The sequence below is a fragment of the Panulirus ornatus genome, chromosome 29 (genome assembly GCF_036320965.1).
Source record: "Panulirus ornatus isolate Po-2019 chromosome 29, ASM3632096v1, whole genome shotgun sequence".
Classification (NCBI taxonomy): domain Eukaryota; kingdom Metazoa; phylum Arthropoda; class Malacostraca; order Decapoda; family Palinuridae; genus Panulirus; species Panulirus ornatus.
In genome coordinates this window covers 11,336,360-11,397,307 of record NC_092252.1, presented here as the reverse complement: position 1 = coordinate 11,397,307, position 60,948 = coordinate 11,336,360, and the positions used below count along the sequence as shown (strand labels likewise).

The 60,948-nt window shown below is 46.3% G+C and overlaps 4 protein-coding genes and 1 pseudogene across 4 annotated transcripts; all 5 read right to left on the bottom strand.

Moving 5' to 3' along the window:
• Window positions 1-3,574: 3,574 nt before the first annotated feature.
• Window positions 3,575-4,725, bottom strand: LOC139758094 (cuticle protein 18.6-like; annotated as a pseudogene).
• Window positions 4,726-8,489: 3,764 nt separating this feature from the next.
• Window positions 8,490-10,346, bottom strand: LOC139757942 (cuticle protein 18.6-like). Its single transcript, XM_071678880.1, has 4 exons — window positions 10,271-10,346; window positions 9,524-9,601; window positions 9,202-9,339; window positions 8,490-8,709 (listed from the first exon to the last, which is right to left on the bottom strand). The coding sequence occupies exons 1-4, from the start codon at window positions 10,277-10,279 to the stop codon at window positions 8,563-8,565; spliced, it is 372 nt and encodes a 123-aa protein (XP_071534981.1). The 5' UTR covers window positions 10,280-10,346; the 3' UTR covers window positions 8,490-8,562.
• Window positions 10,347-13,473: 3,127 nt separating this feature from the next.
• Window positions 13,474-15,241, bottom strand: LOC139757941 (cuticle protein 18.6-like). Its single transcript, XM_071678879.1, has 4 exons — window positions 15,148-15,241; window positions 14,269-14,349; window positions 13,828-13,965; window positions 13,474-13,685 (listed from the first exon to the last, which is right to left on the bottom strand). Exons 1-4 carry the CDS (start codon window positions 15,154-15,156, stop codon window positions 13,539-13,541), a joined length of 375 nt encoding a protein of 124 aa, XP_071534980.1. The 5' UTR covers window positions 15,157-15,241; the 3' UTR covers window positions 13,474-13,538.
• Window positions 15,242-18,563: 3,322 nt separating this feature from the next.
• LOC139757940 (cuticle protein 8-like) lies at window positions 18,564-19,639 on the bottom strand. Its single transcript, XM_071678878.1, has 4 exons — window positions 19,531-19,639; window positions 19,235-19,324; window positions 18,977-19,114; window positions 18,564-18,840 (listed from the first exon to the last, which is right to left on the bottom strand). Exons 1-4 carry the CDS (start codon window positions 19,603-19,605, stop codon window positions 18,694-18,696), a joined length of 450 nt encoding a protein of 149 aa, XP_071534979.1. The 5' UTR covers window positions 19,606-19,639; the 3' UTR covers window positions 18,564-18,693.
• A 12,084-nt stretch (window positions 19,640-31,723) lies between these two features.
• LOC139758091 (cuticle protein-like) lies at window positions 31,724-36,151 on the bottom strand. Its single transcript, XM_071679178.1, has 4 exons — window positions 36,085-36,151; window positions 35,346-35,426; window positions 34,545-34,682; window positions 31,724-33,414 (listed from the first exon to the last, which is right to left on the bottom strand). Exons 1-4 carry the CDS (start codon window positions 36,091-36,093, stop codon window positions 33,274-33,276), a joined length of 369 nt encoding a protein of 122 aa, XP_071535279.1. The 5' UTR covers window positions 36,094-36,151; the 3' UTR covers window positions 31,724-33,273.
• Between the last annotated feature and the right edge of the window lie 24,797 nt (window positions 36,152-60,948).

The window sequence follows — 60,948 nt, the reverse complement described above, 5'->3', positions numbered from 1 at the left end:
TGACGTGGGGCTGGAGGGTGGGCTGGCCCTGACGTGGGGCTGGAGGGTGGGCTGGCCCTGACGCAAGGCTGGAGGGTGGGCTGGCCCTGACGCAAGGCTGGAGGGTGAGCTGGCCCTCACGCAAGGCTGGAGGGTGGGCTGGCCCTGACGCAAGGCTGGAGGGTGGGCTAGCCCTGACGCAGGGCTGGAGGGTGGGCTGGCTGTAAGGGCTAGGAGGCAGGAGCCACACCCACCACCTGCTGGGCTGGTAAGGACGGAGAAAGGGACTTTATAAATACCTTAGTGGTGGTGTGTGTGTGTGTGTGTGTGGTGGGGGGGGGGGGGGGGGTGGACTTTGTTGTGAGTTTGTGGTCCAGTTCCTAATTTTAGAAGAGTCAACAACGGATAATATGAGTTAAAATGTGTCCCGGTAGCATATCAACAGAAAGAATCTCAGAGATTAGACGTAATAGTCTCTGAAAATACCTTAGTCTTCGTATAATTTTCTGGCTTAAAAGTTGACTCGCTCTTAGGATGATTATATATATATATATATATATATATATATATATATATATATATATATATATATATATATATATATATATATATTAGTTTGACATGATGAATGTTGGTAATGTACGTAGTTATAGGAAAATGGCCCATGTGTTGCCAGCCAGTTCCTGAGGAATTTAAAGTCAGTGACTTGATGAAGTCAGTCAGGTGACCTGAGGGGAAATAGGGTGTCCTGGGAGGGGAGTTGTCAGTGGAACATGGCAGGGACGACCCTTCCACCACCACCCAACCGGACAGCAGTGGCTGGTGCAGTGTGTGAGGAGCCGCTAGGTGGGATGCTATATCGTCGTGGTGTTTGGTGATCCTTTTGAGGATGAGGGAGAGTAGGGTATATATATATATATATATATATATATATATATATATATATATATATATATATATATATATATATGTATATATATTATATTATATTATATTGCTCCATATACCTTTCAACTTGAATCATTCTTAAATGTACACAGTTTTTCGCTTTGTTTTTCTATAAACAGCGTGTATTTACTTCTATGTGTAACGCATAGAAGCAATATTTGTGTGCAAACATCCATTTTGGCTCTGTAAAGTGCTTTGAAAACAGACTAGGAATTATTAACATTACATGCGACCCTGTATGACGGCAGACGAATCTCTGAGCGATCCAGCGACTCTCGAGTTAATTTGTGAGATGCTCTGCCTGCTCCCGCCCCGAAACTGTATGAGTGTGGAAGGGCGGCAAACCCCTAAAAGAAAAGAGTCTCTCTCTCTCTCTCTCTCTCTCTCTCTCTCTCTCTCTCTCTCTCTCTCTCTCTCTCTCTCTCTCTCTCTCTCTCTCTCTCTCTCTCTTCTCTCTCTCTCTCATTGATTCGATTCTGGTGTATGTTCATATCTAGAACTAACAGTGTTCCTAACTGTTGGTGATGGAGCAGATAACCAACATTGTTCCTAACTGTGTTGGTGATGGAGCACATCCGTCCTCCTGTAGGAGAGGTTCTCATTTTGTTTGTGCTTTCACCTTCCTTATTTGTGGTACATTTTATTTTTCCTTCTCCAGTCGTAGAACAGATTTTGTTCTTTATATATTTTGTAGTTGCTCTGCATCAGCCAGCCGTGTTATTTTCAAGCTGGAGTGTCATTCACCAGTGATTTTCTTTCGCGTGTCATTCGCCAGTGATTTTCTATCGCACTTCCTCATACTCCCGAGCTGTTCAGCGGGTAATGTTGGCAGTGAGTTGACCGAAGCGACTGTATCATCGTTCCTGCTGATGGAGGCCCCGCGTCTGTGTGATCCTCGTCGTCATGGAAGATTTACAGGCTGGAATGTATCGTCTCGGGTGGACAATACACGTATCTGCTCGGATAATGGTGCTTGAATCATGACTATATTTTGACGAGAGATTTACGTCGATATTCGTAGTTTAGTGATGAGATTCAAAGCTGAGTGACATTTTTTTTTTTTTTTTGTATGCGGAGAGAGATGGTATGCAGGTTCAGTCTCGGCTTGAAGTTTGTGTTAGAAGCACATCCGGGTGTTGAATTCTTTTGTGGCATTTGTGGGTACTTTCAGAATGCTCTCACGTGGCCAGACTTAGGTCGCTCGCCTGGACCAAAACGTCAATGCTGAAAACGAAGGGAAAAACACTTAAGCTCGGCAAATCTTTGCTTAGGTGAAGATGTTGTTGACTTGTATACTGTGCGCAGTGTTTACTGAGAGCTGGGTGGGTGGGTGAGGGAGAGGTTTCTCTGGACGGGAATGGTACGCCCGTATGTCTTGAGGAGGTGGAGCCGCATTCGAGAACGGACCATCCACACAACAGCATACTCGCTCTTACCATACTTTGCGGCAACGTTTCCCTTGTAGAGATGTTACATCAGCCATTTCAAATTCGGGGCTGTGTATTGCAATTGCTGTTTTAAGATATTTCCAAACGCTTCGAACATTTTATGCTGTCCTGTATATATGTAACTACTATTGGTCGACGTTTGTACGTGGTTACGGAGTAGTAGTAGTAGTAGTAGGGAACGATGCGTCGAGTGCACCGTCAGTAGACGTGGCTGTTACCGTGTGAGACTCCACATAGTCGTCATGATTGGATACCAAGACAGGTGTATCCTCACCCGAAACTCTGCTTCTGGTGTAGCCGGGCGCACTATGGCAACTTGGAGGCCACAGAAGACATTTCGTTTGAGGTTTCTACGTATATCTGATACATTGTGTCGTATTGTTTGTACCTACATTAGTGAAATATCTACCCAATCACGAATCGCATCCCATCTTCTCATGTGGCTTAAGATAGTATACGTGTATGATCAGCAGACTCTGCTTCTTATAAGATCACTGAATTTGACGCCAGTGGTCATCTTTGCTGTTTGAATTCGTTTGTATGTCAGGATAAGTCGTCCGTGTGTGCATCTTCGTAGAACAATATTCAAATAATTCTACTAGTTTTCCTTCGTGTTTTCTGCTCTGTATGGTTAGAAAGGCGGAAGGGACTGCTTGTCGTACGACGGGTTGATCGTCAGTCGTAGGAGATGGGTGTCGTGCGACGGGTTGATCATCATTCGTCTGGGACGGAGGGGACGCGCGTGTCGTGCGACAGTTCGACCATCGAGTCGTCCATCGCGAGCCGTGGCTGGGGGCCTGAAGTCGTCGTGGCGGGCAGCTGGGTACAGTGCCTCGTCGGGTTGACGTTGTGTGTGTGTGTGTGTTTGTCGACCTGCATCTCGCTCTTGCCTTTCCCCGAGCCCCGGCCATAACGGTCATCTCGGTCAGCGGCTGCGGGAAGCTTTTGGTGCGGCAGGTGGCGTGCTCCGTCGTGACTGGCAGCAGCAAGACTTCTCTATTTTCCTCTACTGAATTGGAACCAAGTGCCAGCTGTTGTCTGGGCTGACTCAGCGTTATGTGCGATGTTTGTTTGTGTGTGTGTGTGTGTGTGTGTGTGGAAGCATTATAAACTCGTCGATACTTTTTACGTACGTCCTTTACAGAGGGGGATTAAAATATGACATGGTTCTGTACTCAACAGGGGGGAAAAAAAGAGAATTTTTATAGTTACATAAAAGAAAGATATTTGGTTAGCAGTTTTTTTTAATAGTTTTATACACATATCACTGACTAGGATAGAAGATATCAAGCTGTTGGTCCGGGTGGTGGGTTATTGGTAAGATGGCTGGGGGTTGTATGATGGTTGGTACTTGGGCTTGAAGGTGACTGGCTGGACCGTACTCGTGGGGGTACTGGGCCTCGCCCTTGTAGCTCACCTGAGCCTGGAACCCGTTGTAGTGGTCGGCCACGTAGTTCACCTGAGGACGGAGGGAGACAGAAATCGTTAAGATGGCCGTAACTGTACTGTTGTATCGAGTTTGTGTCATGATGGATCTCACAGTTGCCATCCGCTTCGGATTCCCCGTAATTGAACGTCTTCACCCGTTGGGCACATTTAACTCAGTGGTACCAGACTGGCGCTCATTTCCTTTTTTGAGGGACGCGCTGTTACAGGAATGATGAACTTACTGTTTGGATGCGTCCGTCGGGCAGGACGACGTTGTAGGAGCCCTTGACGGTGTTGCCGTCGGAGTCCTCGTTCTGGCCGAAGTCGGTGCCGGCGTAGTCGTCCTTGACGCCGTAGGCGAAGTTGTAGGGCATAGGCTCCTGGGGGGGGGGTGACGTGAACCACTACCATGAACTGAGAATTCTAGTTTTAGTTATCGCAGAGAATTGGCCAAGTGAATTGTCATTTGTAGAGTCATCGTTTTTTGCAGGAAAATACAGCGAGTTACACTTACTGGCTTGTAGGTGGGCTGGCTGTAGGGGTCGGATGGGAGGGCCAGAGCCATGCCAAGCACTAGCATCAGTGTCGCCACCTGCTGAGGGGAACGGGTAAGGAGGAGGCTTAACGCTCGGGGCAATAACATCTGATCCCTGGGCGTGACTATGTGGCTATTCTACAGTAAAATGTGAGAGATTTTTACATATATGTCAATGATGCTTGATGGATATTTTTAGATCTCCATCACGGAAATGTCAATGGGCAATAACCCGGTCTTGGGCCGGTCATTCCTTGTTAGAGTAGAACACTGAGGTGCCCTGCAGTGTTATACTACACGTGAAGAATCACAGATACCTTGAACATGATGAGGTGTGTGAGGGATGCGTTGGCAGAGAGCGATGGAGCTGCGAGTGTTGGCCAGACGTCCCCAACTGCACCTTTATATACCGAAGCTGCTGTGAGCGATGCTCCTCCCTCAACACTTCTCTCTCCCCCTTCATGCTCTCTGGTGAAGAGGGTCGGTAAGGGGGAAGGGGTAGGTGGGAGGGGGGGTGGGCGTTAAAAGTAAATTACCTCTGTGTGAATCCTTTCGATTTCAAGTATTGTACATGATAAAGTTTCACTCTCTCAAGCTTTCTAATGATAAAAGTTTCCCATTTGGTAGTTTGTTTATGTATCCGTGTCTGTGCAGTCAATAATGATAAATGATCATTCGTAATAGTAATAATTTGAGAAGATTATGATAGCGGTAAGATGATTAAGATGATGATGATGGCAGTAGCAAGATTAACTTTTTATTGAATTAACTGCAGATAATGGCAGTAAAATTACAGGGAAGAACAGTAACACTGTGTAGGTTTGGCCACCGAGAGTGGTGTGTTAAACAGGCAGGTGTTACACATATGTAGGGGGTGAAGGTTAACAATGTCTCCTTATTATTGATAATGATGGTGTTGATGGCAGTGGTTGGAATGGTGTTGTTCTCGTAACGAGGTGTGTCTGATGCAGTTATGGTGTCAAGCTGCAACTCGGGTACAAGGGATGATAAGTGGCAAAGAGGTGACGGTGGCGTGGATAGTGTGGTAGCTACTTCCCGTGCTGAGTTCCTCGTAGTCGCACCAGATTATGTTCAGGGTCCCTGACACCACACGCGTTGGGTATGATGTTGGAACCAGAAGCAAGGGCTGAGGCTGTGTGGCTCGTGATTTACTTCGTGTGGTCATCGACTCGAACTGAGGCTCCAGGACTAAGGATTGTGACAAAATTTTTGTGTGATGAGATTCTAAGATTTAACAACGGTTTATGTCTGATGAAGGATCCAAGTCCCTGTGAAGAAAATAAGAATCTTGTCTCTGTATTCAGGACCATGTGACAAAATGTACAACACCCTGACATGATTCAGACTCCGTGAATCAGTCCCGGACCACTTGACAGTTCGGTACCGTTTGATAAGAACTCACGATCAGGATCTTTTAAAAGGGATTCAAGACCATATGACAAGGATTTAGGACCTAATGAGAAGGATTTGAAATTCGGTTACAAGGATCTAGAACCCTTGAAGGAGGATATTAGACGCTGTTATAAGGATTGAGACTCGCGTAACAAGGAGAGACAATCTAGGGACAAATGAATCAGATTCCTATGGAAGGGATTCGAAACCTGGAGTGGAGAGTTGGAACCCGACTGACAGTTTTGCGTGTTATTGTCTTGGCTCGCAAGAGAGGATTTGAGAGCGGAGGAGACTACCTCCTGGGACGGTTCAAAACGATGTCAAAAAGGGTATCGCATTAAGACCTACAATTTAACTGCCTGGGCACTGAGGTATGACCCTTAAAAGCTCAACGGTATAACCTTTCGGTCTGTTACCTTGACTTCTCGCCTTGCTCTTCATGGGACAGGTTAGAGGATACCATCATACACCCAGGGTTGCACCGTCGTGTTCCAGGATCGTACCACTTTGCTGAGACATGGTTCCTTCATGCTCGCGGATCGTACCGTCGTGTTCAAGGATCTTTCCGTCGTGTTCAAGGATCTTTCCGTCGTGTTCAGGGATCGTACTGTCGTGCTCAAGGATCGTACCGTCGTGTTCAAGGATCGTACCGTCGTGCTCAAGGATCTTTCCGTCGTGTTCAAGGATCGTACCGTCGTGTTCAAGGATCGTACCGTCATGTTCAAGGATCTTTCCGTCGTGTTCAAGGATCGTACCGTCGTGTTCAAGGATCTTTCCGTCGTGTTCAGGGATCGTACCGTCGTGCTCAAGGATCGTACCGTCATGTTCAAGGATCATTCCGTCGTGTTCAAGGATCGTACCGTTGTGCTCAAGGATCGTACCGTGGATTGTACCGTCGTGCACAAGGGCTTAACATCAGATCATGGTGGCAATCGCCCCGGGCATTGTCATTCATGAACCGGAGCTCAGCACTGAAGAGAGGAACTCACATAGCTGGACGGCCAGGGTTAAAGACGCCACGGCCCAGGACTTAGGGCTTGAGAGTAACATTCTAATAACTTGGTTCCATTGATCATGAATAACAGCGGAGGAGAATGTAAATAATACATGACGCACGTAAGGAGTGTATCCAGTGTCTCTGCTTGAAAAGCAGAATGTGTTTGTTAAGTGGAAATACTTTGAAAGTGTATTGGATTTCCCTGGCTATTGTTTCCAAGCTATGATTAGGACCTGCCCGCTTAATGTATATACATAAAGGAGTATCCTGTATTTGCTAGAAACATTGGGGCTAATCATTGGTCCGCTTGTTTAATTTTTCAATTCGGTTTAATTATGTAATAAAATAAAGTGCCCCAGCATTCCACCGAATAGAAAAAACATTAGCACCGCCGATTTGGCTTTGATTATATTGATGCCGGGTTTAGGTAATGAACACTTTACTCAGTTATGCCCCGCGGTTATGGCTGGAGAACGTATCAGGTCAAGAGAAAAATGAATCAGAGATCCAGATAGATGGAGGAGTGAAATGCCCATTTTAAAAGTAACAGAGACGAAATTATGGTAAGGGATGCTGTTTGTCGTAGGAGATGGGTCCTGTTCAGAGTTTAGATTTATATATTTTCTTTCCTCCATCGATTCTTGGTGTTCCCTTGTTCACACGAATTGGTTTTTGATGGCTGTCGACCGGTGGTTACCTCAGAAAGCTTGGACAATGAATACAGTCAATCCTGTACATCCTTGCGTAGAAAGTATGATCGGTCAAACACCGACTGTGACCTTTTATTTACTTTTTCTTCATCTTATCTCTGCGTATGTATACCCTTTTCTAATAAGGCTCGACTTAGAAGTAAGTGTAAGGTAATTTTGTATAGCCATGGTAACCGCACCTCTTCCTTAACAGGTCAATGTGGTTTACGGATTTTCATCTGAAATTTTGTGTACCATGTTTTAGTTGTAATGATAAATAGGCGTAGAAATGGTTGCTGTCGTTAACGCTTGACCAATATGCTGTTACTTGCGAGGCATCAGAAGGACCTCCTGTGTTGAAGTGTGTGGCTGTATCAGCCTAGGGTGCCCTCCCAGACCAGACACCAAGACAGTATACAACCGATGGTGTGCCGCACCTCCACGTGTACAATGCAGTTATTTTACGATCTGAAGTGTGGCGAGAGGTGGCGCCATCCCTGAGTTGTGTTGTCCCAAGAAGAAATGATATTTTTGCACCGTTTTCTTTTCGTCTGCGTTCGTGTCTGTTGTTACAACCTCTCTCACACCAGCTGGATGTTGTAACCCGTCCAGGATCAAGGATGAGGACTCCTGAAGTGCATCCCACGAGCATAAAGTTCAGATTCCATTTATTTTACGTCACTGGACGTGTATCGGCCATCCCCAGCCAGAGTGACCCGTGACTGCATCCATGATTCAGGCCGTGTGTACAGGTGATGGCCTCGCGGTATGGCTTTGTTACGCCCGCCAGCGGCGCGCTTTGCTTCTGTTTTCGCCACAGAGGTTGCCCTCCCACCTGGCGGAGGCCTGGCGAATCACAAAACATCAACAATCATGTCTACTTTTACTTCAAGAGTTTTTCTCCGTTGTATGTTGGTTCCCCGGTGGTGAACATTGGGAACGATGACTTGTGATTAAGTTGCAAACCTTGCGTGAAAATAACGAAGAGGTAACTCATCCGTAAGACGTGTAGAGTAAAAATGGAATCATTCGGAAAATCAAAAGAAGACGAATTCATCTCGTTTTTGTTTATTTTTTTTTCATAGTAAGCATGACTAGGACAGACGACGCGAGACTTGTGGTGGGTTATTGGTAAGATGGCTGGGGGTTGTATGAAGGTTGGTACTTGGGCTTGAAGGTGATGGCTGGACCGTACTCGTGGGGGTACTGGGCCTCGCCCTTGTAGCTCACTTGAGCCTGGAACCCGTTGTAGTGGTCGGCCACGTAGTTCACCTGGAAAAAATGTAAATTGTAAAATTAAGACTTAGGAGGGAGAATGTATATATATATATTTTTTTTTTGGTAATCAGCTATCAGCTCCATCATTTAAGGAAACCAAAATATATGATTCATTGTAAATAGGTTTTAGGATTTAGATAACTTTGTCCTGCCAAAAAGCGCTGTAAAATACATTTGGTTTTACAGCTGTAAAAACCGAAAATCGAATCGACAGTCAGCACCCTAACACTACCTTCGACCTGTCAGAGGCCAGAGGCGTCGAGGGTGTAGTAACGATGCGTCTGTCGAGCTTGGAGTGAAGAGATGAATTGAATTTAGGTTTGTTGGGAACACAGTGAAGATGTGTTCGGTGGTGTCTCCTGCCGCACTGAACATGATGGTATGGGATATTGAGGAGGAAGTCATACTGCATGCGCTTGCAAATGTTGAAGTCTCTGCTACTAATGGGATTTGTTTGATCAAGAAATTTCCAGGTATATTGCTTACTGTTTGGATGCGTCCGTCGGGCAGGACGACGTTGTAGGAGCCCTTGACGGTGTTGCCGTCGGAGTCCTCGTTCTGGCCGAAGTCGGTGCCGGCGTAGTCGTCCTTGACGCCGTAGGCGAAGTTGTAAGGCATAGGCTCCTGGAAATGTCATAGGTCATTAAGATATTTTACAAGGCTTAGAAGTGGCGTGCAGGCAGGTGATCAGAGTAAACCCTTATCTTGAACTTTCTCTGTGTACATGTTTGCGTAGGGCATTGTACGTAGGGCATTGTACGTGTGTACATGTTTCCGTAGGGCATTGTACGTAGGGCATTGTACGTACGGCCTTGTAGGTGGGCTGGCTGTAGGGGTCCGATGGGATGGCCAGAGTCACGCCCAGCACTAGCATCAGAGTCGCCACCTGGTGGAAGAAAGATATTTAAAAAAGAATTTTAATTGTTCATGCTTAGCCAATCATTTCTGGCCCAAAGTAGGTATATATATATATATATATATATATATATATATATATATATATATATATATATATATATATATGTATATATATATGTATGATAGTGTGTTCGCTATACTAGGAGAAAAATCCATTCCTGGCTTCTTCACCTACTCCCTTCTTTTGGAAAGTATTGCAGGAGGGGAGGATTTCCAGCCAGCAGCTCTCACCTGTAGTCGCCTTCTGCGACAAGCTGGAAATTCATGGACGGTATTTTTTTTTTTTTTTCTTGTCACAGGCAACTATATACCTTAGTCATGTCCATCTGATAGATATTTACACCAGCCTAAGCCAGGTGTCCATTCGTCGACCATCCCCGAAGGTAGGTTGGCTGCGGACTGACTACCGTGCCCAGGATTGGATATATATATATATATATATATATATATATATATATATATATATATATATATATATATATATATATATGGAGCACGAGCACATCACTAGGAATTTTCAGCATCATCTCTCACCAACGTGCTTCCAAATTCTTTCACTGCGTTTGGCAAGAGTATATTGCAACCAAAACGTAGTACGTGTCTGTAACGCAGATAGACCTCCAGATGTAAGGTATACCTTGAACATGATGAGGTGTGTGAGGGATGCGTTGGCAGAGAGCGATGGAGCTGCGAGTGTTGGCCAGACGTCCCCAACTGCACCTTTATATACCGAAGCTGCTGTGAGCGATGCTCCTCCCTCAGCACTTCTCTCTTCCCCTTCATGCTCTCTGGTGAAGAGGGTCGGTGAATGGGGAGGGGGTAGGGGCGTCGTTGTTAAAAGTAAATTACATCTCTGTAAATCCTTTCGATTTCAGTGATAAGATACTGTGGTTTCTGTTAATGTTTTTTTTTTGTGTGATTGAAGGTTGTGTATGTGCGTGTGTGTGTGTGTGTGTGTGTGTGTGTGTGTGTGTGTGTGTGTGTGTGCATGAGTTGCTATTACTTGTTTTACGTGCACGATTGAGATCTTGTTTTACTTTACGAAGATTATAGGTTCGTATCCATACATAGTTTAGACTTCAGGATTCAGAACGAAGCTCCGCTGGGCAAAGACACTGAACCCACTAGTGTCCCAGACCCGTCAGTAGATGTAGATGATATTGCTCAGAACTCAGGTATTGTGACGCAGTCGTGCCGTCTCATGAAAGCTGTGTATCGTGGGCGCGCAGGAACCCATAACTCAAAACACAGAACCGAGTTCCTGTGGCTGAAGATACATTATACTCCGGGTTCCGAACCTGGTTCACCAGATTGCCAACCCCCCGCCGTCCAAATTTTAAGAACGTACGATCCTTTATGTACGAGGAGGATATTTTACCTCCTGTGTTAACTGTGATTGGAGGCTTAGGCTATAAGATTATCGAACGGGCACCATGTCATGGAAATTCTTAAGGTATAGGATCCCCTAACCTTGAGGCGGAGTCTTGAAATAAGGGAAAAATATGAAGTTTCTTGAAATTCGTGACACCGCCGAGGATTTAAGACTCTTGGCGTTCAGACCGGGCGAATGATTTAGGATTTGACGCGTGAAGATCCCATGGTAAGGGTTCAGAGCGCTGTGATCTTTGAGATTCAGTAGTATGCAAGTGCTCCATTTCTTGTTACTACGGTCACGGAGCCTATGACGGCGAAATACCAAGTCGTGGCAGAGATTGAGGACTCCTGTGACAAGATTAAAGATCCCAGGCACGTTTCAGTACCACAACGCAGAGTCGGGTCCATGTGATAAGGTATCTGGAGCCAGTATTAAAGGATTCGGGATCTTGTGAAGTGGGTTCAGGATCTTGATCAATCCGGTCCTCTGATATGGCTTCAGATCCAAGTGACAAATTTAAAGACCCGATTGAAGACCCTTTGGTTGAAGATTCATCATGGCTCTGATAGGTTCAAGGACTAAGTGATTATGATCCGGTGTTCTTTGATAAAGTCTGAGGACTCTGTAAAGGGATTAGGACCTTGTGATAAGCTATTCAGGACGTGACAAGGGTGTGGGATCCCTCTTGCATTTTTCAGGACCATTTGTGGCTCTTTTAAAGTTGTCTCGGAATTTAGACCTAGATTTCATGACTGGCTCTAGGACGCGAATTTTGAATTATGACTTCGAATAATACGTGAGTTTGCACATGCATGCATACACAAACCTTGATGATAGAACAGTATGATATACTTTCGCCGGTGATGTCAGCCAGTTAGCTACATTGTCTTTCATTACATAACCTAGTTTGGTACGAGTTATTTCAGCGTTGATACGAAATTTGAAATATGTTAGTCTTGTGTATATCTAGGGTCGAGGTCGCCTTATTGCGACAACGCATACCCCCGCTGTCTGGAATTGCGACAAAGATCACGTCCTTCTATATATTTGATGTTGCGATGGATACCAAAATGGAAAGGGGTGAGTAAGGAAACATGTGAAGTGTTTGTCTTGTGTCGTGTAAATGCAAGAAGCAGACGAGTAAAAGACGGGACCCAACCCGTAACTCCCCGGTTATAAGGTAAAGGACATTTAGGAACTAGAAATTAGATGAAGTTTGATAATGTTTAATCCGTTTTTGGTTCGCCTGTACGAAGTATAGGACCAAGTTTTTTTTACCCTCCTTCACATCGTCGTCGTCCATGACCGCGTCCAGACCTTGGTCAAGTTGGGTTGTATGTTCCGAGTTCGTGTGAGTCTGCCAGGGGTATGACGTAAGGTCATGTGCTGAGCCGCATTCCACCAAAAGTACGTCGCCCTGACCTGCACTTCACGCCCCAGTGGCCGACTTCGTAATCGGTGATGAACTGGCGTTTACCTGTCACTCGGATGCCTCCCATCAGCGAGGATAAGACGCTGGATATCACTGCAGTGACACTGCAGGACGGGTTCAGGTTGAGACGCTGTCTCTCTACTCGTCTTGGTGTAAACTTTTGTGTTGATGAGAGGACGTCGGATGTCGACCTTTCCTCACCCAGTGCATTGACAAAGTTGAGAGGGAGTGGCTGCACGTTTTCCACGTGCATGACACGACGCCTTGGGTCGTGATATTCTGATTCTGAGTGTCGCATGCGAAGCTAGAGAGGTCGAGTGTTCGTCATTTGAGGACGTTCCGTCAGAGACGACCAGCTACACGATTGGGAAACACACGTGCATGTGTGACGGTCAGTAACGCTGACCGTGTGTGTGTGTGTGTGTGTGTGTGTGTGTGCCACATACCATTCGAGAGAAAAGTCTACGATCACTGTTGTTAACACTGGCCTCAGAGTGGGCTTATGGATGGGCCTGTTGCCTGTGAGACGATTGTAAGACCCGTTGGCTTTGAGGTAAAGAGGTCAAGATCAAAGTCCTGTACCCAGTTTATACAACTTGGGTCCCACGTGTGCTACCTTGACACTGCTTGGAAGGCACACGATGCTGTTGTGTCAGGCTCTCACTCCTGGGGGAGACGAGAGCGGGTTGCTCCTACCAGTACCTCAAATGTAATGTGAGCAAAAAAGCATGTGATCAATTATGGAGACGTCAGCAGGTTCATCACCACTGGGTTTTGTTTCAGATTTTCAACACGCTTACAAGTGGATTGTTTACCTTGCGGATTAGAAGCGGGAAAAGATTGCCAATGATTTTGTTTCCTCTGGATTCCTGCTTCGTTTAATCGTATTTCGAATCGATTCGTTGAATAATGAGTCTAGGAAAGAGGATATGATCTTGTACCAGTGAATAATGAGTCTGGGAAAGAGGATATGATCTTGTACCACTTAATACTATTGGAGGCGAGGCAGTGAAAATGATAAGTCCAGTTAATGTTACGTATTTTATACAGTATCACAGGCTGGAGCAGGAGACATCAGGGGCGAGGGTGCAGTGGCCTCTATTGGTATGCTGGCTGAGGGTCGTATGATGACTGGTACTTGGGTCTGAAGGTGACGGGAGGGCCGTACTGGTGGGGGTACCGGGCCTCGCCCTTGTAGTTCACCTGAGCCTGGAACCCGTTGTAGTGGTCGGCCACATAATTCACCTTAAGGGGGATAGAAAATGTCATTATCATCGTCAGGTCAAATTTTGAATATGGATTGAGTGATTTGAGGAGTTAACTGTCTTTCTGCTATTCGCTGTGGAGGAACCGTATGTATGGCATACCTCTGTAGTTGATTACTCACTGTTTGGATGCGTCCGTCGGGCAGGACGACGTTGTAGGAGCCCTTGACAGCGCTGCCGTCGGAGTCCTCGTTGTGGCCGAAGTCGGTGCCGGCGTAGTCGTCCTTGATGCCGTAGGCGAAGTTGTAGGGCATAGGCTCCTGGGGATGTCAAGAGTCGAGTTAGGACTGTGGAGTGATTTGGAGGTTGGTTCTGTGTTCCAGTGTGTGTGTGTGTGTGTGTGTGTGTGTGTGTGTGTGTGTGTGTGTGTGTGTGTGTTTACGTACATCAAGCTGGAGACACCATGATTTGCATATCAAACTGGAGACTCGCCATGCCTTGCGTACATTAAGCCGGAGACTCACCATGCCTTGCGTACATTAAGCCGGAGACTCGCCATGCTTTTGCGTAAATTAAGCTGTAGACTCACCGTGCTTTGTGTACATTAAGCCCTGGAGACTCACCGACTTGTAGAATGTCTGGGCGTAGGGATCCGAAGGGAAGGCCAGAGTCACGCCCACGACCACCGTCATGCCGACCAACACCTGTTGCCGGGGAGAGCGGGTGGACATGGTATACTGGTAACGCCCACTGTAATGGACTCTCACTATAACTGTATCATGGTGGACTCTCACTATAACTATATCATGATGGACTCTCACTATAACTGTATCATGATGGACTCTCACTATAACTGTATCATGATGGACTCTCACTATAACTGTATCATGGTGGACTCTCACTATAACTGTATTATGGTGGACTCTCACTATAACTGTATCATGGTGGACTCTCACTATAACTGTATCATGATGGACTCTCACTATAATTGTATCATGATGGACTCTCACTATAACTGTATCATAGTGGACTCTCACTATAACTGTATCATGATGGACTCTCACTATAACTGTATCATGGTGGACTCTCACTATAACTGTATTATGGTGGACTCTCACTATAACTGTATCATGGTGGACTCTCACTATAACTGTATTATGGTGGACTCTCACTATAACTATATCATGGTGGACTCTCACTATAACTGTATTATGGTGGACTCTCACTATAACTGTATTATGGTGGACTCTCACTGTAACTGTATTATGGTGGACTCTCACTATAACTATATCGTGGTGGACTCTCACTATAACTGTATCATGGTGTACTCTCACTATAACTGTATCTTGGTCTATGCTGACACAAATACATACCACCACTGTGTTCATGAAAGAATAAATCCCATCACTATATAAATCTCATTCAGATAACCCCTTTTCTTTTCAGGGTTTATATCATTTTCCAAGAAAAACGATGTATATTGTTTCCCTCCCCTTCGTTACCGTGAACATCTTGAGCAGGTAGCGGTGGTTGCAGGCAGTGTGTGCGTATGGCAGACCGAGGAGTGTGGATGCCCGTGCTGCTGCGGAGCCAGGCTTTATATACTGAAACTCGTGATTGCTTCTCTCTCTCTCTGTGTCGGGCATTTAAGGGAGGAGGGAGTGAGAGGCCTGGCAGATCTTGCCAATCAGTCATATTAAAAGTAATTGAGCAGTGTGTGTGTGTGTGTGGGGGGGGTGAGATTGACTCTCTAATGGTTGTGGTTATCGTTTATACCTCCAGATAAAGCACACACACACACACACACACACACACACACACACCTCAGCTTGCCTCCATCACTGGAGATTGATTGAGTCTTTGCATTCCTCACAAGCTTTCCTGGAATCATTTCATGCGTGATCACCACCATGAGTCATAATGTGCAGAGTACTTCGCTCTGAATGATTATAGTTGAGCCACGTCTAGCTTGTGTGACTACTATACATGTTTTGTCTCGTAGTTTGCTACAGGTGTCCAAAATTGTGAAGGACTCTGGTGATCTAGACTGTAGCAGGTATTTAGGGCTAGTGTTAGTGTGATTCCGTATTTTGTAAATGAGTACAAACTCGTGGACGCACATTTAAAACTTCGAGCGAGGTAAAGAAATTTTTCCCTAGACCGTATCATTGACACATGGAATGTTTGAGTAATGAGGCTAAGTTGAAGGTAACACCATAGAATTGCTCCTGACATTATTTGCCCCCTCCTTACTTACAATTCATCAGCCTTGCCCTTTTTGCTCCTGCCACACTGAACTAGACGTTTCCAATACCTTCCACAATCGCAGAGAGCCTCGGAAGGCCAGGTGGTGTGGTGTGGTGTGTTGTCGCTTTTTGCACTTTGTTTTTTTTTCACTTTACAATCGTTGTTTTGGTACGACACTGGATGCAAAAGGTTTTATGATTTTTTTCAAGAAGAAAGTTAATCGTATTTATGGGCGAGTCGATACCTAGTTAAAAACTCATCAGACCTTGATATAAATTGGCGTTTTTTTGTCATTGAAAACGTTTTTAGTTTCCACAATCGCACTGTTGTGTCCAGGTGTATCCTCATGTATTTATGTGGCAGTGGTTATAGCAACCACAAATGTTAATCACCGCCTTGTGGGTTGAAGGAAAATAAACGGGCGTCCTGGACTCGATCGAGTATCGTGTAATTTGGGGACATAGAGCCTGGTATGACCTCACGAGCGAGGCCCTGGACTTGATAAGAACGGAATTAATGCCTCGAACGACGTGCCGAGGTTTCATGAGATATATGCCCAAGTTTTAAGAGATTTGACCAAGTTTCATGAGATATATGCCCAAGTTTCAAGAGATGTGCCCAAGTTTCAAGAGATGTGCCCAAGTTTCAAGAGATGTGACCAAGTTTTAAGAGATGTGACCAAGTTTCAAGAGATGTCACCAACTTTCAAGAGATGTCACCAAGACTCAAAAGATGCGATCAAGTTTCAAGAGATTGGAACAGGATTCAAGAGGTGTGACCAAGTCTCAAGAGATGTGCCCAAGATACAAGAGATGTCACCAAGTTTCAAGAGATGTCACCAAGTTTCAAGAGATGTGCCTAAGTTTCAAGAGATGTGACCAAGTTTCAAGAGATGTGACCAAGTTTCAAGAGATGTGACCAGGTTTCAAGAGATTGGAACAAGATTCAAGAGGAGTGACCAAGTTTCAAGAGATGTGCCCAAGATTCAAGAGGTGTGACCAAGTCTCAAGAGTTGTGCCCAAGATTCAAGAGGTGTGACCAAGTCTCCTCAAGAGATGTAGCAGCCAAGTCTTAATAGATATGGCTCAGGCCCCCAAGAAGCAGACCCAAACCGTAGTAGGATTTGATGATGCTCAGGAATAAGACGATCCAAGATTCAGTATTGAGGGCGTGGGACGTAGGGTTCAGCACTATACGCTAAAACAACATGGAATCCCGGATCCTGGAATTTTTCGTTGTCGGTTGGGAATCGGGGAGCGGGCTCGATTCTATAGCCGAGACTTCAGGGTTCGGGGAATTGGATTCCACAGTGCTTCAGTTAATGGAATATAGAGTGTTTGGTGGCGTAGGAAACCATTATTGCCAAACAGTTTAAAGACCTTTGTATATATATATATTCTCATAGATATAGGTAGCGATGATTGAGTAGCCACTCTGTCTATTCGTAAAGTTTCTTCTTGGCCCAAGTTATTTCTGTAATATAATTCTGTTTGTTGTGCTTTACCAAGATGCCTCAAGCATTTTTGTTGTTGGTGTTGTTGTTATTACGGGACAGCTAAGGTTTTACGTTCATTATATTCCCACTACAAAGCAGGCAGGTGTGGATACTGTGTCTTTGGCCCTGTAACGGTGGAGAGATGACAATCGCATTGTTCATATATATATACACGTGTACGACGACACCATTATTATTATTAATAGTAATGGTAATGATAGACTTGTACTTTTATTATTGGTATTTTTACTGTTTATCTCATTATTATTGTTATTATTGTTATTATTATTATTATTATTATTATTGTTATTATTATTTTATGTTTATTGATTTTTGTTTTGATTGCTGCTTTAAGAAATTTCGATAAGACGGCAAAGTATTGTACTGTCAACCGCGTAACTCTGGCCACAGGGACGAGGTTTCCACGTTCCCCCTATTTGCAAGCTAATGCACAGTTGTCTTTTAAGCATTCAAAGGAAGGCGCCAGTCTCGGTTCTCGCACCTGAAGGGAAGGTTTTAGAACTTCTAATTCGTCTTCATTTCCAACTTGGGAGAATCTGATCTGGGTTAACGTGCGGGCGACTCGAGGCCCCTCTGTCTCACCTGTTTTAACCCGGCAGTAGACTCTGCCAGCTTTTGGTTTACGCCGGGAGTCACCTTCGTCGAGATTGTTACCCGTGGAGCACAAACCTCGTCGAAGGACTTCTCTCCAAAGGAGTCCATCCTTTCCCTACAACTGACTGTAGTGCAGCAGCCATGAGGCTACAGGTGCCCCTGGAAAGTGTGTCCTGAGGTTATATGATAATAATAGTATTAATAATTATAAGAAAAATGATGATAATAATACTGATATTAATAATTACAATTATGATAATAATGATAACTAATAATAATGATAATAAGAATAATGGAAGGTATTTCTTGTCAAGACTTTCAAAATCCAGTTTCTAAACGTCTTTTTCACATAAAAGTTAATTGGTTTGTTGCTTTTCTCTGACTTGTTTTGAGGTTTGATTACTTTTCCAAACTGTCCTTCAGAATTCCGTCATTTCAAGAAGTTCTTCCTGTCGTGTTTCATATCGGATTAGTTCACCACATTTTGATCAGAGCTTATGAATGGTGGTGTATAGCAGTGGTAGTTCCTAATATACATACATGGATAATTAAAGTCATCAGACAGCTTTCTGTGGATTTCTTGTGGAAAATATACAACAATTATAGGTTGATCACAGCATCTCTTTTAATTGCATAAACTGAAACACTTGACTAGGACAGAAGACACTAAGTATTTGTTCCGGGTTTGTGATTATTGGTAAGATGGCTGGGGGTTGTATGATGGTTGGTACTGGGGCTTGAAGGTGACGGGTGGACCGTACTCGTGGGGGTACTGGGCCTCGCCCTTGTAGCTCACTTCAGCCTGGAACCCGTTGTAGTGGTCGGCCACGTAGTTCACCTGGGAAGGGAGGGAGAGATCGGTAAGATTGTGGTATTTTTATCGCATCGAAATTGTTATGAAGTGTTTTAGTTATTCACTGCTTTGATTTGTTCCTTCGTGGGATCATCCGCTGTTACAGGAATGGTGAACTTACAGTTTGGATGCGTCCGTCGGGCAGAACGACGTTGTAGGAGCCCTTGACGGTGTTGCCGTCGGAGTCCTCGTTCTGGCCGAAGTCGGTGCCGGCGTAGTCGTCCTTGACGCCGTAGGCGAAGTTGTAAGGCTTGGGTTCCTGGCATTGACATGGTTTATTACAATTAACGAATCACCGAAGCTAAATGTGTGTATACAGAATGTGGGTAATTAACTTTTACCATGAGTGTGGGGGGGGGGGGGGTAGCGTTTGACTAACCTCCTTGTAAACGGGTTGGTGCACAGGTGGGGCGCCGTAGGGGTCTGATGGGAGAGCCATGGCCACGCCCAGCACCATCAGCGCAGTCACCTGCGGAGAGAAACGTCCGTTATGATTCCTGGAGATTCTCCTGGAAGGTTACGTGCCATTTCCCCGTAGCTTTCCAGAGGTTTCATTATATACGATATCACCTACAGCTTCGACTTTTTAAAACTATCTATATTTTCTTCTACTGTTTCTTCCCGTCACAACAGTCGACACAGTTGACATTACGAGCACACGAAGGTGTTGGTTACCCTAAAGAGCATGTTGGACGGTGGTGGGAGGGGTGTTGCTCGTGGTGTGGGATCGAAGCTGCAAGTGTTGCCCATCTCTGCCCAGCACTTCCCTTATATACCGAAACCAGCGTGAGGTGGCGCTTCTCCCTCAAGGGCTCGTCCATCTCAATTTGACCCTACGTCATCCTCTGAGGGTGAAGGGGAGACGGGTAGCTATAGGGCGTTGTTGCATCGTGGTGGTGGTGGTAGTGAAGGAGGGAGGGGGAGGAGAACGTTTTACCTCGGTTGAGGACTGTTGGGCTGATGTGCGGCGGTTGGCTGCCCACACCGGCACCTGGACAAACACCCACCCACACTGTAGCCAAGGTCAGAGGTGTTACTGATGATACTTTTCGTCCCTACTTTACATACTTACAAGTGGTTGTAGTGTCTAAAGAAAGTATCTTCAGGGACGATGTTGCTGACGGTATTGTACGAGAGAGTAAAAACCCGGGTCACTATCATATTGATGGGTTCCGGCGTAGATTTATTATTTTCTAAAGTCATACTGTACTGCAGTATGCCAGATTGTATAAGTTTTCAGAGTGGTATAATTGCAAGACGTGACAAGAGTGATATAATTGCTCGGCGGGTCTGATGCATACGTCCGAGTTGAAGAAATTCTGTAATGAATTTTAGCAGTGTAGCGAGTCATGATGATCTTGTTGGGCGATGTGGAGTGGACATACATCATGTTGGGCGAGCAGCGTCCCTCCTCCGCTGGGCTGCCTTTCACACAGCATCTGACATGCTCCATAGAGTTTGTGTGTGTATGAGGAGGGGGAGAAAACAGCTGAGGCCCGTACCTCGTGGCTCACTACCATGCCGTCACGTAGTATTGTTCCCTCTGATGTGTTCTGCATCTCTGCTTCTTCGTTATACCACCCCGTTGTGCTGCTGTTACTAGCCACCGCGACTGGAAATTGGTTTTGGTGTATGTTTGTGTGTGTGTGTTCCCTCTCCTGCTTTCGCCATCCCATCTGTATCCTGTATATATTGTCTCCCCCTCGTATTCGACCTCCTATTCAAGATTTTTTTCTTTGTGTGTGTGTGTGTGTTTATGTATATTACTCTGGCTATATCTTCCTTGTTCTCCTTTGCTGAAGGCTGTGTTTTCGGAGACGTATGCTCTGCCTAGCTCTGCAGCTATCTCACTGTCTTGCATTACTGTGGTTAATTTGATTTCAGGCAGCTTATTTCTCATGGCTGAAATTGTGTTGCTACGCTTCGTTCCTCGAGGTTCCGCTGCTGCATCCCCCCACGTGTTGGGAACACATTGCATAGTTTTAGATCTGGCGTTTTGTTGGCCTTTCTCTGGCTTGAAATACGAGCTCTTTAGTGGTTCAGATGATGCAGGTGGAGTGGTGCTCTGAAATTAAGGTGTCCGTCGTGCCTCCTACACATGTTGTCTTTCCCTGCGGATTTTATGCGCTAATCCAGTGTGTATGGGTCTGGTTAAGTGGTTGTAGCGGGCTGGGGAGTCTGGCAAGAGCGGAGAAAGAACCCAAATGCTTAAGAGGAGCGCCAGGTGTTGGAGAGGTGCTTGGCTGGCTCGGGAAATGAGGGTTTGCGGGGAGGCGTTTACCACTACCTGGATATTAATGGTGATGACAATACCTTGGTAATGACGGGAGTGGAGGGGGCTATTCCCACGATGACGAGCCTAGTGGTGGGTGACGTGTGTGGGTGATGGTAAGGGACTCGCCACGATGAAGGGAAAATCATTTAACACGTTCGTATTTGTTGTCGCTTTCGTTCCCACCTCCGTGTGTGTGCCTATCAGACCCAAGTTACTGTGGCCGTGGTTGTGAGTGTGGTCGTTGTGATTGCTCTTGTGTGGGATGAGAATGGTACGAGAGACTGGTCGTTGGTGAGTGTGTGCGTGTGTACGCAGGTCAAAAATAGCAACAACATCTGTTTCTGCTTCCAGTACGCGAGGCGTCCCTTGCCTTAAGGGGAGTGTAGATACGTAAAAAAAAAAAAACGTCCCGCCTGCTTGATGTTCCCTCACGTCGATTACTGTAATTCAGATTGGTCATGGTTTTCTCTTGTCATTTAAATCGTATGATTATTGAGATTAACAATTCTCGCTCACACTCAACACCAGCGGTACTGCTCCTGCTCCATCCATTAATACACAAAGAGATTACATAAAAAAGATTCAAAACCAAAGTTCACGTAATTTGGAATAAGCTTAGCTTATTTTCGGGAGAGATGTTTAGTTTAATTATTGAGGCTTTGTTTACCTACAGTGAAGTGATAAGAACTGCTGGTGTAGAAAAGAGAAATCACATTACTCAGACTCGACCTTATCTGAGTTAATAGACTAGGAAGGGTAAGCTCTGTGAACTATTGAAAGGTGTTAGCGAGGAGGACGTGTGGTCAGTAGAGCTCGTGTGTTTAGCCTCAAGGTTGTGTGGGTGTTTGGGGGGCGGGCTTCGTGCCAGCCGGGCACATTTGACCCGACGGTAAATGGGCACCAGGTCCATGTATATGGTGAATCTCAAGTGGTGAATGGTAATGCCTGCCTCGTATCTTTCTTGTGTAATGGGCTGTAGTTACCCGTTAAGGTGGGCTAAAACAACTGCCTCCCATCACTTAACCAACAGCTTCCTCTGGTAACTGCTGCACACCTTCCATGTTCCTGACTGTGGTCTTTAGGGAAGTATAGACGACCCGTTCCGGGAGCCCCTTTATCTGTATCGCTCGTTGGTTATTTGAATATCAAAAAGCATCGATAAATGGAATTTTCAGTAATGATGTTTTATAGACATCATCCCGATGAGGCGGTGTCCGGGACCATGTTATTTCTCTCTCTCTCTCTCTCTCTCTCTCTCTCTCTCTCTCTCTCTCTCTCTCTCTCTCTCTCTCTCTCTCTCTCTCTCTCTCCCATGTCAAGATGTCTGGTGTTGCTGTCAAGTGTTTGAATATATCTGGACCTGTGCCATACACCCGTCCTCCTCTAGGTTTAATTCCTACCCTCATATTTTTTTCTCATGTCCCCACATATGATTGATCGCATCTCGTTTGTAAAAACTACGACCTGCCTCTGTCAGCATGTTTTCAACAGTCTCAGAAATCGTACGTTGTACTTCTCCTCACGTGGAGGAGGCTTGGTTAGTTACGGGGTAAGGGCTCCGGAGGGTGTCCGTGGCTGTAGCCTTCAGAATAAAATGAATGTACGACCTGCGCTCAGACGGCTACGTCCGCTCGATACAATGTCTCACGAAGGATCGTGGCCTTTTGTGATGAGTGCGCAAGTGATGGATGAAGTTAAACACATCGGGAGAGGCAATTATTATTCGTGGTCTGGTGAAAACATCACATGACGCTCCAGGTCCATGAAGTTAATGTATGTGTACATTATGATTTTCTTACGACTTTGGTGGATAACGTATATGTGTGTGTTGCTGCGTTACGTGGCTATCAATAGCTAAGCGTCATGAAGCAAGACACGACCCTCCCACCCCCGTACCCTACGTCAGTCATCATACATACAGAGTACAACAATCGGCCCGGCCTGAGGCGTGTCTTGGGGGGGGGGGGGGGCTAAAGAAACCAGCCGACGGTGCCGACTTTCCTCCTCTCTCTCTCTCTCTCTCTCTCTCTCTCTCTCTCTCTCTCTCTCTCTCTGTCTCTCTCTCTCTCTCTCTCTCTCTCTCTCTCTCTCTCTCTCTCTCTCTCTCAGTTCTCGATTATTCTGAAGGGCTGGCCAGGAGGGCCTCTGTACATGACGTGGGCTGAAAGTTGGTTGATTGTGTGTGAGTTACGTCACTGGTGGGTGTAGGGAGGAGGTTAGGAGGGAGGGAGAAGGGGAAAGATCCGCCGATGCCTTCGTAGGCTCACACGTGATAGTTCGGCCAGAACCACGTTTGGGTCAGCGATGGATTCCACGAAGTCGGGGGCTTGTTCGTGGAACGTGGTTGTTGCTTCTCGCTCGCACACACCAGCCCAGGAACATGAGCTGTGAAATTTATTCATATTTTTTTTTTGTTTTGTTTTCTGTGGTGGGCATTACGTGCATTCTCAAGCCCCTTAACTAACACGGCTGGTGTGTGTGTGTGTGTGTGTCTGTCTGTCTGTCTGTCTGTCTGTCTGTCTCTATGTGTATGAGAATATAATTGCATAAGATGTGGCATATGTATTAAGTATATATATATATATATTTTTTTTTTTTTTGGCTACTCATGCTTTGGTTTGTAGTGAACTATGTATATAGAGGCGTCATGCTCGTCAGGTTTCAACATTGGGGCCACAGAAGCTATCATGCTGTTTACGTGAGAGTTTGTGTTCGTAAAGGTCATGGTTGATCCGCCATCCATCAGAGCACATAAGTTGCTGCCATCATCATCAGGCAAGGGAACCTAGCTGATCCGCCATCAATCAGGAGGTAAACGGTCGTAAATACAGTCGTTATTTCCTGTAAAAGTGTGCCCGATTACTCCCCTGGAATTCCCTCAGGAGAGGTTAGAACTGTATGGCTTGGCTTGGCTGTCAGGTCATTCATGTGTGGTGGTGGTAGTGGTGTTGTTGCCTCACTGGAAAAGTAGTCATTCCCTTGAGGCTCAGCTTGGCTCCGGAGACTCCCACCGTCCGCCGCACCGACCGGCCACTCTTAAAAGGTCTTCGAGTTGTTTCAGTCTTGCAGAACATTTTGTGACCAGGTTCTCTTATGTACTCGTGCTATGGAAGAGGCTTCTCTCCTGTCAGAATTATTCGCTAGTTCCCCAGGTTTTTCTATTAGGTACACGAAGCTGTCCCTTGCTCTACCTTTTTTTTTTTTAAAGTTAAAGGAGATGCGGCGCCAGCTGTCTTGCTGTGTTTGCCATCCCTAGACCTTGAGACTACTTGCTTTTGAACAAGACCCTGAACCGCAGCCCTGCCATATTCGTGCTAATGGCTGCTTAGAGATTTTCGAGCAGGCTCAGACAGATATCAGGTCATAGTCACTTTAAGGTTTGGTTCCATGAGGGCTGGAGATGAGCGAAAGATAAGAAGTTGCTCTGTCATCATGATCTTAAACTGCAGATCTTTCGGGACTAGAGCTTATGGTGATTAATATGTTAAAGTGCCGTAATCGACCTGCAGATTACTACGCATAGATTTGTAGGTAAAAAAAGAAGAGTCGTTTCAGCAGCTGATTTCACGGTGATCGCGAGATGCTTATATTACAGGTTATGACCTATCATGTCTGTTGCTCTGGCTGCTGGGAACACCCCTGGACCAGCAGTGGCTTGAGTTATGTACGTCAGGAATGTTGCCGGCTCACCACACACTGTGCTGAGGAGGCGGTACATGTGTGTAGTTTATCCTCTGAGGAAATACTCTCTATTTTTCCCTGATGTCTCCACGACCGTAGCAGGTCGCACTGCTAGACAGTATCCCCATGTGTAGAAGAACCTGTCCATATGGCCTTTAGCCTTCCAGCATCCGTATGTAAATAGTGAAACCCTCTGTTGGTATTTGGACCTCTAGATATCGAGGGGCATTGTTATTTTGGGGCTCATGCTATAGGCTGTTAAACAGCCAGGAGCACACACTACTTCAGGGTGATTGTGACGATTAATAAAGTGGTCAGGGCCGTCGTGCATCCGCTTCCGCTGTTAGCCGAAATCCGTCCAGTTGGACTTTGTTATTGACCAGTCCAGGCGCCATATCTTCTGACGGCGCGCAGTGTACGTGGGATGATACCTCGGTAAATGAGTATACAAGTACTTGCATCGCTGGGAACAAGGTGAACACTGGCCTCTGCCCTTAGATCTACTGATCTATGCATCTATTGCATGTTGTCGCCTCACGCGGGCAGCTCTTGTAGTGAATCTTCGCCATCATATTTGAGAAAATGAATATTCCCTCTTCATTCCGTACACAATATTCCATGAACGTGTGACAGTTTACAGATTGGTGTAGAGGCTAATGAATATGACAGTCAAGAGTCATAAATGGTAGGCACATTTATGTGACTGGTAAGACTGGTTCTTGTGCAGGTGACTACAGGTGTCGGTGAATCCTAGTCGTGGCGCTGGTCGAGTTGGCTTCAGTGCTGGTCGAATCACAGTCGTGGCGGTGGTTGAGGTGGCTACGTAGAGTGCTGGTGGGCCCCATTGTCTGGGGTGATGCTCCAGACAGTGGTAATGAATGTGATTGTATTGTAGGGAGACTGTTATGTTGGTGTAGAGGGGCGACGCTGGCGGGATAATTGGATGCTGTTTATTTAATTGCAACGATGGCAGAGTGTGCCTGGGTGACGATGGTGGAGAAGGTCCTGGTGATGAGGGATGGTTGATGGCGCTCAGGGACTTGTGATGATGATGATGATGATGATGGTGGTCGTCGTGGTAGCCAAGACTTTCAGGCGATAACAAGTGACTCTTAAATTAGTTCGAGACTCTCATCACACAACTACGATATGTGTACTTAGTGTCCCTGTGTACTCTGATGGTGGTGATGAAAGTGGTGGTATCGGCAGTGATGTTAGTGACGGTGTTGGCAGCGCGGATTTAAGAGCGAGTGCAGTCCCGATGGTGGGAGAGACGATGGTGATGGCAATCTTAGTGGTGGCAGTGGTGCTCCATGGTGGCAGTGGTGATATTGGTGGCGTTAGAGCTCACGGTGTTCACTGTTGTTAAGGGCGGCGAGTTTTGGAGAGTGACGGCACTGTTAGTGAGTGCGATGCTGGCGAGAGCGTTTGATGGAAGGGAGTCACTGGTGTTGGCAGGGTGATGATGGCAACAGGTGTGGTAACAGTGCGAGTGATGGTGGTAAAAAAGTGTTGCGGGCTAAGTGCTGTGGTTATGGGTCTTGTGGTGGTTAAAAGCTGGTGGTTGTGGTAACGGTGGTGAATGTTGTGGTTATTTAAGCTGGAGGTTATAGCGTAGATGATCCGTGTTTCTGTTACCGGTGGTGGCTGGAGGCATTGTATTGTCACTTTTGGAACTGTAACAAGGAAACCTGTTATTGTGTTATTGTCTTCACATTGTGGAGTTTGTCATTATATATATATATATATATATATATATATATATATATATATATATATATATATATATATACATAGCGGACGTGGTGAACTGCCTGAGTGTGTGTGTGTGTGTGTGTGTGTGTGTGTTTATGTAATATTATTGCAGAATGAAATATTAACCATTTTTTCTCTCTCCTTTACAGGTAAGTGACAGAGAAGCCAGAGGCTGGGTGTCCCCGAGGTGACGGTTGGTCTCGTACATTATTCAGATGTTACGGTTGTCATACATTTTTTTTCCACGGAGCTGCAGACCCTTGGATTATTGTGTGTGTGTGTGTGTGTGTTTTTTAGGGACATAATGATTTGAATATTTGCACCCAGCATACTTTATTCATTCTGAAGTAGATCCTCTTTAAGAGGTGTACTGAAGTCGATCTATGGTCGTGAACTGATTAACCATATTAAAAGTGCAGGCGTGAAGCACACTTAGCCGGACGGCACGAATTGTGTGTGTGTGTGATGGCGTGGCCTCTGATCTCGCATAAGGGTCAGGCTGAATTTAGGTCAGGTCACACGGTCGTACCCAAGAGTCATTATATATCGTCGTGTTCAAGGTAAGGTAAAGACTGATAGATGAGCGTCATCATCCGCCAGCTTACTGGAGATGAAGAGGAGCACTCGGTTCTTGAACTGCGGTCATCCGAAACTTGGGCGCTGTACATACAAAGTAAGGCATCGACTGTTTAACCCCTTACTCATATCGTGGGTCGCACTCAAACAGCAACAGACCACAGGGGTACGTGGCGTTGAAGCTCGCTAGCCGACGTATAATCGAAGTTCTCCAGTGACTGAATATTAAGAGAACTTTAGATAGCTTTCAGTTAGAATCTCTCGCGATTTGAGTTGTGAGGTTTGTGGAGAGAATTTTTAGTGAGAGTTGGTGGTTTTGAGAACCAAGATGCCCAGAGGGATTTCAGTACTGTGGACACTACTGTTGTGCACAGTGGAAGCCTTCTGGCGTTTGTGGATCGAAGCTGTTGTGTGTGTGTGTGTGTGTCGAACGAGCGCTGAAGTCTTCATCTTAAGCCAGTAATGAGTATAGTAAGCACTTCGGCTCCGTGAGAAAGAGTCGGTATGAACACCTAGGATGCCACCGAGTGGAACTGATGAGATGAAAGGTATCTCTCGCTCTGTCAGGGAAGGGCACTGCCGTCAGCTAGCAGACGTGGTGAACTGCCTGTGTTGGAGTAGCGATCTTTTAAGGTAGGCGTCGCGCTCAACGATGCTTCTCGAGGCGTCCAGTGGTGGTGGTCTGTTCCGTGGTGAAATATACCGTGTCATGAAGGTTAGTTAGCTGTGGTAGGCGTCGTGATAAACTATCTATCATGCAGTGGACTTGTGGTAGGCGTCATGGCGAGGTCCCTGTCATGAAGAAAATAGTTTGAAAGTCATCCTATGAATCACGGGTGAAAATCGAGCTTACGTCTTCGTCACTTTGATCTCCCTCCGTTGCTGGTGGGGGGTCCACGTGCTGCTGCTGCTCCCTCCACCCTGGACACTTACTCATTTCTCTAGATCCTAACGCAAATGGCCAGGAGGATGCCATCCTGGGAATTGAGTTGTAATATATTATTCTCTTCAGTCCTTCAAATCTGCTCCTCTTTCTTTTTTGTTCCTGAATTCCCTCTCCTCCCCCTACTCCTCCATCCCCTTCTTCCTTCGCCGTCGTCTTCCTCGCTCTCCCGCTCCCCCACTCCCCCTCCTCCTCCTCTTCATTCATCCCCCTCATTGTTCTGCCTTCCCCTCCAACAATAACCTCGTCAAAAGTTCAGAACTCCTGGGTACGAGTGATAGCTTTGGGACTCTTCTCTGGCGAGCGCGCGGCTGATACACACATGGAAAATATATGAGGGTCTGGCCCCCATTCTTATGACTGATTTGATTTCCTCGAGCAGAAATGTTATACGACTATTGGATATGATGGTCAAACCTGTGACCTGACCCTCACGGGTTATGTCATAGGTCACATGTTGGAGGCTCGTACCGTCATACTCAAGGAGTTAGCATTAAAGACTAACTACATTATGATTATGACACCATAAGCACAGCATCATAAGTACGGCACCAAATGTCGTACAAGAGGAGGAGTTTGCGGAAGCCTCGATGGCTCAGAGGAGATCAACAATCTCTGAAGATGTCAGATAACGGACCACTTGTTTAAGTGAGTTCAGCAACGTAGGGGAAAGACGGTCTACAGAGTGTGCGGGGATGAGACAGGCGACCGTGGGTGCGTCGCGTCATCAGATATCCTTAGTGGGTAGAGGAACAGTAGTGGAGCCGGGGTTGCAGGCGGAGCTGTGGAGGTCGAGACGAACATCTGAAATCGACACTACGTATACATTTAAATATGGCCTCCCTTCCCCTGTACCTCAGCATCTTTCACCTCCTCTTCTTTCCTTCCTTCTTCACCCTCCCTCCCTCCCACTCCTCCTCCTCCTCCTCCTCCTAATTGGTTAACTTTCAGATGTTCACGGGGTATAAAAAGTTCGCGTTTAAAAGGGGAGTAGATGGTAAAAAGCCTGGAGGGTCCCAGGTGGCCTGGACGTGCGGAGGGAATGGATAGGGAGAGAGAGAAACGACTAAATGAAAGGATAAGTGTATTTCGGTTCCGTCAGTAGAAGGCACGACTCCGAGCGAACTGGGAAGGGAAGGTGTGTGGAAAGAGGATGTTAGGAATGTAGGAGTGCGTGAGATGTTTTAGTGTGGGGGGCTCTAGTATGGAGTGGGGGTGAGATGCGTAGTACGAAGCAGTGTATGCGAGACGTCAGTGTGGAGCTTTGTGCAAGAAACCATAACATACAGCTGTGTCGGTGTTGGTGGTAGGTGGTGGGAATGGGAAAGTGTATGGAAACTGTTTCCCGGATGTGTAACATAGTATGAGTGAGACAAGAGTTTTTAGTTTGGAAATGTGATATGTATATGAGAATGTGGATGTGAAGGGATGTGTATGAGCCTGGGGGAACCCTGGGTGTGTTGGAGTGTGGTAAATGTAATTCCAGAGTGTGTTTATGGTGATAGTGTGGAAGATCGTGTGAGAGGGAAGTTTGAAATGTGTTAGTGTGTGTTTATGTGTATAGATATATTTCTATAGATAATATGTCGTGTAAATATTTCAGTTGTGTATTGTTTTTGCATAGTATTGTTTTACCCCAAATAGAGACTGGCTCGACCTGTAATTGCCATCTTCCTCAATAATGAGGGATGTTTAAGAGTAAAACGTGCTTATAGCACCAAATATTGTGCCTGTGTGTGTGTGTGTAAATGTTTTTATGAGAGAGAGAGAGAGAGAGAGAGAGAGAGAGAGAGAGAGAGAGAGAGAGAGAGAGAGAGAGAGAGAGAGAGAGACTGACGAGGGACGCCTCGGAACAAGAGGGCAACCTTTAGGAACGTGTGACGTGTAGCAAAACCAACGAGAGATAAGGAAGGCTTGAGAGCAGCGGCGGCGGCGGGGCGGGGGAGGCGGGCGGCTCAGGACCGAAGTGTTTTGTACACTGGTGCCGGCTGTACGTGGGGTCCGTAAATTTCTCTCTCTCTCTCTCTCTCTCTCTCTCTCTCTCTCTCTCTCTCTCTCTCTCTCTCTCTCTCTCTCCCCGATGACAGCGTCGATTACGGTTTCTTTCTCCGAGGGAAAGTGTAGCCCAAGTAATTTTTTTTTCTTTTAAAGAAAACGGGGTGATGGTATAATTGGCTTGGAAAGGCCAGACCCCTTTGCGTCTGTAGGTGTGTACGTGGAGGCTTTTAGGGGGGGGGGGGTGGATATCCAGATGGGTGCATCTGGCGAGGGGAAGAACCAGCTGTTGGTGTTGCTCGCAGTAAAAGCGGAGGCGGAGAGAATTTAAGGAGCAGAAATCCAGCAGCGAAGGTTCCCTTGGGGGGGCGGGTTGGTGTCGATCAATAACATTCTTGCCAGTCACCAGCCAGTCACCATCAGTTGTTAAGAGGACGGAGGGGGAGAGAGCCAGACAGCCTCCTCCCCTACACACACACACACACACACACACCCTTGGTGTGGCAACGGATGAGGCCACGCTGATGAATAGCCGATTGGCTGACCCCGCACACGGAGCGGCGAAGGAAGAGCAGCTGGGAAAAATGAACGACAGAAACTCCCTTGTGATCCACGTCTCCTGTAAATCGTAAATTGATCAGTTTACCTAACGTTCGTTGAGGTATTTTTTTTTTTTCTCGTGGGTCTTTCGTGCTCTTTGGTAGACTAGTGTTGGTTGTGTTTTACGTGTGTGGCTAGACTTGGGTAAGTGGTCTCCCTCCACGTGGTAGTTAGTAGGCTAACTTGGCCTATATGGTAGCTGTGAGTTGGTTAGGCTTGGGCAAGTCGTCTCTCTCTCTCTCTCTCTCTCTGGTAGTTAGTTGGCTAACTTGGCCTTTGTGGCAGCTGTGAGTTGGCTAGGCTAGGCTAAGTACTCTCTCTCTCTCTCTCTCTCTCTCTCTCTCTCTCTCTCTCTCTCTCTCTCTCTCTCTCTCTCTCTCTCTCTCTTTCTCTCTGGCAGTTAGGAGGCTAACTTAGCCTGTGTGGTAGCTGTGAGTTGGCTAGGCTTGGGCAAGTAGTCTCTCTCTCTCTCTCTCTCTCTGGTAGTTAGGAGGCTAACTTGGCCTGTGTGGCATCTGTGCGTTGGTTAGGCTAGGGTAAGTAGTCTCTCTCTCTCTCTCTCTCTCTCTCTCTCTCTCTCTCTCTCTCTCTCTCTCTCTCTCTCTCTCTCTGGTAGTTAGTAGGTTAACTTGGCCTGTGTGGCAGCTGTGAGCTGGCTGGAATGGACAATATGGTCATCTGAATTAAATTAAAGGATTAGGCTTTGTTAAAGAGGTCACGTAGGATCGAGCCCCTTTTTTTTCCCCCCCTCGCTCTCGAGTTCCACATTGTTCCCATACAAAGGCTGTAATTTGGATCCGTTATATCACGAGAAAAGCTGATTTTCATTGTCATTGTGAAGGCATGGAAGGTTTTGGCTTCTTGATATGTAGACACGCGATTATAGAGTTTGTCTTCTAGTATAATTCTTTTTAGATATTTGATGCAGGAGTTCGTGTTTATTTTAGTCAGTCGTAGACTTTTTCCCTTCTTTTTTTGTTTCATATTGAGTGAATATTCGCAAAAGGTTGAGCTGATGTTGCAAATAAAAGACAAAGTTTTCGTGCAAAAAAAATATAATTTTTTCTGTGTGTACAACAGTACATCAAGGGCAGGAGTGAGGTTTTTGTTTACCGTATATACTGTACCTCTGATTTCTTCTATTGATATTGGTCCCTGTGTTGACGGCTCTGCTTGCTATGAGGGGATCTAAACCCACAGGTGGTCCAAGCCTGTCGTATGTGTGATCTGAACCCCTTGCAGGAGATCCTTGGTCCTTGTAGATAGTCTTGGGTCCTTATGAAGAGAGTCTGGGATCCTCATAGGTAGTCATAGACGCACTGTGTGTTCTGATCCCTCGTAGCCAGGATTTCACCGGGTATGCACCGTGCGCGTCTTGCAGTGTCTGTGCTCCTTTAGAGGCGCTGGAGGTGTCTTGTGGGCATCACGACTCCTCGGTAATGACGTAAGCTTCTTGTAGAATATCTTATTCCAGCAGCGAAATGTGGACGACTTGCAACACGCGCGGGGTGACGTCAGGACCAGGGGGCGCCTTACTATCTTTTCGTTCACAGTTCGCTGCTGGGGTGACCTGGTTCCCGACATTTCTTCACGTTAGATCCATACCAGAAGAACGATCGAAAACATCTCAGTCAGCCGCCAAAAGCACTTCACGTTGCGCTGATTCATTGCTTGAAGGGAAAACACGAGCCAGTTGGCTTGGAGCACTTCTTCACTCGTCGCTTCTTTGGTAGAGGAACAAAGGACAAACATTGTTGTGTTACTTCACTGTTTACAACGTTAGCGAAGCAGGAGACCGTTGGAGCGTGAACTCCAAAGAGTTGCATCTTTGTTTTTGAAACGAAACGCAAAGAAATTTTTTTTTTTTTTTAATTTTTTAGGGCATCTCTATGGTCAAGCGTAGCTTGGGAAACAAACGAAGCACAGATGAGATGCTCTTTGGAGAATATCCTACGTCTTTGCCTTGGAACAGACAAAACACCAGCAAGAGGCCCTCGCAGCATTTTCTTCTGGGATGCTCCTTTTTTTCCCGCTCAGAGCTTTAGCTGAACGTAGAGGAGGAGATACAGAGATAACAGTAATGTTGCAGTAACTTGAGGTGTGGCGCCGTTTCTGGACACTACTGGAACAAGTTTGGGAGATGGCGAGGAGGTCATGGTTGGCCTAAGTCGAGAGGGGAAGATGGTTCTGGTAATAAGCACTGGAAATGGCGTATCACAGGGTACTTGTGCTAATGGATGGGGGGAACGAGTGGAAATGGAAGGGAGTGTTGAGTGAGTAGCCAGGGGGCGGTGAGAGGGCTAGACGCTGGGAATAGTAAGGGGCTAAAGAGAGGTTGGCCTGAAGTTACAGTTAGACGGTAAAGGACGACGTGGGTGGGGAGAGGCTTACGAGACGGATTTTGGGCAGTGGGGAGTTTTAGAGTGGGTGAGGGAACTGAAGGATGGAAATGCACGTTTTGTACAAAGCTAGCGTGATGCGTGCAGCCATTGCCTGAGGTGGTGACTGTTGGTGACATGTATATAGCGACTTATGGAGACTAACTGAACATTGATCTGAGTAGTTCGCAGAATGGTGTGTGAGGGTGAGTAACCTAGTGGTAGGAGGGGGTTGGCTGGTACCCCTTGTGGGGCCTGAAGGTGACGGGAGGGCCATACTGGTGCGGGTACTGGGCCTCGCCGTAGTACTGCACGTCAGCCACAAAGCCCTTGTAATGGTCGGCCTCGTAGTTCACCTGGGGAGAAGGAAGGTTCATGTTGTTATCGTGGGTAGGATGGCTACAGTTTAATCCCACATAGTATTTTCGGAGGTGTCTTACGTCACAGATGACGTGTGCTCAGGCCTACAATGTACTCCGGAGCCGTTCAGGTGTGAAGGAACGTCACCTAAGCCAAGTATGACTCTCAACTCTGGCGACGACTGTGCGACCTTTGGGTATGATGGCCACACCTTTGACCTGACCTTAAAAAGGTTTCTCCATTGTACCCAAGGAGTGTATCACCGTGCTTAAGGTTAAGGGAGGATATGAACCCAGTTCCCAGTTACAGAATTCTGAAGGTGATATGCATACGGACAGACATTTACTGCACTACTGATGAATCATACATATTACTGTTAGATACTTTTCAACTTTGAGATTAACATACAATTTTTCAGCTAGGGACAAAAGTTATTGAAATATCTCATGGCTTAAAAAGAAGGAATTATCATACACGAAAAATATCAGAATAGTAGAGGAGGAAGTGGAAAATTTGCCCCTTAAAAAGGAGCATTTTGTAGTGGTTAGGGAAGACATGAGGGGTAAAGATAGTGCCAAAGCTATGCGGTGTAAGGAAAGAAGAAGATATCACAACAGCCCACCCTGGAGTTACCAGCGGCCACGCAGTAGCCATGTGACGCAGTGGCTTGCCGGGTATTATGTGCTCTAGTTAATGGCGGGCACACAAGCTGCTTGCTTTCAGGAGCAGAAACCGAAGTAATACATCTATTAAGGAGAGAAAGTGTGCCAACACTGCTGAGTACGGCATATGGCTCAAGCTTCGAGGTCATGCTGGGAAAGCTGATGCATTGGTTGGCTTTGGATTGTAACTCCATCTCGCAAGTATGTATAGCTAAAACCTCCAGAGGTGTAAGACCCGCATTCCCCTCATATATGAATGAATAACTCCCATAGTTACATATGATGGAGTGGAGGTTTTAGTATAACACAATATTGAAGCCTTTATCCCAAACGTTTCGTCCCTGACGAAGTCTTTCGTGTCGAAACGTTTGTATCAAAGCTCCGCCTCAACCTTGTGTTTTATTCCCACCTCGCCTCTTTTAACACGAGGATGAGGTGGTTGCAACAGAACCGCGTGGTCTTACCGTCTGCTTGCGACCGTCTGGTAGCTGGACGGTGTAGGAGCCACGGACTTTGTTGCCGTCGGAGTACTCGTCCTGGCCGAAGTCGGTGCCGGCGTAGTCGTCCTTGACGCCGTAGGAGAACGAGTACGGTTTGGGCTCCTGAGGGAAACATGTTTGTTTAACTACAAGAACATCGTACTTAGGTTGTTATATGTATATCATGAATTTCTTTCATACATCTTCGCCATTTCCCGGGAGAGCGAGGTAGCGCCAGGAACTGACGAAGAGAGGCCACATTCGCTCACATCCATTCTCTTTCAGGTATGTTTAATACGCCGACACCACAGCTCCTTATCCACAACCAGGTCCCACAGACCTATCCATAGTTTACACCGGCCGCTTCACACACGGTGGCTCTATCCATTGACTGCACGTCTACCCGTGTATACCACATCGTTCCAATTTACTCTGTCCCGTGCACACACCTTTCACCCTCTTGCATATTCAGGCCCCGATCACCCAAAATGTTTTTCTCTGTATATACAGATGTTTCACTATGATTGATAGCTGCATATATCTAGGTAAGATTATCTTAGTGTGCAGTGGACGGAAAGCTTTGTAGATAATTGTGATGCGAATAAGTAGGCATTTGTTGATGTGAATATTATAGCAAGACAATGGTTTGATGAGAGTGTTTGTTATTGTTATGTTTGAGATGATGATAACTGTGTTGTAGTATTGCTCCTGTTGACTGGAGGAGGCAATGTCTGTGTGTGTGTGTGTGTGGGTGGGTGGATGAGTGGGCGGTATGAGTGGGTTTACCTCCTTGTAGGTCTGAGGCTGATGGTACTGGTTGGTAGGGTCGGCAGCGACTACGGACGCCAGCAAAACGAGCACGAACACCTGTTGGCACAACAACCACGGTTAACACCCGCATCGGGGTCACTGGAACCTACACTACCAACACCGCTAGTGCACTTATGCTTTTACCCTGCGTAGCGCACACTAGCACACGCTTGCTCTGGGCGCACACACTTGCTAGCGCACACTTGATCTGAGAGCACACGCGTGTCGGCGTGCACTTAACCCAGTCTAGCTTGCGCTTGCTCTTGTCTTGCGCACACATCTGTCAACGTGCACTTCACCTGTGTAGCGCAGACTTACAGAACACCTGAGTTGCTCAGGTTTGGTAGAGATATCTTAGTTGACTCGTCATTGAATTTATTACCGATTGGTTTGCTTAATGTTTTTAAAATGAGTGACGCTTCACGCAGATGCAGTAACTGACTGACTTATTAGCTAGGTACTTGCTTATTTTCAAGACATCAATATCGCTGTATCTTTCGACGAGCATGTCAATTAGAGTATCTTAATTAACGAATGGTATCGGCGAATGGTGATATTGTGGCAATAAAAATCACTTACCATTATTCTGAAGTAAAACTGTCAAACGTAATTTTAACCTTCTGTAGTGTTTAGCGATGGGTCTGTATCTGTTGTTACGAACAGATCACACATCATCATGATGGTAATGTTAGAGATACGTGTTAGCAGGGTTCACCTTATACATGGTGGGGGATGAGGAGCGACGGTGGTGTGGCTGGTATGGAGCAAGTGATGGCCTCCCCCTCGCACCTCTCCGTTTATATAGGGAGATGAAGGGCAGCAGCGCCTCCTAGCCTTGGGGGGGGGGGGGGTGCCTCTCCCTTCGGCGGCGGCGGCCATGGCTGCTCACATCTCGCAAGACGACGGTGCCAAGGTGCCAGCTTCCAGCACCTTGTCTTCCCATCCCTAGTCACCTTGCAGCACGGAGGTGGCAGCTGACATTTTGGTATATCCCGTCTTTTTACACACACACACACACACACACACACACACACACACACACACACACACACACACACGCCAACAGTCTGTACCCAGGTACTGATGCAGATGGCATCAACGAGGTTTCCTGTTTGGGCTGAGTCTGTGATGAAGATGATGGTGGTGATGGTGCGTTCCTCCGTGGCTCTGCCGAAGATGAACAAAAAAAAAAATGAATTTCCGATGTTGATGTCCGGTGTTTTGCGGGGTAACCAGGGAGGCGGCGAAAAGGAAATTCATGCGGTTAGGACGTACTGATGTAGAAGCTGTGTAGGTAACGTGCTTTGAAAATTCGTGTGTCTTTTGAGAGTCGATGGTGTTACTGGAAAGATGGAGTGCTGGAAACGGGAGGCCAGGCCTCATGTGAAAAGGTCCCTCCTGGAAGTGGAGGATCATTGGTGAATATGAAATACCGAAGCTAAAGATAAGAGACTGGAGACTTGAGTAGGCGATCAGAATTAGACGTAGATGATCGGGGTTGAAGATGTCTTGGCATCCAGCATGACAGTGAGGGAGATGACGGAAGGGAGGTGATCCCTGGTGGGACGCTGACTGAGTTGGTGTAACCACAGGTCAGCTGAGGTGGTTGGAGCACTAGTGGCTGCCCTGACCTGTGCCAGTGCAGACACAAGACTTACCGACGTTCACAGAGGAAGAGAGGGACTGGTTGTAGTGCCCCCTCTTTCCCTTTTCAATAGTGATTGGGTAGAGTCGAGATCCACCAGCACCCTAGCTTCCCAGGCAGCTGGTCACAGACCCATCAGTACACCAGTTCTTGAGGAAGCGGGCTGGAAACCCATCAGCACCCTAGCTTTCCAGGCAGTGGTGGTCTGGAAACCCACCACCACCCTAGCTTTCCAGGCAGCGGTTGTCTGGAAACCCACCAGCATCCTAGCTTTCCAGAAGGATGGAGGCTAAGAAATCGGCTGAATCTGTGTACTATGATCCCCAGTGGTATTGGTCGTGGTTTGGCAGGAGCCAGGGTAAGCAAGGACAACAGGGGTGGTAGTAGCTCAAGGTAAGTCGCCGTCGCGTTTTAGGACCCCACCCCAGCTAGACCTTAAGGCCTTACACTTGTGATCATCGAGTTCTTGTGGTGTAGGATGATGCAGAAATTAATCCCTCTTGGATTTTGGTTGGGCAGAGATGGCACAGCTGTTGTGTGGTGTGGTATGCACTCCTCGGCCTCACATTTGATCCGTGTGATCTTCATTTTTGTGCCTCTGGTCAGAAGTAGGAGGCGAGGGGCGAACTCCTGCACTGGTCTCTTAAACCGATTGGTTCCCTGGCGGGTGTCATGACGGGCTTTACCATTTGCTTTCCCGGTATGACGGTTGTGTGATAAGCTCTTTACTTTTATCTTCAGGTTGATGAGGTGGTAGCACTCATGGGTTTTACAGAACACTGTCTGAGGTTCCACCGTAGATAGATCATTATGTACTCGCAAAGGCAATCACAGTTGTTATATGATAATAGAATCGGTTATGACAAGTATTCCTCAAAATCATAGTCGTTCGGGACGTGTTTTATGAGGTTGCATAGTTATTAAATGATTATTTTCGCAAGGAAGTGGACACCGAGTCCAGCACTAGGAGCCTTGGAATCGAACGGAGCCATTCCAGTCAATATCTTTATTTTCCTGTGTGATAAAAGGAAAAGCTGTCATACCTCCTGATGCAAACTTAGGCATGCTGTCAGCATTCACGATCTCATGTGCCGGTTTATTCTACTCATCCACTTCCCTCAGCATGTACAAGTTCTCCATTGCATCTTGATTGACTGCCGACGACATCATTAAACTATGTCAACATAAAAGTTGTGATCAAATCACTCCTTCCTCTTTACTCTACCATGGTTAACAAATTTGGGGCTTCTCACCTCTCACCGCAACTCAGTTTGCTTGATTCTGGTGGCATCTTTGTTTTCCTTTGGTGTGTGTGTGTGTGTGTGTGTGTCTGTGTTGCATTACAAACCTTTGCCTAAGAACACACGGTACTTAGCCTCTTAGTCACGTCCGCAACTTGTTCGCTTCAGTAGGTACACGCAAATACAATGGAGAAAAATATACACACTTATGCAAGCACACACACACACACACACACACACACACACACACACACACACACACACACACACACACACACACACTGTGGGTTATCGCTAAGGTCAGGACACTGATGAAGTGAGTGGCACAACGCCCTATTGTTCATGATTAGATACCTGAAATTCTAAGGTTATACCAACTTTTTGCATCCAGTCGCTCAGTTTAACATATGAGTAACGGCGAAGCTTTTAAGCAATCAGTTTTTCACTGTGATGTTTATCTACTCGCTGAGACCTGACAAAGACCCTGTGTGTTGACCACACGTCATCCTTTTGCACCACCGCTAAGAGGACGAGCAGAGGGTGCACCATGAACCAGTCTGTGACAGCGGATCAAATCAGAGACGCGCAGCTGACCCTCCACCAGAAGCAATAGGGAAAGACACGGGGGAAAAACGTTCACGCACACACACACACACACACACACACACACCGACCAGGCCACTGGGAACACACGCACTTTGGGTGAAATAACTCACCAGGAGAAACTGTGGTGAGACGTTGGCATTAACCACAGCTTATCAGAAGCTGTGGGAGTTTCATGTCGGGTCATGTGCACCAAAGGGCTAGGCGGAGGAACACCGGAACGCTTCTCCGTCTCGTCCCTCTATCAACCGTCGCCAGGGTGTTATAGACGACAGACTTGACGTGAGTGAACGTGGGGGGACCTTCCGTCACTCATACATCCCACCCCTCTTGACGGTACTACACCTCCTTCACAGCCTAGTGGGACATCCCTGCCTTCACCATAGTAGCTAATGTATGCCAACACGAACCCATGTCTCTAACCCCCAGTTGTGGTCAGACAGTAGAAGGTATTTCTAGCCGGGAAGATCATAGCTGTGAAACAGAACCCCCATCATTTTTAGGATGCGGAAATATGCAAGACAGTGTGCAGCGCCAATTTGTTCCTCTTCTTTTCCCCCCCCTTTTTTTTTTTTCAGACCGCGTGTGGGTGTGTTGCTTGCGTCAGCGGTTGCTCTTAAGAAAACATTTAGTTACGTGGACCATATTATTGATTTCCTTGAGCTATAAAGAGAGAGAGAGAGAGAGAGAGAGAGAGAGAGAGAGAGAGAGAGAGAGAGAGAGAGAGAGAGAGAGAGAGAGACCCCGTATAAGACGGGCTGTGTGTGTGTGTGTGTAGTATTGCATGTGTTATTCCCAAAACTCTGATGCCATTTTTTTGTCCTAATTGGATGTAAACAAGAGCTGTGTTCCAGTGAGACTACTAAGCTACTCTTGTGTCGCGTCGCTTAAAAGTTGATTTCATTAGAAAGTCATAAAGGAAAGGGGGGTAATTTTTTTTTTTTTTTTTTATCCTTTTGAAAATCTTTTTCTTTCAAGTGGAACCTAATTAAAGGGGGCACATGTGTGTGTGTGTGTCTTTGAAGGATGGCTATATCTGGGCTCTGAAATATTCATGACCTGAGACTGAATTGAGAATGATACTGATACTGAAATGGAATCTACGACAGAATATCTTACGTTCGTCATTTTCTTGATTCTCTCAGAATTTCTCATTCAGTCTGGTAGTGAAATCAGTGATAGGGTATGCCAGCACCTGGGGGGGCTTCCTCGCTCCCATTTTTTATCATGTTTAAGTTAGAAAAAAATTGTTTTAAGTTCATGTTTAAGTTAGAAAAAATATTGTTTTAAGCTCATGAAAAAGTCGTAATTCAGTGCAGGCTTTGCGAAGACGGTGCACAAGCGTCTGTGACTTTCGAATGCAACTCAGTGGCTTCACCTTGGATAATAGTGGATGGAATTAAAAGTATTCAGTCAATAATGTATGCGTGAACGATTAATGAGTTCGTTTAAATGAAGCCAGAATACATGATTTTATGTAAATTACTTATGATCTTAAATATGATTTAAGAAAGCCAGTATTATATATATATATGTGTGTGTGTGTGTGTGTGTGTGTGTGTGTGTGTGTGTGTGTGTGTGTGTGTGTGTGTGATATTCAGTGTATATAACTTTTAAGTTTTCTAGATATTCTTTCTCCGGCCTTAAAGCTGTGAGTAACCATTGGGTTCTAACGCTATACAAAGTCCCCTCAAATCATTCAGATCCTGTCTCGTGTGGGAAGGCCTCTGTTGCCGGGTGGAGCATGACGGTCGTCTGTCGAGAATGATCACACAGGCTGGCTTTAGGGAAAACGTCTCTTGCCATCTGTTCCAAGTTGGGAGATCCACAGACGCTCACGCAGCGGTCATTCACAACACAGAGGAAAGTGTTGGCCCAATGCTTTCATGTCCAGATCATCCAGTCGTGTTTGAGAAGTGTGGCAAACTGCGGCAGTATACAGCCGCTTCTGAGTCAGGGGAACGACGGGGCCTTGGATGACTTATGTCTTGGAATGATAAAAAAGCTGGCGACATCACTAGCAGGAGACGAGGCTGGTGACCGCGCCAGTAGAGGGGGTGTAAAACTCCTGACACTGCCAGCATAAGAGTATAACTTCTCTCAGCACCAGCAGGAGAGAATGGAGTTCCTGACAATAAGAGCAGAAGAGTATAAAGCCCCTGACAGCACGCACCAGCAGGAGTATAAAGCCCCTGACAGCACGCACCAGCAGAAGAAGCAGGGACCACTCATAAAACCCTCATGGGCATTTGATCGTTCGGAACGGCTTACTTACTTATTCATCTCTTCCTCAACGTATTGTTTGACCTGATCGTTGCTAATGCTTGCTCATCGAAAGCAATGCTTGGCTCATCCATTGGGTACTAGTTGATCATTTAGTCTTAACAGTGGGTGGCATCCTCCAGCTTGCGAAAGGTATCAGTCGCTGTTCTTGGTCGAAGTGAGCTCTGATCCGCTTATCAGGAGGGCTCAGCAACTTGCAGTAATCTGGTGGGTCATGATCGGTAGCAGATGGTGGTGCGCGTGGGAGGGCCTCAGTTGAGCCAAGCTTAGAGGATTTAAGAGTCACTCCAGTTACCTGAGTATAAAGGATATTGATTCGTGTCTGTTGCTCTGTCAAACCCTTTCTTGCCGATGTACACCCGCCAGTGCCGGTAATGCCATCGGTGTATTGTGTATCTGGTCATCAGCCACTTCTGGTCCTTGTTTGTCTCCTCCTCCTTCCCTTGACAGCTAGTGTTGGCCTGGCAGAAGCCATGCGTGCTGATGTGATGTCATGAAATCCTTCCACATGTTTGCGTGTGTTGGTTGATGTTCGAGTGGGTGAAGGTGAGGTGGTTGTGGTGTGAACGAGACTTGCTTCCCACTTCTCTAGCGCAACAGTAATTCGCCTTCTGAATGCGTGAAGTAGTGACATTGTGTAGGACGCAATGCTGGATCGTGTTCTGAACACATCTGAGGTTTGTGTTCTGTATTTCAGCTTGTTCTTGCGCCTGTAAACGCACACGTGTGAAAGAAATCATAAAGCGTGTGAGGCGTTTTACACCTGTGTTTGTTCCTCGATAAACATAGCTTAATGTATCCCATTTACTGATTGATTTTGTTGAATCTGTAAAACGCTAGAAACGTGTTTATTCAGCAGTTTTTTTTTCTCTCTCTCTCTTTTAGCATGAAGATAAATGAAAACTTAAAAAGCTATTCTTGTACGATTGTATATTTTGACTTTATTGAAAAGATTCATGTGTATTTCCGTTAACATTAGTGTCTGAAATGTTTCCAACATTTTAATTTCTTCCTTTGTTACGACGAATCTCATATTTGACACCGAGACTCCTGTGTCTTCAGCATTCCGGTAGTACATGTTCCACGTTAATATCGCTACTACAGGTGTCACAGACTGGGGCAGGTGTCTCTCCTCTCTATTAAGTGGTAACCTGTTGGACTCGACGGCACCACCGTGTGGCAGCAGATGTCCGCGCCTCTGCCTTAATTAACCCTTGAGGATCACCTTTAATGCTATACGATGCTAGGATTAGGTGGATGATTGTTTAGCTCCACACATAAACCTACGTGCAAATGGCTGATGCAGCTATGCTTCGTCGGACCGGAATATAGTACAGCATATATTATCAGGGACAACCATCAACGTTGGGGAGGAAGCACAGGTTATAACTCTCCCAGGGTAAGGGCCGCAGGCGACGCCCTTGTTGGCTGAATGTGCCACACACACACTGGGCTTCGTTTGTATCCACGCACTGGATTATACTGGACACCCCACCCTCCCTCGGCCCGCCGCCATCGTAACTTGCCTCATAATCACCTGTAAAGTGTTCGTGCACTTGAGTGTGCCGGGTGCCTGTCATGTCTTGGCCACACTTCAGCGTGTGGGGTGGTAAATAAAGTGATGAGACTAAAACTAGCTCTGTGAAGCTGATTGTCTGGTTTCCCTCCCAGGACCTTGTTGTGTAAGTTGCTCCTTCGTTTAGTTTCAAGTATATATATATATATATATATATATATATATATATATATATATATATATATATATATATAGAGAGAGAGAGAGAGAGAGAGAGAGAGAGAGAGCGCCAATATGTCTCTCACCCTCCCTAAATTTGACCCCGGCGTCTTGTAGCAAGCATCTCGCACGTCTCTTGTTCATTCGTGCTTCTTGCCCGAGCTTGATGTATGCTGATAGTCTATTTACTCTCTCTCTCTCTCTCTCTCTCTCTCTCTCTCTCTCTCTCTCTCTCTCTCTCTCTCTCTCTCTCTCTCTCTCTCTCTCTCTCTCGTGTAAGGAATGCCGTACTTCTCCGCCTCGTTGTTCAGTTATGTGTCAGATGAGGTGTAAAGTTTCTCATTTTTAAGACGTAAATTGTCCTCGAAGATGCCATTACATATTTAGATTATGTGTGTGTGTGTGTGTGTGTGTGTGTGTGTGTGTGTGTGTGTGTGTGTGTGTGTAGGGAATATTGATGAGGCTCATTTACCGTGAATGGTTCCATCATTTGTGTGTACTTACGACCAAGAGGGGAAAACATTAGCATGAGAAAGATGCAAAGGTTAGGGTGATCTAGTATATTTGGGTGATGATGATGGTTTAAGCAATGTATTAGAATAAATTCTCAGGTGCAGGTTTGCGCGTGAAACAGCTAGACGAATGGGAGGAAGGGCTTGCGTAAAAACGATTTGAAGGGAGGGAAGTTTAAGGAAGTAATGGATCAAGAGACGCAAGTTTTAAGGAAGTTTTGAGTCGAGAGAATAGGGAAAGAAGCTACGAGAATGTGTGTTTGTGTGTGTGTGTGTGTGTGTGTGTAGGGAGGCAACAGCCTATGGGAGTTTAGATAACGAAGGTTAGGTGGCGAATGTTTTGGATGCAGATATACCTCGCGTGTGAGCTTTCTGTCGAGAGGACTGGACGTTTGGTGATGAAATTCTCTCATGAGAGATGCAGTTGACTGTTCAAGCTTGCGATAACGAAGGAGAAGCGAACAAAGATCTAGGAGAGATAGAAAAAAAAAACAAGGCCAGTGAGCAGTGCCAGTGTGACATTCTTGAAGAGCGAAAAAGTTTTTTTACTTGGTTTTTTTGTATAGGTGATGGGAGGATGGGAGAGGGAACGAAGTTTTCCTAACAGTATTAAGGGAGAGAAAGTTTAGTGAGGTTGTAGGGAAGGGGGAGAAAGTTTAATGAAGTAGTTGGGAGGGAAGTTTACGTCAACAGTTTAAAGGGTGTGGAGGTTTAATGAAGTAACAGTTTAGAGGGGGAGACAGACGGTATAGAATTACCACAGTCCATAGTCCCATATAGTTAGAGACTAGATTTTTTTTTCATTTCTTTTTCTTGGAAGGCGCAGTTCACGAACACTGGCTGGCGTCATCAGAGTCGTACATATAGAGAGTTAGATAGATATAATGTGAGAGATAGGTAGATAGTTATTGAATGTGTGTGTTTGTGTGTGTGGTGTGTGTGTGTGTGTGTGTCTGCCATCTTTCCATTAGCCTTACGTGTTTGTCAGTTGGCCTAGAGTCGTATGTACGTACGAGCCTACCTTTTTCCAACGTTCGTCTTGATACAGTATTTCCACGCCTTTGTCCACTTCCATTATGGACTTCGAGGAAAGAAGGAAAAAAAAAAAAATGTGAATCAGTCAACACGGAGTCGTACATGACGCAACCAAGAATGTAAACAGACGGGAGGGATTGTACAGCGGAGGGAAGGGTGAGGGTACGTCTCGTTAGTGTGCGAGGCTGGCGTGAACCCACCCTCGCCTCACCAACCAGGTCGGCGACGCAATAGTTTTGGTTACCTCAGACTGCTAAGCGGTTGGAGGAACTAGATCGTTCATGTTTGCTAGGGAGAAACATAAGAGTAACCAAGTTTTGAATGAGATTCAAAGTGATGGAGAACTAACATCAGAAGGGTCGACTCTAGAAACCAAGGAGGCTCCTGTATCGTCCCTGAGTTATTGTATCATCGTATGTGGTTTATTTGAAGTATTTGGTAGCGTTTGAGCCCGACGGAAAACTTTATGGTTGCTTTTGATTGATTGCGTGTGTGTGTGTGTGTGTGTGTGTGTGTGTGTGTGATGGCTATTTGTGATTAATCTTTGTGTGTTACGGGGAAAGCGTTTTACATTCGCATTGTTGCCCCCGTCTCATAACCTTGCGCAGATGTACCATATCATTCTTCTTATTTGCACACACACACACACACACACACACACACACACACACACACACACACACACCACAGACAGCCATCATCTATCAACCAGCTTCGAGGGGAGGTCGAACACCGGGGTCGAATGTGGGCCAACTGTCGCGCCCAGGATTCGAACCCATGCGGACCCGACCCCGAGCGGGCCCATGTTGTTTCATTCCATTTATCCACCACTCTTGTACTAAAAAAAAAAAAGTACTCCTTTACGTCTTTTTATCAGAATTTTCGCTTAATGTGTGTGTGTGTGTGTGTGTGTGTGATTCTCACTGTCTCACTGTAAATATTCTTGAACATTAAGCAACGGAAGAAAGATGCATGACTCCATTACTCTGTGTAAATAACCCAGGCGGATCCCGAGGGAACGACGGAGCGGTCAGAAATAACCCAGGCGCCACGCAGGAATATGTATTGACCTGTGTTGCAGACTCTGCTCTGGTGATACTCTAACACTTGAGTGAGGGGTAACTAACGCTTGAGTGAGGGGTAACTAACACTTAAGTGATGATGACTAACACTTGAGTGATGGTAACTAACACTTGAGTGAGGGGTAACTAACGCTTGAGTGAGGGGTAACTAACGCTTGAGTGAGGGGTAACTAACGCTTGAGTGAGGGGTAACTAACGCTTGAGTGAGGGTAACTAACACTTAAGTGATGGTGACGAACACTTGAGTGATGGTAACTAACACTTGAGTGAGGGTAACTAACACTTGAGTGAAGGGTAACTAACACTTGAGTGAAGGGTAACTAACACTTGAGTGAGAGTAACTAACACTTGAGTGAGGGGTAACTAACGCTTGAGTGAGGGTAACTAACACTTGAGTTAAGGGTAACTTACACTTGAGTGAGGGTAACTAACACTTGAGTGAGGGTAACTAACACTTGAGTGAGAGTAACTAACACTTTGAGTGATGGTTACACTTACACTCGAGTGATGATAACTAACACTCGAGTGATGATAACTAACACTTAAGTAACGACCTGACTAACACCTCAATGAGTCCTTCAAGTTTTGGACGGAATCATTCACAAGTTAAAACTCATCAGAGTGTCTTCCACAGCCGGGCTTCACTGAGCAGGGAAAGGCTATTTGGCTTGGTTTTCAGGCAGACTGATCTTGCATTTTCTTGGCAAATTGATGCCCCACATTGCACGATGAGAATTTTGCCCTTCTAGCCGATTTATTTTAATTGGTTTATTTACAGACGTTGTAATTAATTTCCTGTATTTTTTGGGGGGGAGGGATTTTTACACTCGTAGGGGCCCTATCTATTGAAATTTCTCTGCTGTCTTACAATTTTTGACATTTCTGTACCGTCTGGTGTCTGCTTGTACGATATTCCTCATTTTATTCCATTCATCCGCCACCCTCGTCGAAGTACTTCACATCATTTTAAACTAGTTTCTTTCTCCGGGTTGCTCTTTCCCCTACATCTGTCTGAAGAAATGATCACTGTCTGCGTCATCCTTCTGTTTTGAAAACCTAAAGGTTGTGGTCATAGTTACCCATGGTGGGTAAATTTAATGCCTCTCTCTTTTTCTAGTTGGTGTCAGTCCATTAGCATGTGTATGTATATGTTTCAATCTCGACATTCCCCTTCTTACCCAGCACATTCGTGACTTCCCTGAGGCACTGGTGGGGCTGGTTCCTCCCTGGGGCGCTGGTGGGGCTGGTTCCTCCCTGGGGCGCTGGTGGGGCTGGTTCCTCCCTGGAGCGCTGGTGGGGCTGGTTCCTCCCTGGGGCGCTGGTGGGGCTGGTTCCTCCCTGGGGCGCTGGTGGGGCTGGTTCCTCCCAGAGCCACTGGTGGGGCTGGTTCCTCCCTGAGGCACTGGTGGGGCTGGTTCCTCCCTGGGGCGCTGGTGGGGCTGGTTCCTCCCTGGGACGCTGGTGGGGCTGGTTCCTTCCTGAGGCACTGGTGGGGCTGGTTCCTCCCTGAGGCACTGGTGGGGCTGGTTCCTCCCTGGGGCGCTGGTGGGGCTGGTTCCTCCCTGAGGCACTGGTGGGGTTGGTTCCTCCCTGGGTCACTGGTGGGGCTGGTTCCTCCCTGTAGCCTCTGTTCACGTCTCCCGTTGTGTGCTTCATGATTAATTACTTCTCTGTCTGACCTCGGATTGTCACGTTTGATGAGTGTGTGTAGGTGTGGGTTTGTGTGTGTGTGTGTGTGTGTGTGTGTGTGTGTGTATGTGTTTGTATGTGTACACAATTTCTAATTCTGATGTGCGTGTTTGTACCGGTATGTATGTTTATTTGATGCTGTATTTGTCCTTATAGATGTATGATTACAGAAATTACCCCCTTCCCCCAGCCAAAATTAGTGAAAAAATTGAGCGTTGTTATACCGAGCAGTTTATTGACTCGCTGAAGAATGACAGACAAACTGAAATGACACGAGCAAGCGTCTCGACTCATCAGAAATTATCCTTTATGATCGTAAGGCCTCTGAGTGTGTGTGTGTGTGTGTGTGTGTGTGTGTGTGTGTGTGTGTGTGTGTGGCGCAGCTTCGTAGGGAATCCCTGGCAGGCTAAAGCTCATCAGGACGTCTTTCACAACATCATTGAGCCGATAAAGGTTATTTGGCTCGACCGTCAGGCAAACTGGTCTAGCATTTCTCGGACAGATTGATTTCTGCGATTGCGACGGGCGAATTTTGCTGTTTAAGCTGAATTTATGTAATTGGCAATTTAAAGGCTTTTGTGTGTGTGTTAGTGTGTGTGTGTGTGAGAGAGAGAGAGTGTGTGTGTGTGTGTGACGTACAGGCCAAGACTGGAAGGGCGCTGCGAGAAACTAGATTTACGCGTTTAATCAGGCATCCTTCCTTACGTGTTTTTACGGGGTCGAAACTTACGGTGTAGGAAGGTTGGGTGGGTCGACAGACTCCAGCGTCCAAGCGTCGTATGATCCGGGGGTCATACATGTGCGCCTATGTTGCCCTCTGACCTGGAGAGAACGTCTTATGACCAGGGATGGATCATGTATCAATGTTGCCCTCTGACCTGGGCGAACTTCGTATGACCCGGGATGAGACAGTGGCTTTGGATGACCTGGGGTGGATAGATGTATGAATGTTGCCCTCTTGACCTGGCGAGCGTCGTATGACCCGGAAATGAATCGTCGCCTGGACGTGTTCCCTCGACAGACGAGCGTCGTAATGAACCCAGGGGCAGCGCATTGCGTGGATGTTTGTTGCCCTTCTGACCTGTTGAGTGGCCTGTCATGCGTTCTCGGGTTCAGGTGACGGGACGAGTCTAGGTCAGCTGCGCCCCGAGAGTTGGGGGAAAGGGTCGCTCGTACGAGAGAACTGACCTCGATTCTGTTAATAGTAATGGCAGTTCTAAAAGGAGGTAGATCTTCGGCGTGTTTCATGTCTGTCTGCGATGGGGGCGGAGGGGAGATGTCATGGGGGGTCTGTTTTCTTTACGTAATCGTAAATGTCTCGCGTGATGGATCGCGCAAACTGGCTCATCATAAGGTAAATTTGTACAGGAAACGAAACAAAAAAGTAAGATGCCTTTTCTGGTGTCTGACGGGCATGAAAATTATAATATCCTTAGATGCATTAACAGTGTTTTTGTTGTTGTTTTTGTTTTTCGTTATGATCTGAGCGCCGTACGTAACAGTAAGGAAATTAACGTTCACTACAGCTGTTCCCATTAATACCGGGCAAGTTTTTTCCCTGCCGTTTGATGTTTCGCTGGCTCGAAAGTGGAAATACCACATCTGATTGGATCCAAGTCAATATAGCCAGCTTTCCTGTTTTCCTTTGATTCAAGAGAGACGGGGGGGCTAGTGTGTATGTCGATACCGAGCCATTAGTTCTGCAGTCTGATGATGATTTGTACGGAACAGGAGCTTTAGGGTGTGTGTGTGTGTGTGTGTGAGGAGGGGGTTGCCACCACTGCTTAGCCCAGTAGTGGTCACATGATGACATTTCTAAGCTGTATAGCAGTTCATGCTCCACGATTTCTTCCTCAATTTTTGTGTGTGTGTGTGTTATCGTTGTACTAGACTTGTTTTCATTTGGGTTAGAAAAGGGGTGGACTTCGTAAGAAAAAGTGTGCTAGAAACCTAGAGGTTAAAAGGGCAAAAAAAAAGGGGGGGGGCGGGGGGAAAGAAAAAGTAGAAATGGAAAGGAATGGTTGAAGTGTGTGATTGCCAAGGTCTTGCTAATCAGGTCGCACTGGAAAAGAGGTTGGTAAAACTATGAAATCTTATATGGAGGAACGACGCCCCTTTGATGGGAAATGAAAGAAATACCTTTGAGAGGACGAGGCTATGTTAGGCTTGGGATAAATGAGGGAAGGAGATGAGGCCCGTGAAGGAAATTAGGTGAGGAGATGCGAAGGGTCATCACCCGAGGGATGAGTTCGGAGGTGAGGCGCGATGAAGTAAGGAAAGAGGAGGAGACGAATTTTGAAATGAAATGACAATAAGAGGAAGACGGACTTGAGTAAAACACGTCCAGATGTTACGAGTTATTTCAGGGAAAGGATGGTGCAGACTAGAGAGAGAGAGAGAGAGAGAGAGAGAGAGAGAGAGAGAGAGAGAGAGAGAGAGAGAGAGAGAGAGAGACGATTCTGAGATTAATTAAAGTCTTACAGTGTTGATAATTACGTCCCCTTTGATATTGATGATTAGTAAGGAAGACGAAGAGAGGGCTTCTGCCTGATGTTATTGGTAGTTTGAGGACGATATGATAGTTGTGTGTGTGTGTGTGTGTGTGTGTGGCGGTAGATATGTGGTGATGTAATACAGCCTGTGGCTGTGTTGTAGTATATAAATATATATGTGTGGTGTAGTGAAAGTATGTAAGCATTATAATGTAGTTTATGTGTATTGGCATAATGCAGTGCGTGTGTGTGTGTGTGTGTGTGTGTGTGTGTCATAATGTCTCTTCACATCTACCTCAGGTAACGCAGCTGAACGAGATTACCCGAGTGTAGCAGCTACAATGTAGTGAAGTTTGACGCCTCTGGAATCCAGTTTCTTATTACCTTCTGACAGACCTCACCACGTTCTAGTCTCCGTGATTCATGCCTCATCATCACAGACATACGTGGTACACTGTTTACTGATAGCTAAATAATCCTTGTAAGACATTACAAGTGTTGCTCAGATGCCAAGAATATTTCGTTCATGTATCGTTTGCTGCGACTGGATTTGAAAGACTGGTCGGCCCTTGTGTGGCGTACTGCTCTAGTATCTGGGAAGGTCCTGGTGGCGTGGAACGAGTCAGATCCAAAGCTGTCCGACTTGTCATCTCTCCCAGTCGAACCTCAGGCGCTTGTCTGGTTTACTGGTACCGAATTGATTGCTTCTTTTCCGTCTCCTGCAGACAGTTTCCGAACCTGAGATCGGGCTGCTTTGTGTAACTCCTGGCATTAGCTAGACCACGTGATACTTGGGCATGATGACTGGATCAGCAGGGAATGGTCAACCAGCTGAGTAGGGGACGAACTTCGCCAGTCAGGATGACCCAGTGAGCCAGGCCGGTCCCCTGCACAGCAGAGTCATAGCAGATGTGGTGGTGCGGGTGTGCCGGCGTTGACGCACCGAGTGTGTGGTAACACACTTAAACCAGGTACACCTGGGTCGTCGTGGCTCGGATGTATTGGAACGCTAGGAGACTCACCGTTACCTCCGCTATGATGTTCCAGCGGCGGCTGGGCATGGCCGCCCTGGGTACTGGCGTTGGTGGGTTGGAAAAAACCTCCCTCCGACCTCGCTGAGTAAGAAAGGTGATGACCATGCACTGACACTTGGGTAAGACTGGTATGGTGAAGGGAATGTGGGGAGAGAATGGAAACTGGTGGAGATTAACGTTATTGTAAGTCATTATCGTCTCCTGAGTGGTTCACATACTTAACAATACGAATTGCTGTTTGAACTCTATATTCTCATGGCCGCAAACCATATCGTCAAATTTATTGTTAAAAACCCATCTGTTATATTTCTTGTATCTCCTCTGATGATGTGATTATTGCATGAAAGTGCTAAACCATAGCCTTCCATCCTCAGCCAAGCTTGCCTCACAGACTACACCATTATTTACCTCCACATGTCCTGTTCCAATCCTTGATAATACGTCGCCCCAAGTATACCACAATGGTCCGGTTCCATCGAATGCACGTCTTTCAACCTTTGTGAATGTTCAGACCCCCCAGATCCATGAAGTGTGTGTGTCCTTCCCTTCATCCTGGCTCCTAATGGAAAACATTGTAATCAGTTTAAAAGATGAGATTTTTATAAGTGAGCTTCACTGAATATTAGGAACGGAGGAGGAGATTAAAAAGTAAGATTAATTACACGGGAAAGGATTAGTGTCTGCCGTAAAAGCATCAAAGTCAGCATGAATAATAGAATATCGTGTAATAAAAGGGGGGGAAAAATGGGACATGAAAAGGAAACTATAAAAGTCAGTCTAGAAAATCAAGCCATGAGAAAAGGTCATTGTGAAGACCGGAGGAGTATATGATGTGCAGATGACGGCGGTAGTCGTGATGTGGGTAGTGGTGGTGAGGACGCTGCCCGGGAGTTGTAGAGGTATGAGGGCGGCTGTAGTGTGGGTGGTGGTGGTGAGGGTGGTCGGCTGTGGGTGTTGAGGGCGGGCTGGAGTTGTGGGTCGGGGAGATGGCGGCCGCCTGGGTAGAGAGACGTGAGTTGAGGATGGTCGGTTGTGAATGCTGGGGTGTACAGATGGGGCCCCCGGCCGAAAGTGGTGGCCGAGTATTTATTTCTCGTGGTAGTGGCAGATGACGCACCCAAAGTCTTGTAAAAATAATCTTCGCTGTGGTTATGGCCGCTCCAGTGAGCACACACACTGCTGATATATTACTCTCTGGCATTGTATGTGAGGCAGCTCTTCTTTCTTCGAAGAAGGAAAGTGAGTGAAAGTAGATTGGTCTGTGTGGTGTCTTCAGGTGCTGGGGCCGAACCCACGAGCAGTACACGGATATGGCCGTGTGCCGCAGAGTTTTCCCTGTAACATGACGCAGGTATCTTGGGGTGAGGTGAGCTTTGTGGTCAGGAATGCATTGGAGGAGCAACAGGGCTTAGAATCTTATTACAGCCATCTCGTGCACGCAAACATAAGACCGCTGTTGACGGAGATGTGCACTTGAATGTGTCTGCTCTTCATATAGGTTTGTCCTTGCATTAACCTGGGCGTACTTTTGATATAGATCTAAAAAATGTGGTCCGCAAGCATGCTTTGAAACGTCACGTGCAGGGAGAGCAGTAGTCACGAAAGAGATGCGGGTGGTCAGTCAATGTGGAGGCCATGTGTAGTAACGACGGAGAATGATAATGGTAGAAATATGCGCGTTTGGAAAGTACCCGAAACTTTTTTTTAAGCGTGAATGAGAAGCATTTCAAATTACAGCTGGTTGTATAGTGTGTGTACTTTCCATATTTACTGTCTCATGCGTATATACCACAAATCATAAGGGCTCCTTGTAAGATGTCTCATTTATAAAAGATGGCGCATGAAGATCAGTTTTTTTTATTGAACTTTGGGGAAAAATGCCCGAAGTAAATATATCCAGAGATATCTTCGACCTTGATGTGCGAATTGTCTAACCATAAGCTCCTCAGTACCATACCAAGAACACGTACCCACCACATGTGATAAATGACGCTGAGCATTTTTCATATTCAACACTTCAGTGCTCTAGCTGCTAAATGCTCGTGGGTACATACTGCACAACTCGGTGACATGCTCATATCGTATGTGCAACCACGTCATCACGCTCCCGGACAATCGATCGCGCCACACAACTTCTTGTTAGTAAGATCTTAAGACGTCATTAAGGTGGTGTTCCCGGATGTGTCAAGAGACGAGCATCTCTGCGGAAACACCTTGACGACGATCTGCCGCCCTCAGCACGCACGGAAGATCGGCGCATTCCAGGTCCCGAGACCGTCTCGAGGAAGCACATACACCACACACAACGTGTCGTCATCTCAAGAGTAAACATGTTGACCAAACGTGACGCCATCGCGTGACGTGACGTCGCCGCGGAGTGAAATGCTCACGACGGCGCGTGACGCAATATCGAAATAGAATTCAGACTTGACGTGACCCGTCACGCGGAAGATGGGTCAGGGCACACATATGACGCGATCCCATAGGATGGCCATTAAGGTAATGAGGTGGCGCCATCTACAGTTGCAGGACCTGAACTAACTCTCTCGTCTCTCTCACGTTTCATAACATACTTTTATTTTTCTTTTTTAACAAAAGTTAGGCAAAGTTCCCGTCTCTAGTATTAACACTTCTGATTCCCAGAGAATTATATACATCTATCTCGTTCTTTAACGTTATATTTCATGGTGATGATAGGTTGATTAAAGTACTCCGATAATTTATTTTTTCTTAGCGTTTCATATGATGGGATTATGTTACGTCCAAGCTATTGATTCCCTTGATGTTTGTGATTGAAGGATAAGACTGTACGACGGTCGTACGATTATGGAGTGGGTAGGGTTATGTATTATGATTTTTTTTTTCTACTTTTTGTTTAGTTTGTTGTATAAAGGATTATAATCCAGGTTCCAAGTGTTGATGTTGAGCAGTTTCAAAACTATCTGAACATTTTGTGTGAGTTTGTGTTTTTCCTCATATATGGATGCACAAACATGCCCACCATCCAGAGCCAGACACCGATTTAGCCACTGTCCCCACTGGGATGATGAACAGCTGGGATTGGCTGTGGGCTGACAGCCTAGCCCTAGATTCGAACCTGGGCAGGCCCATGCGTGAATCTTGGTCTGCATGTGTGTGTGTGTGTGTGTGTGTGTGTGTGTGTGTGTGTTTTAACTCGGATTAAATTTCACTGGTGACGAAATGAGAGAGAGAGAAGAGCGAGCAGCACCGTAGTGGCAGTGACAGGCATTAGTGAGCAGTGACAGTGGCCCGGATACTGCCCTCACTCAGGCCGGGGTCACCCACGGACGGCTGGGCCCAATGACTAGTACGAGCCACCCGCCCATCATGAGCGTGATCTAGTGTGAACCAACTGGGCCATCATGGATGCGATGAGTGTGCACCTCCTCGCCCATCATGAGCGTGATCTAGTGTGAACCAACTGGCCATCATGGATGCGATCAGTGTGCACCTCCTCGTCCATCATGAGCGTGATCTAGTGTGAACCAGCTGGCCATCATGGATGTGGTCAGTGTGCACCTCCTCGCCCATCATGAGCGTGATCTAGTGTGAACCAACTGGGCCATCATGGATGCGATCAGTGTGCACCTTCATGAGCGTGATCTAGTGTGAACCATCCGCCTGTCATGAGTGTGATAGCTATTTTGAACCGCCCACCCATCGTGGGTGTGACCAGTGGTATGAACCAGTGGCATGGTGAGTGTGGTGACGAGTTTGGATCACAGGTCTGATGAGCGGTGATAAGGGTGGATCATTGATGAGCCAGATGGCTAGTGTGGATCACTGATGGCTAGTGTGGATCACTGATGGCTAGTGTGGATCATTGATGGCTAGTGTGGATCACTGATGGCTAGTGTGGATCATTGATGGCTAGTGTGGATCATTGATGGCTAGTGTGGATCACTGATGGCTAGTGTGGATCATTGATGACTAGTGTGGATCACTGATGGCTAGTGTGGATCACTGATGGCTAGTGTGGATCATTGATGACTAGTGTGGATCACTGATGATTAGTGTGGATCACTGATGACTAGTGTGGATCACTGATGATTAGTGTGGATCACTGATGACTAGTGTGGATCACTGATGGCTAGTGTGGATCACGGGACAGACGTGAGTGAACACTTCTTGCGAACATTACCGACTCCGTGTACCAAGTAGTTGTGGCGAGATTTCAGAGTCCTTCCCAAGAATGGTAGCGAAGACTACGCCAGCAGGCGAGAGGGCGTCCCGAACACGCATGGGAGTCGTGCCTGCACGTCGTACGCAGTGAAGAGTTGACGTACTTTCGGAGGGGGTCCTGTGCGATGCATGAGTCGTGCCAGCACGTATGATGGTCGTACACGGTGATGAGTTGTCGTACTTTCGGAGGGTGTCCTTTGCGATGCATGGGTCGGGCTTGGGACGTCGTACGTGCGGTGGTCGTGCTCATATTTATGCTGCACGTCTGGAGTGTCAGCCTAGCGTAGCTGAGTGAGCAGTCAGCCTGCTTATGGGACTCTGTCGTTCTCACCAACACTCTCAAGTTCTTCACAGTACCTGAAGTCCTTTCACTCACAGAAGAATATACAAAAAAACACAGATGATGATTGAAAATTGATATAGTCTCTCTCCTCATCATGATTATTGACTCCGGAGAGATAGTGATGGATAGAGAGAGAGAGAGAGAGAGAGAGAGAGAGAGAGAGAGAGAGAGAGAGAGAGAGAGAGAGAGAGAGAATGCCACTATTTAGATAAATAATTATTTTTTTATATTTATGTTTTATATATATTTATTAACATTGAGCATTGGTGAACGCGGGCATTAAACCACTTCACGCCCTATATGATCGTACAGAGATATGATCATATCGGTGTTAAGCAATGTCTGTAGGTAGACCTTATCCCCTGAGATCGATGGGGCAACCCTTGAGCTAACGGAACCCTTGGATATGACGGCTTTGCCTTTGGGACGACCCTTGAGCATGGCGGAACCGACCCCTTGGGTATGACGGCCTGACCTTTTGACCTACCTCTAAAGAATCTGGTTAAGAGTGTAAGGCGTCGTACCCAAGGGTCGAACCATCATCGTGTTGAACGTTCGTACCTTCGTCCTCAAGGGTCGCACCAGGAACTGTCGGATCGCATTCTGGAGATGTAAGGCAAGCCATGGAGTTAGGTCTTCGTGCTGGTGGTAAACTTATCCTCACAACTCAGTCTTTGTTCCGCTGTGAGAGTTTTCTAACGCACGAGTTCTATTGTACTCAATGTGGTTGTCTTAGTATCCAGCATATCTCTACGTAATCAGCATATATTTGATGTGTTTAAGATTGTCTGTCCGTAATGGAATACAAGAAACTGAATCGTAGAATTTACTCCGCTTAGTTGTTGAGCCAGATCGTTGTACTTAACGAGTTGAATTGAACGAGGTCAAGAGGTTTAGATTCATCATTCTCGAGACGACGGCTAGTCATTATGGCCTTTGGCTGAAGAAACTATGATTCAGCAGCTTAAATTATTGGTCGTAAGTGGATGCAGTTGATAGAACAAGAGGGCGTGGCGGACTCTCACGAAGGGCGGCGGATGTTGGACCTGCGGTAAATTGATAAGTCTGGGATGCTGTTCATCTTGGTCTTACTGAACACTGGAGAGTTCAGGAGCCAGGCTGTTCAGCGTTATGTTCATCCCGACCCCGTGAGCACTGAAAAGGGTTCAGTTGATGTGCATATTGGCCGAGAAATGTGAAGAATGGATGTCGTAGTTGCAGTCAAGACACTGCCTAAATTTGAAATCTGATTCTGGAGTGTTGAACTTGAAGGTCTTAGATATGAGTGAAGAGGGAGTTGTATTGTGAAGACCATACTGGGCAGGAAAGGTAACCGTGTGAAGACATTATTACCACAGGAGAATGGCATACTGTAGCGTTCTTAACCTGGGATTGGAGGAGGAGATTCTTTGTGCAAGTGGCTAACGCGACGGGGCAAAAGCGTATCCCAGTCGAAACAAGTGTCGGTGGGGAAGGCCCACACACGCATCAAGGTCTGTAGAAGAAAGTACACGGGAGATTACATTGAACTACTCAGATATTTGTTGACTTGAAAGACGAAGTTATTGGGAGATCGAAAGTACGAAGTGAATGCCACGGATTTGCTTTGTATGGAAAGAGATACTACCATAACGGTCAGTCTTCGTGTGGCTGGTCTGCACACACAAATTATGGGAAGACACAGTCCTGTGTGCCATAGGTTCAGCTTCAGGGGGGCTAGGACGTACAGGAACAGCCCACGAGACCAGTGGCATGAAGCGATGCCTGTAAAACAGAGAAACATAGAAAGAAAAACAACAACAAGTGGTTGGAAAGGAGTGATTGAAGAGAGGAAGCACCGAGAGAGATAAATAAGGCGTACACGACTACATTGCCGAGGGATGTAATCCTGTTACTTAAAACTACCTTGATTATCTCCTATTATAATTCGTAACCGTTATATGCTTTTATGGTATTTGATCAGAGTATTCGATACGTCTTAGGCAGTAAATATGATGTGCATGCATCAGGTATTTCCCTCAGAAGCAGTCCCGGGTCTCCCCATCCGTCTCGCCTTCTTCAGATCCTCCGTAGTGACAGTAGTTACTTCAGCTATAACCAGTGGCCACAGGTGTGATCGCTGGTGTCCGGAGTGACACCGACAGTGATTATCGTATTAACTCTGTGGCACCATACCAGCCAGGATGTGTTGATTACGGAGGCTTAACGGGCCGCGACCTCCGACGGCGTGGTTGAGCTAATGGAGCAGTGCGACAGCTTTTCCCGAGTCTGATCTGCGGTGGTGATAGACCTCCGAGACCATCGTAAGGTACGGCACAACGCTTTGGTGATGCCATGAAGTATGCATTCCTGCCGTCACTCCTGCCGCGGTTGCTTGATCTTGGTGTGTGTGTGTGTGTGTGTGTGTGTGTGTGTGTGTGTGTGTGATTGTCATACATCCTACAGCTTCCGTCACAGGCACGGCCATCATCAGGGAGCACTTCGGCCACCACCGTTGGCGGCAGTCTGCCCTCGGAGGAGCTCGTGGTTTCGTGCGATGTGGCTGTGAATTTTCGTGGCGCGTCCTCTTCAAGTGGGAAGTGACTGTGGTATATGACTGGTTATAAGCTGCATTATTTCAATGACGACGTAATTTCGCCCAAAGACCATGATATTTTGTAGGGTAAAAAAGAGAAAAAAAAAGAAGGAAGATTAAATCCGCCTCAACATTGCTGCTTTTATTTTATATTTTGTTGGAGACTGTTGTTACTGCACAACACTGCGAAACGAAAGTGTACGACACAGAAGCCGCTCTGCTGGACGAAACTTCCGTAATCACTGTACAATAGTAATGAGTTTTTATTCTTATTCGCTGTATCTTGATGACTCGCCTGTTTAATGTTGGTTAAATAATGGGTCATGAGGATCCCCAAGCTCTTACACTGACTTGACAATGTTCATTCAGTTTTTTCTTCCTCCTCCTCCTTCTCCTCCTCCTCTTCCTTCTCCTCCTCCTCTCCCTCCTCCTTTTGCTGTTCCTCTTTCGTGTCCTCCTCATCCTCTTCCTCCTCCCGATCTTCTCTCGTTGTCTCTCCCTCCTGGTGCTCCTCATTCGTCTTTTCCATCCTATCTTGCACTATCACCGTTCCATCATCTTCTGCTGCTGTCTTCATTCTCCCTACCCTTCCTCCCGGCCCTCTCCTGTTTCCGTTTCCTCTTCCAGCCCTCCTCCTCCTCCCCTTCCCTTTAACGTTTCGACCCCATCGTGTCCTCTCCATCTCCTTCCCAGTGCTCTCCTTCCTCTTCCGACGAAATATCGAACCCTCGTCTCCTTGCCTAGCTTCCCTTCCGTACATTTCCCTCCTTGTATCTCCCGTCGGGTCTCCAGTGCCGCTGATGTAAGCTGAGCGATTTTGCACTTTATGTACGACCGACACACATTGTCGTACTGACTGTTGCTGCTGTCACTTTGTCGCCTGAACGTTTTGCTCAGATTTCCGGGTGGTGGAGAAAGTGTAAAGTGTATAGAAACACCAGAGACGGGCAACAAGGGGGGGAAGGAGACGACGGAAGAGGCGGATTAGAGAGGAACACTGGAGAGGAAGTGTGAGTGTGTGTGTCTAGAAAGCAGCGTGCGATGCCCCGGTATTCAAACAACTGGCCAGACTGACACAGATCTTGCGCAGGTTAGCCGTGGGTGAGCAAAGAAGAAGAAAAAGAAGAAGAAGAAGAAAATCAGTAGTCATTGTGTCACTACCAGGCAACACATTTTATTTTTTTTTTTTCAGCTTAAAGGGTCGTTCATTTTTAATATTATGCTGTTTGTAGAGTAGTGGAGGGGTGTCCACCACATACTTCCTAGTGGTGACAGTGGGAGGGAGAGGCGGTATCATGTTCACACTTACACAGACACACACACACACACACACACACACACACACACACACACACACACACACACACTGCTTGTGTTTCCATTCTCTGGACAAAGGGACGATTCAATGGAACTGAGCCACTCTCAAAATCCGCGCCATATTTCCAGACATTTTATGCTATGATCTGACGACCTGGTACTATTCCCCGAGATGCTGACCTTTTCTCTAGTGGACGTTGCAGACTCTTCGTCTTGTCTTAAGATTACACAACTGGAAAAGTTTTGAAATATGCCAGAATATATGTCTTGAGACGCGGGTAGAGCAGCAGCGCTGTCTTGGATGCCCCAGATTCATAAAGTATGAAGACAAAGTACGCGGAATCTTTCGGTGTAGTATTACCCGACCCCCCCAATTTCTGTTTTGTTTGATCAGGGTCGTTGAAAGAGGTAAGTAAAATGATATTAGCTAATTGACATGCTTCATGAGTATTGTAGTGAAGTATTTACATTATAAAAAAAAAAGAAGTCAGAGTTCGTATTGGAACAAGGGTAGATAACCAACCCCCCTCAGCACATGACCCTAACCTAGGGTGTGATAGCGCGTCGTCTTTGACACTACCTTTGCAAGACTCTCCTGCCGCTCCCCTGTCCACCCTCTTCATCGATGTGTTGTTGTTGTCGCTCTGTTCTACAGGTATCATTTCGTCTGCTGCTCCTCTGAGGTCTCTGATTACGCATCTCGGGCCCAAAGACCTGCGGCAAGCAAATGGCAGGTACTTCCCATAGTTTTTTTTTTTTTTTTTGTGGAGACCAAACACACGAGGATTGGCCGTTATGATTAAATCCTTTTTATTTTTTCCGCTCATAACGAAGCTGTGGATTTTTCCTTTACGTCTTGTTTTCAACACAAATCAAGTCTACGGGTATTCGAAAAGCTCATATTTACCCTCACTTATATGCTTTGTCTCTTTTATTATAAAACTCGTTATTTTATTCTTTCTATTGTCATGCCTTGGTTTGCGGCACGCTTCTTCTGCTCTTGCCTTGTGCGATGCTGTTAAGAGAAAAGATGACATCAATTGTTTTTTTAAACTCAGAGAATCACAGGTGGCTGAGAATGACACAGCACTGGCAACTGGTTTGTGATATCTCATTATCGATATATATATATATATATATATATATATATATATATATATATATATATATATATATATATATATATATATATATATACTCTAGCCTGAGCCAGGTACCCATGTTATCGACCTACCTATAGGGGTGGATGAACAGCTGGGTTGACAGTGGACCGACTGCTGCAGTTAAGATTGGAGCCTATGCGGTCGACCCCGGGCGACACCATGAATGCGTCACGGTCTCGAACGATAACCCCTAGACCACAGGCGACTACATATGTATATGTACTTACAGAGGCACTTTGTGTGTGTGTGTGTGTGTGTGTGTGTGTGTGCTTGAATGTACGGTTGTACATGAATGCTGTGGACGTTGGAGATTATGAGTCAGTATGTGTGTGTGTTATGTGCAGTCTGCCTTTTACTTTATCTCGCATTTCGCAATTTCCCCTCCCACGGTATGTTGTCATATTGATACACTGAACAGGGGGAGTTGTTCTGTCGCCATCACAGGAACTAATGTATGTTATAGACCATACTGAAATATATATATATATATATATATATATATATATATATATATATATATATATATATATATATATATATATGTGTGTGTGTGTGTGTGCGTGTGTGTGTGTGTGTGTGTGTGTGTGTGTGCAGCCAGCGTGACTGGTTGTACGTAGAGTACTTGAC

What these genes read in the sequence shown, in the direction of transcription:
- LOC139757942 (XM_071678880.1), bottom strand. An exon ending in GCCAGCCCACCTACAAGGCC is followed by an intron (nt 9,340 to 9,523) that starts GTACGTACAATG and finishes TGACATTTCCAG; the next exon opens with GAGCCTATGCCTTACAACTT. An exon ending in CCGACGGACGCATCCAAACA is followed by an intron (nt 8,710 to 9,201) that starts GTAAGCAATATA and finishes CATTTTTTCCAG; the next exon opens with GTGAACTACGTGGCCGACCA.
- LOC139757941 (XM_071678879.1), bottom strand. An exon ending in CCCAGACATTCTACAAGTCG is followed by an intron (nt 13,966 to 14,268) that starts GTGAGTCTCCAG and finishes TGACATCCCCAG; the next exon opens with GAGCCTATGCCCTACAACTT. An exon ending in CCGACGGACGCATCCAAACA is followed by an intron (nt 13,686 to 13,827) that starts GTGAGTAATCAA and finishes ATCCCCCTTAAG; the next exon opens with GTGAATTATGTGGCCGACCA.
- LOC139757940 (XM_071678878.1), bottom strand. Translation starts at nt 19,605, where the DNA reads ATGGGCAACACTTGCAGCTTCGATCCCACACCACGAGCAACACCCCTC. An exon ending in ACCAACCCGTTTACAAGGAG is followed by an intron (nt 19,115 to 19,234) that starts GTTAGTCAAACG and finishes TGTCAATGCCAG; the next exon opens with GAACCCAAGCCTTACAACTT. An exon ending in CCGACGGACGCATCCAAACT is followed by an intron (nt 18,841 to 18,976) that starts GTAAGTTCACCA and finishes CTCCCTTCCCAG; the next exon opens with GTGAACTACGTGGCCGACCA.
- LOC139758091 (XM_071679178.1), bottom strand. An exon ending in AGCCTCAGACCTACAAGGAG is followed by an intron (nt 34,683 to 35,345) that starts GTAAACCCACTC and finishes TGTTTCCCTCAG; the next exon opens with GAGCCCAAACCGTACTCGTT. An exon ending in CAGACGGTCGCAAGCAGACG is followed by an intron (nt 33,415 to 34,544) that starts GTAAGACCACGC and finishes CCTTCTCCCCAG; the next exon opens with GTGAACTACGAGGCCGACCA.